Source organism: Equus caballus, unplaced genomic scaffold (assembly GCF_041296265.1).
Source record: "Equus caballus isolate H_3958 breed thoroughbred unplaced genomic scaffold, TB-T2T haplotype2-0000519, whole genome shotgun sequence".
In the NCBI taxonomy this organism is placed as follows: Eukaryota; Metazoa; Chordata; class Mammalia; order Perissodactyla; family Equidae; genus Equus; species Equus caballus.
This window is the reverse complement of record NW_027221910.1, coordinates 1,007-73,095: the sequence shown is the minus strand read 5'-3', so window position 1 is coordinate 73,095 and position 72,089 is coordinate 1,007. Positions and strand designations below refer to the sequence as shown.

The 72,089-nt window shown below is 43.1% G+C and overlaps 1 long non-coding RNA gene across 2 annotated transcripts; it reads left to right on the top strand.

Moving 5' to 3' along the window:
- The first annotated feature begins 48,428 nt into the window (after positions 1-48,428).
- On the top strand, positions 48,429-71,622 carry LOC138922153 (uncharacterized). Of its 2 annotated transcripts, none has more exons than XR_011435231.1 (5): positions 48,429-48,452; positions 49,536-49,707; positions 49,860-50,064; positions 50,612-50,667; positions 71,589-71,622. It is a non-coding gene; the product is annotated as an uncharacterized lncRNA (long non-coding RNA). The 2 variants fall into 2 exon arrangements; XR_011435230.1 differs by having other exon boundaries at positions 48,440-48,578.
- Positions 71,623-72,089: the final 467 nt, after the last annotated feature.

Below are 72,089 nucleotides of genomic sequence, written 5' to 3'. Positions count from 1 at the left end.
TAGACTTGGTGACTTAGGCAGTGATGTTGAAGCTGAGAGCAGATGCCTAAAAGAAAAGGAGGACCTGGGCGGGAGAGTGTTGGGACAGGGCAAGGGAGGAGTAGGGCCTGTCAGAGGAGCTGAAAGCATGCCCTGGAGACTGGGGCCGCCGCGTAGGGACTGTAGGGTGGGGAAAAGAAAACCTTTCGATTGAGGCTGGCGCTTTCTCTAGGTTTTTGGGGACTAAGCGTGGTGATTCAGAACGTGGACTCTGGAGCCAGACTCTGTCACATGGGTCCTGGCTCTGCCACCTACGGGCTGTGTGAACTCGGGCAAGTTACTGTACCATTCTGTGTGTCAGTTTCCTGATCTGTAAAACGGGGATGATTATCATACACACTCCATAGGTGAGTGTAAAGGTGAGAGGATATTTCATATCCGTAAAGTACTAGAGCAGTGTCTGGCCTTTAGCAGGCGTTAGTAGTGGTTGATTAAAGAAATGGCTAAATGCATACCTAACTATTCAAGGCTTGGAGGCTGTCCCTGGTGAAACGTGTGAACTTGAATGGATTACACCCAACTTTGTTTTGTTTTGTTTCCTTTCCGGCTTGCAGTTGCTACTGACCGCATCTGCAGCACTGTGGAATTAGAAATAATCTGCCTCGACTTGGCTGCTCTTGGTAAAACAATCTAATGCTGTCCAAATTATCCCAGGGAAATAAAAGCCTTTTCAGTAGCATAGTAGGGTTAGGCTTATTTAATATGTATTGTTTATATTGGTTTGTTTAGTGTTTGTTGGTAACTTTGTGTTTTTTCTTTTTTTTTTTTTTTGGCAAAGCTGCTCGGTTAAAAAAAGCAGATTGGCTTAGGAAATGGTTCAGACCCAGAGAAAAGTAGAGAGTCGTGTAAACAGAGCACGCCTTTTCCTTGACTCTCTGTCGAGAGCTTTTGTGATTCCAGCTGCTCTCTGCCTCAGACACGGTGCCCTCTGCGTGTGCAGTCATCTAAACAGTTCAGGTCTGGGACCGTGGAGAATCCAAGGCGGTATAGCCATGCTTTGCTTAACAGTGGGGATGAGTTCTGAGGAGTGTGTCATGGTCAGGCAATCTCGAGACTGTGCAAACACCACGGAGTTCCTAAACCTGGATGGCAGAGCCTACACACCTAGGCCATATGGGACTAATCTGATGGGACCCCCGTTGTTGACTGAAACGTCCCGATGTAGGGCATGACTGTACTTCCCAACTCCAAGGGCACGGAAGTGTAAGCCTGTGGGGCTTTGGAAAAAGACAGACGCTCAAGGCCTACTCTGGACCCACTGACTCAGAATCTACTGGGATAGGTCCCGGCTTTAAAGACCAGACGTAGTCCTCCTCTGCAGACATCTCATCAACGGTTTTTCACGCTGGGTTTTCCCTCATCTGAGAAAACAGGCCAAGAGATTGTGAGGATCCATAATTAGTGTTTTAAGACATTTGGCAGGACTCAGTGTTTTTCACGTTCTGTGATACTGGGATCTGCATCTGCACTGTAATGTGTTAAACCTTGAAATCTTGTCCAAAAGTCATGTCATTACCTAGAGAATCCTTCTGTGAATTCCAGGCAGATTGCCATCTTTCTGCTTCCGCCTCCTCACCTTGACAATGGGAGAATAACGGTAACCTGCCTTTTGGATGTGAGGATTAAATGAGACAGTTGGTGCAAAGCAGTCGGCACAGGATCTGGCACAAAGTGAAGCCTTCAAGAAATTATGATTGCAGTAGTTTTGATTTCCCTCCAGTCGGAATACAGTTTAGTTGAAGTTAGTAGCTGTGCCACAGCTGTGTCTCAGGCTGGTGTCTGCCGCCCTGAGCTAAGCCATAAAAATCCCTGGAATAACTTTTCAAAAGCCTGTTAGCCTCTTGAGGCTCCTACACTTTTTTATTTTATTTTATTTTATTTTATTTTATTTTATTTTATTTTATTTTATTGCAGTAACAGTGGATCCTAAGATGATATAGCTTTCAGATGTACGTTGTAATATATTTGAATTCTGTGTAGATTACATCGTGTTCACCACCCGAAAACTAATGATAGTCCGTCACCTCACATGTGAGCCTCATCACCCCTTTGGCTCTCTCCCCTCCCCTCCCTATGGTAACCACCAGTGCAATCTCCTTTGCTCTGTGTGCGTTGTCGTTGTTTTTATCTTCTCCTTATGAGTGAGATCACACGGTGTTTGACTTTGTCCCTCTGCTTTATTTCACTTCACATAATACCCTCAAGGTCCATCGACGTTGTCACAAATGGGCGGATCTCATCATTTCTTAGGGCCGAGTGGCATTCCATTGTGTATACATACCACATCTTCTTTATCCATTCTTCCTTGATGGGCACCTAGGTTGCTTCCAAGTTTTGGCTGTTGTGAATAATGCTGCAGTGAGCCTAGGGGTGCATGTGTCCCTCTGCATTGGTGTTTTCAAGTTCTTTGGATGAATAGCCAGCAGTGGGCTAGCTGGATCATACATATGGTAGATGTATTCTTAGTTTTCTGAGGATACTCCATCCTGCTTTCCGTAGTGGCTGCACCAGTCTGCCCTCCCACCAGCAGTGCAGGAGAGTCCCTTCTCTGCACATCCTCTCCGACACTTGTCTCTTGTCTTGTTAATTAGAGCCATTCTGACCAGAGTAAGGGGACATCTCCTTGTGATTGTGATTTGCATTTCTCTGATCGCTAAGGATGTTGAGTCCCTTTCCATATGCCTGTTGGCCATCCGTATACCTTCTTTGGAGAAATCACTGCTCAGATCTTTTGCCCGCCTTTTCAATTGGGTTGTTGATGTTTTTGCTGTTGAGATGTATGAGTTCTTTCTGTGTTTTGCATATTAACCCCTTATCCGATATACGGTTTGCAAGAATCTTCTCCCAGTTGTTAGGTTGTGTTTTGGTTTTGTGGATGGTTTCCTTTGCGGTGCAGAGGATGTTTTTTGACTTTGATGTAGTCCCGTTTGTTCATTTTGTATTTTGTTTCCTTCACCCAGTCAGACGTGGTACTTGAAAATAGGCTGCTAAGACTGATGTCAAAGAGCACACTGCCTATGTTGCTTGTAGACGTTGCATGGTTTCGGGTGTGACATTCAAGTGAAAGCCGAGGGAGGAGGCTGCAGTTCCCCGAGAGCGAGCGTAGCGGGGACCCTGCGTCCCTGTCAGCGCACCTTCCCGCTCCGCGAAGGTCCCAAGCATGTGGGCGGGGCCGCAGGAGTTCTCCCAGGAGGGTGTCCCCGTCGCTGTCCGCAGTCCACCGCCGGAGGGGGGGGGGGGGGGGCGGGGCAGCGGCCGGGCAGCGTCTGGCGGCGGCGCGCGCGCGCGCGAGGGGAGGGAGAGGAGCGCGCGGCTGCTGGGCCGCCGTCCTGGGAGGCGTGGGAGGCGTCGGCGAGCCGCGCCTGCCTGCCCAGAGCCGAGCCCGGCGGAGTCCGGCCGCGCTGTGCTGCTCTCTCCCGGGCCGGGCTCGTCCGTTCCCCGGCGTCCGTGGACGGCGCTCCGCGTCCCCGCTGGGCACAGCAGCCCGGGCCGTGCACAGCCACGGCCGCTAGCCTGAGGAGGCCGTCCTTCAGCTCCCGCTCTTCCTGCTCGCCGGACACGCACGACCAGGGCGCCTGCGAAGAGGATTCCATCTGAGAGAGGTACCTGGGGGCGTGGGCCTGGGGGCTGGTGGGAGGCGAGCGTGTCCCTGAGGAATAGGCTTGTGCGCCGAGAGGTGCCCGTCAGGTCGCGGGACAGCTGTGCGGCGCGGGGGCGAGCGGGGGTCTCTTCGTGCGCTTGAGGCGTTCGTGGAACGGGCGGTGTGTGCCGGGCACCTGCCCAGGGGCCAGCCTGGGCATGCGGTGCCCGGGAGTCGGCGCTGAAGCGCCAGCCGTGGTCTTGGCTTCTTGGAAGGACAGACGCGAAGTCGATAAGGACACTGGTCTCGAGGCGTTCTGAGAGTGCGGGTCTCCCTCTTTTTCGAGGCTACGTTCCGTTGGGGTTTTCACGAAGCCTGTTGTGGGCCTGAAGCTCAGGCCGGTTCAGGGGCAGTGGCCTGTCGAGGGCCACGTAAGATTTGTGTGCAGAGCCAGTGCTTTCCAAAGCCCTTGACTGTGCAGAAGTCTACCTGTTAGGGGTGCAGTGGGGGCTGTCCGGGGAGCGTTGTGAGCAGAGGTATGTGCCCCACACTTGAAAGCATGGAAGAGAAAGCGTGAGGCTGGAGGAGGGTGCTCCGTTCGTTCCCTCCTTGCACAGAAAGTCTGGAGAGTTGACTTTGGGACAAGTCCTTCCTTTCCTCTGGTCGGTGCGTGTTCAGTGGTCTGGACACTTGGTGAGCAAGACTGACAGGCTGTTTGACGTACTGGCCCTCACAGCCTGGTTGGAAAGGACAGACAGGCAGCCACCAATTACCTAGGAGATACGTAAAAGCAATTTTGTGTTGAGTGTTGAGAAAGACGGCATTTCCTGTTAGACTTGGTGACTTAGGCAGTGATGTTGAAGCTGAGAGCAGATGCCTAAAAGAAAAGGAGGACCTGGGCGGGAGAGTGTTGGGACAGGGCAAGGAGGAGTAGGGCCTGTCAGAGGAGCTGAAAGCATGCCCTGGAGACTGGGGCCGCCGCGTAGGGACTGTAGGGTGGGGAAAAGAAAACCTTTCGATTGAGGCTGGCGCTTTCTCTAGGTTTTTGGGGACTAAGCGTGGTGATTCAGAACGTGGACTCTGGAGCCAGACTCTGTCACATGGGTCCTGGCTCTGCCACCTACGGGCTGTGTGAACTCGGGCAAGTTACTACTACCATTCTGTGTGTCAGTTTCCTGATCTGTAAAACGGGGATGATTATCATACACACTCCATAGGTGAGTGTAAAGGTGAGAGGATATTTCATATCCGTAAAGTACTTAGAGCAGTGTCTGGCCTTTAGCAGGCGTTAGTAGTGGTTGATTAAAGAAATGGCTAAATGCATACCTAACTATTCAAGGCTTGGAGGCTGTCCCTGGTGAAACGTGTGAACTTGAATGGATTACACCCAACTTTGTTTTGTTTTGTTTCCTTTCCGGCTTGCAGTTGCTACTGACCGCATCTGCAGCACTGTGGAATTAGAAATAATCTGCCTCGACTTGGCTGCTCTTGGTAAAACAATCTAATGCTGTCCAAATTATCCAGGGAAATAAAAGCCTTTTCAGTAGCATAGTAGGGTTAGGCTTATTTAATATGTATTGTTTATATTGGTTTGTTTAGTGTTTGTTGGTAACTTTGTGTTTTTTCTTTTTTTTTTTTTTTTGGCAAAGCTGCTCGGTTAAAAAAAGCAGATTATAGGAAATGGTTCAGACCCAGAGAAAAGTAGAGAGTCGTGTAAGCAGAGCACGCCTTTCCTTGACTCTCTGTCGAGAGCTTTTGTGATTCCAGCTGCTCTCTGCCTCAGACACGGTGCCCTCTGCGTGTGCAGTCATCTAAACAGTTCAGGTCTGGGACCGTGGAGAATCCAAGGCGGTATAGCCATGCTTTGCTTAACAGTGGGGATGAGTTCTGAGGAGTGTGTCATGGTCAGGCAATCTCGAGACTGTGCAAACACCACGGAGTTCCTAAACCTGGATGGCAGAGCCTCCTACACACCTGGCCATATGGGACTAATCTGATGGGACCCCCCGTTGTTGACTGAAACGTCCCGATGTAGGGCATGACTGTACTTCCCAACTCCAAGGGCACGGAAGTGTAGCCTGTGGGGCTTTGAAAAGAACAGAGACGCTCAAGGCCTCTCTGGACCCACTGACTCAGAATCTACTGGGATAGGTCCCGGCTTTAAAGACCAGACGTAGTCCTCTCTGCAGACATCTCATCAACGGTTTTTCACGCTGGGTTTCCCTCATCTGAGAAAACAGGCCAAGAGATTGTGAGGATCCATAATTAGTGTTTTAAGACATTTGGCAGGACTCAGTGTTTTCACGTTCTGTGATACTGGGATCTGCATCTGCACTGTAATGTGTTAAACCTTGAAATCTTGTCCAAAAGTCATGTCATTACCTAGAGAATCCTTCTGTGAATTCCAGGCAGATTGCCATCTTTCTGCTTCCGCCTCCTCACCTTGACAATGGGGAGAATAACGGTAACCTGCCCTTTTGGATGTGAGGATTAAATGAGACAGTTGGTGCAAAGCAGTCGGCACAGGATCTGGCACAAAGTGAAGCCTTCAAGAAATTATGATTGCAGTAGTTTTGATTTCCCTCCAGTCGGAATACAGTTTAGTTGAAGTTAGTAGCTGTGCCACAGCTGTGTCTCAGGCTGGTGTCTGCCGCCCTGAGCTAAGCCATAAAAATCCCTGGAATAACTTTTCAAAAGCCTGTTAGCCTCTTGAGGCTCCTACACTTTTTTATTTTATTTTATTTTATTTTATTTTATTTTATTTTATTGCAGTAACAGTGGATCCTAAGATGATATAGCTTTCAGATGTACGTTGTAATATATTTTGAATTCTGTGTAGATTACATCGTGTTCACCACCCGAAAACTAATGATAGTCCGTCACCTCACATGTGAGCCTCATCACCCCTTTGGCTCTCTCCCCTCCCCCTCCCCCTATGGTAACCACCAGTGCAATCTCCTTTGCTCTGTGTGCGTTTGTCGTTGTTTTTTATCTTCTCCTTATGAGTGAGATCACACGGTGTTTGACTTTGTCCCTCTGCTTTATTTCACTTCACATAATACCCTCAAGGTCCATCGACGTTGTCACAAATGGGCGGATCTCATCATTTCTTAGGGCCGAGTGGCATTCCATTGTGTATACATACCACATCTTCTTTATCCATTCTTCCCTTGATGGGCACCTAGGTTGCTTCCAAGTTTTGGCTGTTGTGAATAATGCTGCAGTGAGCCTAGGGGTGCATGTGTCCCTCTGCATTGGTGTTTTCAAGTTCTTTGGATGAATAGCCAGCAGTGGGCTAGCTGGATCATACATATGGTAGATGTATTCTTAGTTTTCTGAGGATACTCCATCCTGCTTTCCGTAGTGGCTGCACCAGTCTGCCGTCCACCAGCAGTGCAGGAGAGTTCCCTTCTCTGCACATCCTCTCCGACACTTGTCTCTTGTCTTGTTAATTAGAGCCATTCTGACCAAGTAAGGGGACATCTCCTTGTAGTTGTGATTTGCATTTCTCTGATCGCTAAGGATGTTGAGTCCCTTTCCATATGCCTGTTGGCCATCCGTATACCTTCTTTGGAGAAATCACTGCTCAGATCTTTTGCCCGCCTTTTCAATTGGGTTGTTGATGTTTTTTGCTGTTGAGATGTATGAGTTCTTTCTGTGTTTTGGATATTAACCCCTTATCCGATATACGTTTGCAAGAATCTTCTCTCCCAGTTGTTAGGTTGTGTTTTGGTTTTGTGGATGGTTTCCTTTGCGGTGCAGAGGATGTTTTTTGACTTTGATGTAGTCCCGTTTGTTCATTTTGTATTTTGTTTCCCTTGCCCAGTCAGACGTGGTACTTGAAAATAGGCTGCTAAGACTGATGTCAAAGAGCACACTGCCTATGTTTGCTTGTAGACGTTGCATGGTTTCGGGTGTGACATTCAAGTGAAAGCCGAGGGAGGAGGCTGCAGTTCCCCGAGAGCGAGCGTAGCGGGGACCCTGCGTCCCTGTCAGCGCGCACCTTCCCGCTCCGCGAAGGTCCAAGCATGTGGGCGGGGCCGCAGGAGTTCTCCCAGGAGGGTGTCCCCGTCACTGTCCGCAGTCCACCGCCGGAGGGGGGGGGGGGGCGGGGCAACGGCCGGGCAGCGTCTGGGCGGGCGCGCGCGCGCGCGAGGAGAGGAGAGGAGCGCGCGGCTGCTGGGCCGCCGTCCTGGGAGGCGTGGGAGGCGTCGGCCAGCCGCGCCTGCCTGCCCAGAGCCGAGCCCGGCGGAGTCCGGCCGCGCTGTGCTGCTCTCTCCCGGGCCGGGCTCGTCCGTTCCCCCGGCGTCCGTGGACGGCGCTCCGCGTCCCCGCTGGGCACAGCAGCCCGGGCCGTGCACAGCCACGGCCGCTAGCCTGAGGAGGCCGTCCTTCAGCTCCCGCTCTTCCTGCTCGCCGGACACGCACGACCAGGGCGCCTGCGAAGAGGATTCCATCTGAGAGAGGTACCTGGGGGCGTGGGCCTGGGGGCTGGTGGGAGGCGAGCGTGTCCCTGAGGAATAGGCTTGTGCGCCGAGAGGTGCCCGTCAGGTCGCGGGACAGCTGTGCGGCGCGGGGAGCGGGGGTCTCTTCGTGCGCTTGAGGCGTTCGTGGAACGGGCGGTGTGTGCCGGGCACCTGCCCAGGGGCCAGCCTGGGCATGCGGTGCCCGGGAGTCGGGCGCTGAAGCGCCAGCCGTGGTCTTGGCTTCTTGGAAGGACAGACGCGAAGTCGATAAGGACACTGGTCTCGAGGCGTTCTGAGGAGTGCGGGTCTCCCTTCTTTCGAGGCTACGTTCCGTTGGGGTTTTCACGAAGCCTGTTGTGGGCCTGAAGCTCAGGCCGGTTCAGGGGAAGTGGCCTTAAAGATGCTCTGTTAAGGACAGCATTTGGTAGAGAGATGTACAATGGTTAAGATCATGTGTCTAGTCTTATTAATCATAAATAAAGGTAAAAGAGCCCTTAAATGAGATCTGTGGGGAAATTCAACACAAGAAGCAGATGCTTACCTTCTGTGGGCACTTCTGGAAGCATCCATTTCATGGCCAATGTCTCTGCGTTACATATGCAACAGTGTTTCTAGGTGCCAACACCTTGGGCCAGCATGTGGGATATGAAGGTGAATAAAACAGACCATCCACGGGGGCTTTGTTTCCCTTCAGAAGGACTAAAATATTTTGGTAAAATGTGATGGCTGCCAAAATAGTAAAATGCCCACTGTGGGATATGACATATAGCATGTTATACAGAATAAATTAAACTACCTGGTCAAAGTGATTTCCTGATTACGTTTTTTCAGACTCTTGAGTCAGTGGTTTCCACCTGAACTGGGAAGGTGTTTCTGTTTTTTGTCCATAAGCATCAGCTCAGTGCCTATGGTTAATGTTCAGAGTTAACCCATTTTTGTTATAATGCCTGTGGTTTTTGTATTTGTTGTTGTTACTTAATATCCGAGCTCATCTTCCCATTTAATGTCTTTTCTTTCAAGCATAAAATTTCCCCGCCTATGCTGAAATAGCATTTTCAAGAAGAAGGGTTCCCATATGAGTGTGTAGTTTTAGGGCTAAAAGCAAAGATCTTCTTAAGGTGAATACAAAAACTCCACTCTCTAAGTTAGCCTTGGTGCTGGTTAAGACCCAGAAGGTGGCAGGTAGAAGGAAGTGCTCAGGCCAGTTTGGGAAATCAATGGGAAAGTGTAAAAGTGGAATTTCTTAATAATACCCCATCCTGAAAACTAAGGTGACTTTGTTTTTACTCAATAATATAATGAGTTTTATTTTGAGTGATGCTGGATTTAATGGCTAAATCAATATGTGTATTTAGCCTAGGGCTTTATTTCTACAGTAAGTGACAGGAGATAAGCAGCCTTAGAGTGTGTTAATTGGTTTGTGTTTAGCATTTAGGCTAATCAGCAGTAGCAGAGGTGCCCTGGGCCACTTCAGGCCTGGTAATGGGCTTTATCTAAACCAGGCTTTGTTTACGTTATTGACTGGAGTTGAATTGCTCCTGTTTCTTATACACTTGAATGTTAAGCTGGATTTGCAAGTGTAACTCAAGAATTAGCCCAGGTCTGGAACAAGGCAAACCAAATGAAAAGCAAGTATCATGCCATCCCTGGCATAGGACAGCTGTGAGGGGTAATAAGAGCTGGAGAAGACTTATCTGGGTGAAGAAAACTTTAAATCAGTCATCAGAGCTCGAGGGACCACATGCGAAACCAGGATTTCTCAAATTCAGCACTATTGCCGCTTGGGGCTGGATAATTCTTTGGTGGGGGTTATCCTGTGCATGGGGGGGATGTTTAGAAGCATCCCTGGCCTCCTTCCAGCAGAGGAGAGTAGCACTCCTGCCCCAAGTTTTGAGAAACAAGTGTCTCCAGACATTGCCGACTATCTCCTGGGAGCCAACATCACACTGGATTGAGGACCACTGGCTTAAATGAGGCTCAGATATAGCTTTGGTCCTTGCAGAGGTAGGCATGTATGTATGTGTGTATGTATTTCTATTAGATGCTAGAATTTTAATAGTTTGGAGATTTCACGTAATTATCTGCATTTTGGGGTTCTCCTTAAATATGAGGAGATCTTTCCTCAGTGCCACATGGTAATTACCAACAGGAGGTGGTTAGTAGCTGTCTCTTTTCAAAGACACATGCTGTCCAGGCCCCCCTCTGCTGTGTCTCTCCCAGGCTGCTTCTCTCATTTGCCTGCACTGGCTCCTGGAGGCATTTGCTTTTCTAACTCCTGCTTTACCTTTTGCACTGTCAGAGGCTTATCCCTTCACGCCAGGAGGATTTGGGATCAGATGGAACTGAACTTAGGTCTTGGCTTGACCATTACCGCTTTTGAGACTTCTCTCTGTCTCAGTTTCCTTATCTGTTGTATGGTTTAGCCTCAGGAGCATCTGCAAAATGGGAATGTTAACATATTCAATTTAGAGAAGTTAGAGACTTAAAAGGGACCATCTGAAAGCCCTAGAACTTAATAAATGTTGCTCCCCTGTTTCATTTTTTCAAATGCCCCTGGGCTTCTGTTCCAAAGGTGCGCAGACTCATAAGATTAGGCCATTTCCTCCCTTTCTCATTTGCATCTTTTCAGGCCCTGGCGACTGGAGCCTCTATCCATCAGCTGACAATGGCCGTCAGGGCCGCCACACTTTGTTTTTATGAACTATGAGGGGAAATGGGGGTTTATGAGGCAATATCAAGGGAAGCCGCTTCAATACTACTTTTCTCTCTTTCCCTTCAAGGACAAACGTCTGGGGACCAAGGCAGTTAGATACGGTGCCCCCGTTACACACACACACACACACACACACACACACACACAAATCAAGCAGGAAGTCAGGCATTCAGGACATGCAGCACGGATTCGGACTCAGCTGGCGTCTGTGATTGGCTCCCTAGGACCTTGAGGTCCTGAGTAATTTCTCCTGTACTGTCTCACTTGGCAGCTTCCATCCTGCTGGTGGTCAGAGAAAGTGGGACGTTCTGAGTTAGTTTCGCTGGTGCTTCACTGGCCTACGCAGCTCCTTAAACTGTGGGGTCTTGTCCTGGAGTCTTTGCACATGCTGCTCCCTCTGTCTCACGTGTGCCTCTCCTCTCTCCCCAAACCCTTTATCTAGTTACTTGTTCCCTTCCTTCAGCTCTCTGCTCAATTGTGAATTCCTCAGGGAAATGTCTTCTGATCACCTGATTCTGTTAGTTTGTTTCATGGCCTCATGCTCCTCCTCTCAAAGCATCTGTCATTGTTATGCTGTAGTCTCTTTAATAAGTATTTGTCTTCCCCAATAGACTTGCACTTCTCTCAGGTCAAAGGCCATATCTGATTTGGCACACTTTTATATCCTTAGCTCCCAGCATAGTGCCTAGAACATATGAGGTGCTCAATAAATATTTGTCAAGTGAATGAGAGAACAGGTTTTCCTGGAGTAGCAATCTCCAGATTCCAGTGGCTTAACACAGCAAAGGGGTCTTTCCCCTTCAGGCATGCTTCTTGTCCAGAGCAGTGTAGGCTCCAGCCTCTGCCACGTGTCATCCTTGTTCAGATCTGTAGGCAGAGGCAGCCTCTGCCATCTGGACTGTTGCATGGTCAGTGTGGCCAAATGTGCACCAGCTCTTAAATAGCCTTCCACCCAGAAGTGACATATTTCACTTCTACTCACATTGTATGGGCTAAAGCAGGTCACATGTTCTTGCCTAACCTCAGTGGGGTGGGAAGTGCAATGCTCCTGTGTAAAAACCAGTTTAACCATCTTGGCTATAAGACCTGTGTGAACTACAGCCACTGACCTTGGGGAATCAACTCTGCCAAGTCAGCCTTTCATTTTAGCTTAATTTATCCTGGCAGCGTGGGCCACATCTCCCTTGTTCTTAGGAAGCCCACATTGGCATCCATTCTTCCATTCCTTCAACTAACATTTTCAGAAACTGCATTCTGGGCCAGGCCCAAGGTGAGCAATGAGGCCAAAGATGAGTAAGGCGTGGTCCCTGCCTTCAAGAGGTCTATAGACTAGTATGGGTGGGAGTTTTTAATGTGTTTATAGTCTAAGTGGCTTTACAGTGTGGAAAGTGTAATTTTTAAATATAGTTTTGTTTGTTAAGGTAGGGCTTTAAATTGAGGTTCAAGGAAACCCGGCAATCTCTGGATATATTCTTGGATGTCTGTCACTGTCAAGTCTGAGAAGTGTTCGTCTAGGGGGATATTTACATGGAATCAAATAAATGCAACAAAGTCTGATGACTTCACAAAGACACATTATGTACAGTGCTGAGGGAATACTCAAGAGGGAATGACTGATTCTGCCTGTGGGAAGTGAAAGAAGCCTTCACAGAGGAGAGATTGTCTGAACTGGGTATTGAAGAAGAAGGCAGAATGACTAGATAACTTGTTAGAAGAGAGAGTATGTTTTGGAGCTGATAGCTGATTCCTAGTCTGGGATTTGCCATTGATCAGCTACATGATATTAAACAATTCTCTTAATCTCTCTAAACCTGGGTTTCTCTTCTGTAAGAATGGACGTGACAACACTCCCTGTTGTGAGAACGGTTAGCACACATACCACATTCACAGCTATCATTACCAGCTTGAGAAGGAAAAAAGAGTCCAAGTATGGAGGTACGTGTGCAGTGGCAGAAAGCTAAGACACAGCTTGGCATGGTTAGGAAAGTGGAAGTAGTTCAATGTGACTAGAGCTATGGATTGCTAACTCAAATTCCTCCAGGGGCCAGGCAGGTAAGATCAACAAGTGAAACCAGAGAATAAAGATGGGTGGAGACTATGGCAAACTGGAGAGCCCACCTGTTGCCTGAAAACATTGAAATTTAACTGTTTAAAACACACGAGCAGGTACAATAAATCATGACTTCAGGCTGGGTTTGGCTGGTGGACTGCCAATAACAGCCTGATAACAGGTATGTGTGTGGTCATGAGTGTGTGTGCTTGTGTGCGTGTGCATGAAGAAAACGGGTTTGGAATGGAGACAATGTGAGGGATTATAATAGAAAGGGAGGCAAAATTACAAGGACTATATGAGGTTGAGATCTGAGTTACAGAAGTGAGGATATGAAATCTATAGATTCCAGGCTTCCCTTCCCATGTGTTATTCAAACCAAAATTAATGAAAGCCGGGCCAGGGTCAAAGAGCCTTTGGAGTTTCTGGAAGAGATTGAGAGGGCTGTAAAGTTGGAGAACAGAGTAGATTCTAGACCTGAATAATCAGTTAATGCCTTTTTGATGATTGTGAAGGAGATATGTACAAGTTCCAAGTCAATCTCAAGGATTAATTAACCAAGGCAACAGGGCCTGTGTCTCAGCAGATAAGCCAGCAGAGAGTGGCTTGCAGACAAGCCCATTTTACAGTCAAACAGGAAGACACAGATTCACATCTTACCTCCTCTCACGTGGCATCTGCGGAAAGGACTCAGCATTTTCCTGTCAAAGTGTATGAGTTTGAGGAGCAGGGAGAGGAGAAATGATATGCAAGAACACTAAAAAGAATGGAAGGTTTTTCCCTCATCCAATGAGCCAAATCTAATAAAGAAAGCTCCAGGGAGAAAGAAAATCAAGATTCAGGCAGCTGAGAAAACCTGGTTAGAGGAATCTTTTCTAAGCGCTATTGAAGATTTCCTGAAATTTGTAATTACACTACCATAGCTTTTTGTTTCTCAGAAGCCACTAATATTTTTTCCATTGTTTATGAAAATGTCCAGGTACCCTAGCAATAAATTTTGTACATCACAGCCTCGGCTGACATGTCCCAGTTGGGAAGACAAGCTGAAAAGCATGAGACAGTTAAATGGCATTTCGAGGCTTGAAATAGTACATTATAATTTTGCCCTTGTCTCTACCCCTGCACTCCAGGAGGTATAGAGGCTGGGCCACATTCTTTATATTCCCTGTGCCTGTTCGAGGGCCGGGAACCTGGCAGGTGTTTGATCAATGCTTGTTGAATAAATAAATTTATTAAATAAGAAATTCACAGTAAAAGCCCAAGTGTGTTTGGAGAGGTCGCAACAAAGAGACCAGATCTTAGATTGGAGCTATTGTTAAAACGTGCAGTTCAGCAGAGTGGTCGGGGGCACGGTCATCGAGAGCCAACTACCCAGTTCCTATTCCTAGTTTTACCACTTAAAAGCTGTGTGAATTTGGGCAATTCACTTAAGACACTTGCCTCAGTTTCCTCTTCTATCAAAATGGTGAAGAGAACGTTATCTCCCTCAGGAGGTTGTTGTGAGCATCACATACATTAGTTGATATTAAATCTATGGGAAGCACACAATAGAATTCAATCAGTATTATTCCTGGGGTGTTTTCTGGTAACATTCAACACACATTTATGCAGATACCTAAAAGATCCTTGAATTTTCATTTAAGTGCCAGGTACTGAGTTCATTAATTTTGTAGGCTTAATTTTCTTTAATCCTTGATGACTGTGTTTTTCTGTACTTCAAATATGCCAAACTTGTTCCTACCTCAGGACCTTTGCACAAATGATTCTCCTCAGGTGTTCTCGAAGGGCTCTGTTGAAAAGAACACCCACTCCTACTGTCCCTTTCTCTTCCTTACCTGCTTCATTTCCTTGGTGGCGCTTTTCATCATCTGAAGTTGTTCATTTGTGGTCCATCTCTCCTACTGGAATGTGAACTCCCTGAGGGCAGGGACCTCGTGTTGTTCGCTGCTGTACCCTGGGGGCCAGTTCAGTGCCTGGCACATGGTGGGCACTCCCTGAATACTTAGTGAATGGACGAATGAAAATTCTGTCATCACCATTTTACACATGAGGACAGCATGTCTCAAAAAGTTGAAGTCGCTTGCCCACTATATATAAGCAAAGGACAGAATTAGGATTTATAGTCATGATTCCGAGGTCCGGGCTTTCCACCACACCTATGTGACTTAATGTGTTGGAAACTCTCCCTGGCTGTTACAGTGAGCTAAAGCTCTTGAACACAGCCCTTCCCCCAAAGGAGCTATGCTGAGCCACCAGAGAAAAGAATTTTAAGACAAAATTAATAAAATTGATGGTTAAAAATAGATGACCCTATTACACCTGTACTTGGAGTTAGCTTAACGGGAGGTTAAGGATATAGTCTTCTAGATGCCCAGTCTGCCCAAGATTTCTGACTCCAGCCACAAGTTCAGGGATCCTCAGGGCCACTCACTTCAGACCAGCTGATTACAAATTTTGGGGTTCCCACAACTACCCTCGGGTGCAATATTTCACTAGAATGACTCTCAGAGCTCAGGAAAGTGCTATACTTATGATTGTGCTTTATTAAAGCAAAAGATACACATCAGAACCAGCCAAAGGAAGAGGCGTCTAGGGCAGAATCAGGCAGGCAGTTCCAAATGCAGAGCTTCTGTCCTCCTCAGAGATGCCTCATCCTCCGGACATCAAGTGTGGCCTTTCCATGTGGTATTGCCAAGGCAGGACGTTCCTCCAAGCTTTGTTGTCCAGAGTTTTCATTGAGGCTCCATGACTTCGGCATGACTGATTGAATGATTGCCCATGTGGTTGAGCTCCATCTCCAGCCCTCCTCCCCTCCACCCACGTCAGGCTGCTGCTGTGAAGCTCAAAGCCTCTGAGCACAGCGTTGGTCTTTGTGGTCCGGGCAGGGCCAGCCCCTCTCAGGCAGTTGGGTAACAGTTTATAAACTATCTCTGGGCCCCCTTTGAGGAACTTCATTAGCATAAACTATTCGGGTGTGGCCCCTCATGAATAAGAGACATTCCAGTCACTCAGGAAATTCTCCCAAGAGCGAGGAGAAAGGTCAGACCTCTCTCTAGAGGCCAAATTCCTTACTCTAAAGCTGCCTCTCCAATTTTTTGGATTTAAGTTAAACCAACATTTCTCAGCTAAGAGTTCTTAGAATCCCACCCAGGGACATTGTCAGGTAGGAGAGATGTTTTTGGTTGTCACAACTGTGGTGGGAGGTGGTGCGACTGTTACCAAAATATGAACAGACTGATTTTGCCCTCTCACACGCTGTCTTGCTCCTGCGAACACAGCAACTCTGATGAGGCCGTCCTTATAGGTAGGATATAGGAATCTGCCTACAAATGTGGGGTCAGACCAGGCCCCAAATATCTGATTCTGTTCACCTAGACATGCTCTAGGTCAGAGTAGCTCACAGGTGTGAGTACGGCTGGTATATACTACATCATTCTAGAAGCTACGTGGACAGGGCATTAAATAACACCGAGTCACATAATTAGGATAATTAGGATGTTACTCACATTTTACTTCTCTTTCTGTCTGATTTTGCCAAGGAGAGTGTCTGAGTTTGGGGCTAGTGTACCTTTAACACCTCTCTATTGTTAGCTTACCTCCTTGTTTTTTATAAAGAAAGAGTGGTTTTCCACTTGGACCCTTTATCGACAATATCTACGTAAAATTTTAAAGTGTACTTCGTTTCTGTTTCTGATATATTTGTGCTTACCATCTATTTTTGGCAAATGATACCAGTTATGTTAAGTTTCCTTTTACATATAATTTCTCTCAAGAAGTACAAGTTCTAATTTAAATGAGAGCTTTTTATGTAAAAGTCATTCAATTGAAAGACGATATTAAGTAAATGTGGTAGAAACTTGTGGTACTCACTCATATCTGGTCCTCCCTTTGGGCATCCAAGGGGACTCTGTCGTTTCCTGCAGGTAAACAGGGCCGGGACATTAGTCCTGGCTCAGAGGCAGGCTGAGGCAGGGAGTAGCCCGCGTGATCTCCCCACTGTCACTCAGCCACCATCCACCCAGAAGCCATGTGCTGAGAGGACCGTAAGCACTTTCTGGTGGAGCCTCCCTGAGGTGGGGGCAGAGCACAGCTCCTGCCAGCCAACACAGGGCACGTGGCATGAGCAAGAAGTAGGCATTGTCTGCATTAGACAATTGACACCTGAGGATTCGTTTGTTATTACAACATAGCCTAGCTCTCTTTGCAACACAGAAATTAGTACCAGGAGTGGGGTGATTTTATAACAACAACTGAAAATATGCAGCATTAGCTTAGCAGTTGGAAGATGAGGCGCCTGGAAACTGCTGTCAGAGGCCACTGGCATGGTTCTCCCTGGTGGGCAGCAGCAAACATTTGGTCACACTGTCCCTTGTGATAACTTGGGAGGCAGACCATGTACCTGATTGACTGATGGCTCTAAGAAAGAATTGGAAAATAAGATACTAGGAGTGTGTGTTGGCTGCATGTGACAATATATTTTGTGAAAGCAATGAGCTAGGAAAAAATTTCTCAGTTTGTAGTCAGAAATAAAAAATAAATGCATAAAGAGATTCCAGCAATTGTTTGCATAATCATAGTCATAGAACAGGAGGTATGTAGTTCTGGCAAAAATGGACACCCTTTATGGCAGTGCTGTCCGGAGCTGACTCTTTCTGTTGAGGAGTTACTGTTTAAATGAAGTCCCCTGTGTCAGGAGGGCACGTCTCCAGGATCAGTCATCAGCAGAATCATGGAGTTCATGTGAAATCAGAACTAGGGTTCTTCAAGTTGGAAAGAGTCTTCAAGGAACTCCCTTGATGAATAAGGCTAAGATATAGGTTTAGGATATTTAATGCTGAAGGGCTGAGGGAGGCAAGAGCCTTGAGAAGATAACACAATTTGGAACGAAAGGCAGACTCCATGGATGGTACCCAAGGGGAGATTGGGACAGCCAGGATTATGCTGAGAAGGACTGTCAGGAGGGAGCAGAGAGGGACTTCTGACATGAATTTTCAGAAGTCAGGGAGCAGCACCAGGATTCTAGAATGTGTTTTCTAAGGTAGGATTATGGGTGAGTTAGACAGCTGAGTCAAAAAGATACACCAAAATGGCTCCTTGCACACATCTCCACTAGAGAGTTGATCACATGGCATTCTTCTTCGAGGCTCACTTGTTATTCAACCTCTCTAGTTTGGGTGCTGCTTGAGAGCAGAGCTAAGGTCGTTGTCTCTATGCCCAGTGCCCAGCACGGGACCTAACCTAGAGATGGGACTACGTTAAGATTTCATAGATGAATGACTAAATGAGTGAAAGTGGATAAAGGGAAATATAAATTGAGCAAGCAGCAGAGTTGGGGACCAGGGTTTATGTCTTGGTCAACAGGACGAGTTGCAGAGAGAAGACTGGTCAGAACTGACAGTAAGGAACCAGAAGACTGGATGTTAGGACCCTCACTCATTCTTTCATTTATTCAGTCATTCAACAAACATTTCCTGTGCACTAGCTATGCTCCCAGCATGTTGCTGTGCTCTGGAGGGATCCTGGTGAGCAAAAGAGACATAATAATTGCCCTCAAAGTGTTCACAGCCTAAAAGACTCTATTTTACAAATGAGGAAACTGAGTCCTAGAGAGGGAAGGGTAATACAGCCAGCTGTTGACAAGGTCAGGAAAGGACACAATATCCTGACCTCTGCTTTAAGTATTAGAAACTACACCAAAGACCGTAACTAGTGCCCCAGGAGCCATACCTGGTCCTCAAAAACATTGTATTTGGCTCACATAGTGTTTGGAAAATTGGGAAATTTAGACATACATCAAGTTTTCGACTTTCTCTTGAAAATCAGAAGATCTGGCAACGCTGGGCCCATGCTTCCTCGTGGCAAAAAACTGACAGGAGCTGAATAGCAAGCAGGTGTTTACTTTCAACACAGTCACCCCATCTCCATTCCCTTTGTGGTGCCACCTGTCTCCCGTAGTCATGTGACTTTGCAACCCCTGCTCCACACTATCTTTAATTTCCACATCTTGGTGCTAACGATTCTTCCAGCCGTCTAACAAAGGGTGGCAAACATCACATTCTTATCCTGCAAGCGGAAGCTGCCAGCTACTCAACTTTTCTTTCTCATCCGATCTCCCCTCCATCTTGCCTCTCAAGCCTGACTTCTGCTCGGGCATAGGAGCAAAATGGCGGGGTGAGCTGACCTGGGATTCTCTCCCCTCCAATATACAACAAAAGATTGAAAGAACTGAATTTCAGAGAATAAACATAATGCCAGCTCGTTAGAGACCTACAGTACCAAGAAGGTGGAGATCATAAATCTTGCTTACACCTTCGGAGGCGCTGGAACGGTAGAGAGAACATCGCTCCCTCCCCTAGAGTCTGCGGTCGCTGCAGCGCAGGTCGGGAAGGAGCGGGGGAGGGGCCACACGACCGGGGGATCATCCAGGACTCCTGCCAGTGATTCAGTGGAGACCCGCTGACGGGGGGAAAGCTTCCGTCCACGGGGACCCCACAAATCAAGGGCCTTGGGAGACCAGAGAACAGAACTGATCTGAACCCAGACCAGTGCGTGTGAGTAACAGCCCCTCCCCCAGCGAAGCCAGTGGGCGCAGCCATCTTGCCCCAAGGCGGAGAGCTAACATGCCGCTCTCGACCCCCATCTAGTGGTGACAGGCTGTAACTGCAACTGAATTCTACCACCATAAAAAACCGCTCCTCTACCATCCAGCAATTTATAAAAGCCCCAGACCAGAAGGAAAACAATAAAAACACAGAATTAAGTCCTGAGGACTTGGTATTAGGTAAACTAAATGATAATGAATTCAGAGCAGCTATAATCAAAAAACTCAATGAGGTAGAGAGAAAGATAGAGAAACAAGCCGAGTTCTGGAGTTACTTTACAAAAGAGATTGAAATCACAAAGAAGAATCAAACAGAATTACTTGAGATGAAAAACACAATGGACCAGATAAAACAGAATACGGATTCCCTGAATGCCCGTGTAGACAATATAGAGGAGAAAATTAGCATAATCGAAGATAGTCTGAATGGCGCCAGACAGAGGAAGAAAGAGAACTAAGAATTAAAATGAGGAAAATCTCCGAGAGATAATGGATTCAATGAGGAGTAAGAACATAAGGATCATGGAATTCCCGAGAGTATGGAAAAGGAAAATGGAGCAGAAAGTGTGCTTAACGAAATTATTGAAGAGAACTTCCCAAGTCTAGGGATCAATGGAGAAATGTGTGTAGAGGAGGGTTTTAGCTCTCCTAGATTTGTCAATGTAAAAAGACCTACTGCAAGGCACATAGTAGTAAAGTTGGCAAATAGGAAAGATAAGTAGAGAATACTCAGGGAAGTAAAGGAAAAAAAGAGAATAACCTATAAAGGAACCCCTATCAGACTGTCAGTGGATTTCTCTACAGAAAACCTACAAGCTAGGAGAGAATGGAGTGACATATTCGAAGCTTTAAAGGATAAAAATCTTCAGCCAAGAATACTCTATCCAGCAAGAATTTCCTTCAGATATGAGGGAGAAATTAAATCTTTTCCAGACAAACAAAAGTTAAGGGAATTTGTAAGTAAAAGCCCTCCATTACAGAAATCCTCAAGAAGGCTCTCCATACCTGAAAAAAGAAAAAAGGGAGAGAGGGGACACAATCCACAGACTAGGGAGACCGATGGATAGAACCAGAACAAGATAGCAAATATTCAATTATAGCATTAGGGTAAAGGTAAGGAAACTACAAAGCAAAGATGATCTTAGCACTCGAACTACAAATTAGTAAGACGAGTTGGAATAAAAAATGAAAATAATTATTTAGGAGGGGAAGAGCAAAGGGTCTAAATCAGTATTGGTCAAGTAGGTAAGAGACCACCAGAGAATAGACTATATTATACACGAGATTCTAAATACAAACTTCAAGGTAGACACTAAAATAAAGTACAGAACAGAGTCACAAATCATACATAAGGAAAAATGTAAGAAACCCAGCATAAGAAATTGCAGTATTAAATGGGTAGTCTAAAGCAAACAGGAAAAGAAACACAGGAAAACAAGATAATGAGTGACAGATTAACAGCATTAAGTCCACATGCATCAGTAATCACTCTCAATGTGAACGGATTGAACTCTCCAATAAAAAGACACAGAGTGGCAAAATGGATTAAAGAACATGATCCAACAATTTGTTGCCTCCAGGAAACACACCTCAGCCCCAAGCACAAACACAGACTCAGGGTGAAGGGGTGGAGGACAATACTTCAAGCAAATAGCAAGGAAAAAAAGGCAGGTGTTGCAATTCTGTATCAGACCAAGTGGATTTCAAAATAAGACAGGTAAAGAGAGACATAGAGAGGGATAATATATAATGATCGAAGGGACACTTCATCAAGAAGAAATAACGCTTATAAATATCTTTGCGCCCAACACAGGAGCACCAAGATTCATAAAGCAACTATTAACAGACCTAAAGGAAGATGTTAAAAACAACACAATAATAGTAGGAGACCTCAACACCCCACTCACATCAATGGACAGATCATCCAGACAGAAAATCAACAGGGAAATAGTGGAGCTGAATGAAAAACTAAAACAATTCGACTTAATAGACATATATAGATCACTCCACCCTGAAAGAGCTGAATACACATTCTTCTCAAGTGCACATGGAACGTTCTCTAGGATAGACCATATGTTGGGAAACAAGGCAAGCCTCTACAAATTTAAAAAAATTGAAATAATAACAAGCATCTTCTCAGATCATAGTGCTATAAGGCTAGAAATTAATTACAAGAAAAAAGCTTAGAAAGGCACAAAGATGTGGAGACTAAACAACACACTGCTGAACAATCAATGGATCATTGAAGAAATTAAAGAAGAAATAAAAAATACCTGGAAACAAATGAAAATGATAGCATGCCATACCAACTCATATGGGATACAGCAAAAGCTGTGTTAAGAGGAAAATTCATCGCAGTACAGGCACATCTTAACAAACAAGAAAAATCCCAAATAAGCAACCTTAAAGCACACCTAACTGAACTAGAGAAAAAAGAACAAATGAAGCCGAAAGTCAGCAAAAGGAGAGAAATAATAAAAATCAGAGCAGAAATAAATACTACTGAAACGAAAAAGGCAGTAGAAAGGATCAATGAGACAAAGAGCTGGTCTTTTGAGAAGATAAATAAAATTGACAAACCACTAGCCAGACTTACAAAGAAAAAAAGGGAGAAAGCTCAAATAAACAAAATCAGAAATGAGCAAGGAGAAATAACAACAGACTCTGCAGAAATACGACAGATTATAAGAGAATGCTACAAAAAAACTATATGCCAACAGAATGGATAACCTAGAGGAAATGGATAAATTCTTGGACTCCTACAATCTCCCAAAGCTCACTCAAGAAGAGGCAGACAATTTGAACAGATCAATCACAAGGAAAAAGATTGAAACAGCAATCAAAAACATCCCAAAGAATAAAACCCCAGGACCAGATGGCTTTCCTGGGGAATTCTACCAAACTTTCAGAGAGGATTTAATACCTATCCTTTTCAAGCTATTCCAAAAAATTAGGGAAGATGGAACACTTCCTAACACATTCGATGAGGCCAACATCACGCTGATACCAAAACCTGACAAGGTCACCACGAAAAAAGAGAACTACAGGCCAAATATCACTGATGAACATAGATGCAAAAATTCTAAACAAAATTTTGGCAACCGGCATTCAGCAGTTCATCAAAAGAATCATACGTCATGATCAGGTGGGATTCATACCAGGGACACAGGGATGGTTCAACATCCGCAAATCAATCAATGTGATACACCACGTCAACAAACTGAGGAATAAAAACCACATGATCATCTCAATAGATGTAGAGAAGGCATTTGACAAGATCCAACAGCCATTTATGATAAAAACTGAACAAAATGGGCATAGAAGGAAACTACCTCAACATAATAAAGGCCATATATGACAAACCCACAGCCAACATCATACTCAATGGGCAAAAACTGAACCCCATCCCCCTGAAAACAGGAACGAGACAAGGATGCCCTCTATCACCACTCTTATTCAATATAGTACTAGAGGTCCTGGCCAGAGCAATCAGGCAAGAAAAAGGAACAAAAGGAATCCAAATAGGGAGGAAGAAGTGAAACTCTCACTATTTGCAGACGACATGATTTTATATATAGAAAACCCCAAAGAATCCACTGGAAAACTGTTAGAAGTAATCAACAACTACAGCAAAGTTGCAGGGTATAAAATCAATTTGCATAAATCAAGCCTGACTTCTAAACAGTGATAGGAATGTCCAGGGGTCCTGTGGTCTTCACACATCCCTCCATCCCCAGATCCCGAGGCACGGTGTTGGTGTGAGAGGAAGGACGCCATCATCTATCCTATCATAGGGCACCATCATTTTTATATCCTAATCCTTCTGGTCTCTAAGTTCATTCATTATGTATGCAAAAATGGTAATATGCTGGTACTTTAATGCTCTTAAGCATAAATATTATTAAAGCAAGTGCCGTTTTTCATCCGTAATTGAATGGTTTGCTTTATTATTGCTTTATAGTAATGACTTTCCATTTCCATTTTCTATAGAGTGCCTGATTTTACCAGGAGGGCATCCAGAATCAGGAGGGCTGGCTGTACTAATTGCCTTCATTATAAGAGCAGCTAGCATTCAGGCACCAGAGCGATAATGTTCCTGGGACCAGAGTGAAAACACACAAGGAGGGAGGTGGATCCCTCTGGTTCCTGGGAATCCAGTATGCCATTTCTTATCAAAACAGATCCTGGATCTGCAAAATCTTTTCCTCAGTGGTGACAGTTTGAACATTAACATGGATCGAGGGTTATTTATATCAGTTTGTACATTTAATCAGATTTTTTTTGCAGTTTTCAGTGAGATGTGAACTCTATCTCTGTCCAAGGCGTTTGGTTTAAATCAGCTGAGACAAGAATAATCAAGATTTATGAATCTCATTCTGACTCCCATCACACAGTCACTGCAATTGCTACTTGCCAGCTGCACCCTCCCCCGCCATTCCCAGTCTGACTGACACCCACTTCACTTTCTCTCCAGCAAGTGATTTAATGTCCATCTTGAAAACTGTCAAAACACTTCTGGTGCTCCAGATAACAGCTGTGTGGTTTCTGTGGTCCCCCGACACCCCGCCTCCAATTACACCCAGCTCCCACCAATCTTCCCTTCCAAAGGCTATGGACATCTGAAGCCAGGGCATGGGGGCTTCTGAGAGGGGGTGTCAAGCCCAGAGCACATGGTGGCAGTCACCTTTGACAGGTGGTAGTGGAAACAAACAGGTGACTTGAGTCAAACCAGGATAACTTCATTGCTTATCTGGCCTGAGTGGAGGGTAAATGTGCAAACAGAGACATTCTAAGGCCACAGCCCCTGCTTCTATTTAAAGAAGTGCTGCTCTTCATGAGGCGTCAGGAATTATAGATACTAAGAGCCATTGGCACTCTCTGCTGTGTCTGCGCTACCCAGGCGAGAGTCAAGGTCCTAAGAGAGGGAGATCTGACACGGGTTACTTCCACAGGCAAGCTGGGCTCATCTGAAAGGGTGGGGCTGTGGGAGCCCTATGACTGAGGCTTTGCATTTCTAAGCACTCCAGCTTGCATCAGAACCATCTGGAGGGCGTGGCAAACAGATTGCTGGGCCCCACCCCAAAACTTCAGGTCTGGGGTGGGACCTGATGAATTGCATTTCTAAGGGGCTCCCAGGGAGCAGAATCTGCCCTTAACTAGATCTTCAAATGATCCATGTCCACATTAAAGGGGAGAGTTTCCGCTAAGAACACAAAGTCTGGACCCACGTTGCCTGGATTCACACCCTATCTCTACACTTATGGGTTTTGTTATCTTTGGTGAATTACTTAACCTGTCTATGCATCAGTTTCCATGTCTGTACAATGGTGTTGGTGAAGATGGCCCTTGCCTCGTAAAGGAATAGATGTGTTCACATATGTAAAGCTCTTACAACAGTGCCCAGCATGTGACAAGCACTCATTAAACGTAGTTGTTAATATTTATCTGAGTGTCTGGAGCTTTAATACTTTGAAGTAGACCTTGTGTAAGGACGTGAATATCCATCAGGTATTCAAATCTATGTCTGTCAGGTATACGTCTGAGACCGTTGAACTCACATTTGTGAATTTAATTTTAGCAGACTTGGACAACTTTTCAGCCTACGGACCAAACTGGTCTGGCAAATTTCTATTGTTCCATGTGGTGATTTAAAAAAATAGTTGCCAACTTTTGAATATGGGGAGATTTTATGTCACCTAATATCTGGATTTTCAGCTTCCTTAGCAACATTAAAATAGCTGGCCACTCTGGCTCTTCATTCCCACCGAGCAGTGACCAGCCGGGGGCGGGCAGCAGCCTCCGTCATTAGACGGATGGGGTGGGCATTTTTCCCATTCGCCTCTGTGTCTATCACTGCCTGTTGTCTTACAAGCAGCCCACTTTCCTCATTTGCATGATGTGTCTAGCTCCTATAGACTTTTGAGTTAGCAGTGCCTGCACTTTATTATATGAGTTTCACTGACAGTGATATAAAGTGGCCGTTCCTGAGTCTGCAGCAGAAACCCACAGAGCTGCAAGGCAGTGCTCGAGGCCTCTGAACACAACCCATGGAGGTTCTCATCTCAGTAAAACTGGGAATACACACCTGACGGGTGAATCTCGGCTGGATTCAAGAAAGCCAAATCTAAATGTGTTAGTGGGAGGTGATTTCTAACGGTACTGATTTCTACTCTTTATCTACTGTTCCCACAGGACTAATACTGAGCAGTGGGCAAGGGCACATGTTTATAATTGCAGCCCTCTAAGTCTGGGGTCAGCACACGTTTTCTGGAAAGCACAGATAGTAAAGATTTTAGGCTTTAGGGGCTAAGAGGCCTCCCTGCTCTAAACTTTGTAGCATGAAGGCAGTGACAGAGTATACGTAAAGGAAGGCGTGTGGCTGCATTCACACGCTCTACGAAACAGGCAGCACGTCAGACCTGGCCTGTGGATCTCAGTTTGTTCATCCACTCTAAGTGGATAAGAAGGCCCTGTTTGCAGAGTCCTTTCTAGTCTATGAAAATGCTTTCTAAATCACTGTGGTCATTTCAGTGCACATACCTCTTGGTATTTTTTCTTTTTCGTTATCTCACTTTATTTCTCAAGCATTTTCCTATGTTTTTAAAACATCTTAATGATTTTCATGGTTTATGGCTACAGATTATATCATATTGATGTAAGATTTGTGCCACGTGCTTCCCTATAAAGACAATGTATATCCATGGGTCATATGTATGCGGACCAGATATATATATGTGGGTTTTTCTCCTGCCTCAAACATTGGCACAGCTGTTTTGATAAGAGGAAAGGTATTTAAATGAACAGAAGGACAGAATTTTAAAAAACAATTTTTTTTAAGATTTTATTTTTTTTCCTTTTTCTCCCCAAAGCCCTACAGTACATAGTTGTATATTCTTCGTTGTGGGTCCTTCTAGTTGTGGCATGTGGGACGCTGCCTCAGCATGGTTTGATGAGCAGTGCCATGTCCGTGCCCAGGATTCGAGCCAACGAAACACTGGGCTGCCTGCAGCGGAGTGCGTGAACTTAACCACTCGGCCACGGTTCCAGCCCCTAAAAAACAATTGTGATTGCATTGAAAGTCTAATATGCGTAATGAAGGAGCCATCGGATTCCTAGTTGATATGGCTCAGTAGAGCAGAATGAACATGAGGTTTGCAGCCGGACATGTAAAAGTCTGCACCCTGGCTTTGTCACTTACAAGTCGTGTGATCTCAGCCAGTTGTTCTACCTGAGTCTCCATGTCTTCATCTGAAAATGCTTTTCCTGCAAGGTCATTCTTGGTATTAGAGGCAGTGTATCGAAAACACTTGGCTCAGTGCATGGTATCCAGAAGGTGTCTATAAATGAGATCTCTGAGTATTATCATAGGTCACTCAGTGTTATATCATGACCCAATTTAATGGTCTATCTTCCCTTTAGAACTATGACACAGTCACATGTAAGAAGAGCGCCCTAGAACTATTTTGTCTGTTTTTGTTTTTTAAAACAAGTCTTGTTTCACATAGCGCTTCATGGTTTATAAAACACTCTCAATACCTCTTTAATTGATCTTCGTATAATCCCAGCCTTAGCCAATTGACAGAATATAATCTAGCACAAGCCGCAAGTCAAGTGCAGCATTCCCATTTTTGTGGGTAAACCAAAGGCCAGATTATCTTAGTGACCTGCTTAGAGTTGTGTGGCCAGCTAGGAGCTTATCTGTAGGATATGGCTTATCTTGATTTTATGGACCCCTCCTTTCCCCTTCCATTAGTAGTAAAGTTGCTAATGGGTAAGATTCTAATTTTATTTTTTTACTTAATTCCATCCTATCCATTCCAGACCGTGGGGTTCATGTTGCTCTTTTATAGATTTCCGGAGAATAAAAGTGACACTCCTAAGCCACCTCTGATGTAAGAAGCTACGTATAGTGTTGCTTTTTAACAAAAAGGTCAAATTTTTCCAACAGGAAAGTACTACCCTATCACCTGGTGTTCAGATCGACCCCACTTGTGGGTGTGGTTGGTCACCAGGTTTCCCTGATTGTCTCACTACCTGTTACTATTTCATTCTTACCCCGAGTTCCACATCTAATATCCAAAATGCTCCGCAGGACTCAAAGTGGTCTTTGGTCACCTGGCGATGTGCCATTGGGTCTTCAACTGTTAGCTAGCAAAGAGAGGGTGGTGAAGTCAACTCTTTAGCAAGAGTTTAAGGCTAAGGATTGACTACTACTGCCTCTGTAGTATGGATGGATGTCACATGCAGGATGGGCAATCACAGGGAATCAAGTTTCCTAAGTAATGAAAGGCTTAGAAACAACAGTTTTTGTTGATAAACTTCCTTATCTCTCCTTACGTTTACAGCCAGGACCAATTCTTTGATTTCAAAAGCCGCTATATTAGAGCTTCATCAGAAAGCGTGCTTTTAGCCACCTGTAACAAGAGCTTTGATTCTTTCAGGTTACACAATAAGAACAGTTCATTACTGCACATAAGGAGAAGTTGGAAGGTAGGGTGGCACCAAGGTTGGATAATTCAGCAGCTCAATGATGTCACGGGTGATCTGGTTATTCTTGGCTTTCTCCTCTCCTGTTGTGATAGGTCAGTTTTCTGTACAAGCTAGCTTTTCTTCATGGTCGTGAAGTAGATTCAGCAATATTAGGCATCACACCCAGAATCAACACCATCCAAAAGAACAAGAACGTGAAAAACAAGATATGACACCACATTTCTGGTGCCATTTTTTTTTTTTTTTTTTTTTTGTCAGAGAGGAAACCTTTCTTGGAAGCCACCCAGCTGATTTCTGCTGAGTCTGTCTCCAGAATTGGGTCACATAGCTCCCCTGCATGAATCACTGGCAAGAGAAATGGGATCATCATAATTGTTTTGGATTAATCAGATGTGTCCTCTAAGGCAGATGGGGAAATGGACTCTGGTGCTCAAGCCATCAAAGAAGGAGCCACGAGAACCTGCTGCCACAGGGCAAAGGGGAGAGTAGATGTCTTTATGGGTCACTTAAATGATAAATGACAAACCTTTTTATGTGCATACATCTGTGGGCTAAGCATTTGCAAAATATCCTGCGACACATGATAGAATCCTTACTCCTAAGTCATTGTCTTCCCTCCTCGTTCAAAGGGCCCCTGTTTATAAATTCCTACTGCCTGAGTCCCAACTATAGACCTTTGGAATATGAAAAAATACCCTTTTTAATTTCAGAAGTAAAATCTGTTTTACGTTTTCAAAACTGAAAGTCAAACTCTGAGCTGGAGAATATTTGCATGCAGCCATGCCGTGGGGAACTAGAGAGGTCCATTCTTAAGAAGTAGTGTGGCTTTCATTGGCCGGTAATTGAAACACTACCTACTGAGTGCTTACTGTTCAGTCTAACAGCCCAGCTTAATATTTCCTCTTCCAAGAAGACTTCCTTCACCCAGTCTGAGGTCCTGTTTCCAGTTCTCTGTGAACATTGTCTTCTCTGTAGTCTAGTTATTTAGGTCCACATTTACCTCTTCCTTACTGACTATCTGTGAGCTCCTCTGGATCTGGGCCTCAATCTCATTCTGTTTCTGCAAACTGTGGTGCAGAGCTGGACATAGGAAGTATGCAGCAATATTTCTATATGTTGATAAATGAATGAATACATGACTGAACCAGCAGAGGAGTTAGCTGAGAACAACTTAATAACATTACTGCCAATCACGCCACTACTAATGGTTAACACCCATGAAGCACGTTACCAATGTGCTGGGCGCTTAAGAGTCGCAACCTTGTGAACTGGGCATTACTTTATTACATGATGAAGAAACTGAGGCTTAGGAGAGGTTTGATACTTGCTCGAGTTGACACATCTGGTAACACGAGGGGCTGGGCCTAAACTCAGTTATGCCTGACTCCACGGTCTTAAGCACTTTGCACATCTAAGGATGTGGTTGGATTATGCTCCATCACATGGGAAAGAAATGACCTGGATAACAGAGTCTTCTTAATTTTGGTCTAAATGGACTAAATAGGGTAAAAGAGTGAGTGGGTGTGAACTTGGGGTTCTGTTTTTAAACCCCCTTAAAAATTGTGATAATTGAATAGAAAACTCTGATGCCTTGAATGGATGTGTTTGGTTATCAAGGAGACAAGCTTCTCGATCTGCTTGTTGAGTGCAGCGTGGAGGCCTGGTCCCTGGGATAGCCCAGGGATGAGGTGGCCTCGGCAGCAACAACAGTTTGTTAAGAAGTTCAGGCTACCCGGCGTCTCCACTTGGGTTTCCTCTCTAGGCTTTGGGAAGATGTTCATGGCACTGGATGGTTGTTGACATGTGTTGATTCCATCTCTCGGCAAAGCCTAACTGGTCCAGGCCCTTTTTACAATCCAGGCACAAAACCGTCTGAAGTCGGGATTAGACACAGAAGCCCTGAGCTGTGGGCAGGAGCACAGTAGCAGACTGTGTAAGAACATGGGCTTTGGCGTCAGAGGATCTCAGCTTTGAGCCCCGGGACTCCACAAATGTTATGCATTAGTTGTCATTTCATTATTATTCTGATCTTGATATGGTTACTAATTCCGAGAACTTGATCAAGTCATTCTTGGCCTTACAGATTTAGTTTCCTCAGCTGGAACTTGGGCGTGACAATACTCAGTTCCCAGAATTGTCATGAAGAAAAAATGAGATAAGGGAGGTGACGTTGTAGCTCAGGGAGACCAGGGGCAGGCCTGGCTTTGTGGGCATGTGGCCTGTGCAGTTTCACAGGGCCCTGTGCTTAGGAGAGCTCCACGCTTGGTTTAATGATCTACTGTCGCCATCTTGAAATTCTTAATAATTTCTGAGTAGGGGGTCCTCACGTTTTCATTTTGCACTGGGCCCCACGAAGTCTGTAGCTGCTCTGCCTGGAGATCCCCTGGACATGTTACAGCACCAGTCCCAGGAGGAAAAAGATGCTCCCCAGAAGGAGCTGGCCAGGGAGGGGCTCTTCCTGGTTGGGAGAGCACCGTTTACATCTGGTGTCAAAAGGATTGAGTGATCATCTGGCCCATGTTTTGGGGAACCAGGATGTGCTCTTCCTTACCCCTGGACCTTTGCACACCCTTTCCTCTTGCCAGTAACACTTTTCCCCTGCATGCCTGTCAAGACTGAACTCTTAGTCCTCCACATCTTTTGCTCTTTATGAGAAAAGACCTTTCAAACTTGCGAGCAAGTGGCATGATAGTATAACCCTGGGGACGTTTGGGAATCTAGGCTTCCTTTAATGCAAGATCAATTTGTATCTCATCTTGAGAGTGAGTAGACATAGTGGGGAGGAATTGGACCCGGCATCAGCCAGCCTGGGTTCACATCCCAGCTCTGCCCCTTCCTAGCTCCATGACTTTGGGGGAGTTTCATAAACACTCAATCCTTCAGTCTCCTCATCTATAAGAAGGAAATAATACTAAAATTACCTACATTCATAGGTAGGCTAGGAGGAGCAGATGAACCCATGCAGACACAGCAGCTGGAGCCATGCCTTTGCAGAGTGGGTACGCTTGTCCATAAGCTAGAATTATGAGGTTTTTCCACGCTCTGTGACCTGATTAACTGAAAGACCTTTAGAATTAGTAAGAACCAGTTTTCAGCTGCCCTGGGAACTTTAGCTGTGCGAACCCAGGCACAAGCTGTTATATCTTGATCTTACCCCTCCAATCATAGGAATTCTGGGAGTAAGACCTGCGATCAGCTGCAAGAGGTAGGATGTAAGGGAAGGAGCATAGGTTCGGGTCTTAGAAGCCAGCGCTTACATTTCATCTCTTCTCTTTTATCAGCTGTGTGAAATTCCAAGTTATGAAAACTCCCAGAACCTTATTTTTCTCTTTAAAAATGGGGGTAGCAGTATCATTTAGAGAGGTGCTCCTCCACAAAAGAACACGAGTTCCACAAGGAGAGGGGTTTGCTTGCTTTGTTCTTTGCTGCATCCCTCGGACAGTGCCTAGCACTCAGGAAATGCAAAATAAATATTTGAAGGAAGAGATTGTTGAGAGAATTAAATAGCATGATTTATGTAAAGTACCTAGCATGGAGACAGGCCCCTACATAGCAGACGCTCAGGAAAGCAATGGCTGTGGATCTTTTCAAGTCATGTGGGTGGGAACACTGTGGGTCTAGCCAAGGGCTCCATTTGGAGCAGGACTGCCTGTCCCTGCTCCTGCCCAGGCGTGCTACTGGGATTGAGAAGAGGGATCTGCCACAGCAAGGATGAGCAGAGTTGCTGAAGTGAAAACCAGGTGCATGGACCTCTCCAGCAGAACGAGGGGAAGGAGATGGCTGTAGGTCACGTGGCAGTTTCCACTTACGCAGCAGCAGGAAGAATGCCCCCCGACTCCCTCAGGCAGAGATGAGGCTCTCATCTCACTCTTTCTATCAAGAGTAAGCTTTAAATCATGGTAGAGCTTAGCTTACCTGAGGAAGGTGTTTGTATTCCAGCCAGGGAGGGGCTGGGGAAGGCTGGCACCCACTGCAACACGCTGCACAAAAGCAAGCTCTGATTATCACTCCATTTGTTTTGATTAGGCAAGTGTTAGATCCTAATCAAGCAGAGAGGAGCAAATTGGTTCCAAATTTAAAAAATGAAAGAGAAGAATGATCATTTAGAAAGCGTGTCAACAAGGGGCGCTGGCCTGATTCACCGGCAGCATGGCCCAGCGGAGAGTAAGGTGTGGTTTGAGTTCTGATTTCGACTCTAAGCCAGAGTATCCTCATAATACGTTAGGAAAGTGGCTCTAGCTCAGGTGTTCTCTTTACACTCACTGGAGAGTGTGTATGAGGTGAGACCCCCTCATCAAGACCTTGAAGAGAGGCTGTGAAGTTGAGTGGAATGAACACAGGCTGTGGAATTGGGCTGGTCTCGATTTGATGCATGCTCCACTGCTTGCAGGCTGGACAATCTCAGCCTCTCTGAGCCTCAGTTCCCTAAGCAAAAGTAATAAGAACGCCAGTGTGCAGTGAGAATTAAGTGGACATTACATATAGTCTTGCTTAATAAATGTTCCCTGGGTCCATACCCCCGCAATCCAGAATCCCCGGTTCCACAATCAGATTTCAGCTCTGGCTGATTCTAGGAAAGCCAATGAGAGCTGCAATAAATGATTAGAGAGTCTCACCCCTGATCGCCTCTTCTCTAGGACCTTCCTGGAGTCTCTGGTGTCTGAATTCCACAGGTTCTTGGGAGGATGGTAGGGTGAGGGAGGGACGGCGGGAGGCAGGCCCATGGATATCTTGATATCAGGGGCAAGACTCTGCTGGGTTGTAAGTGCAGATGCCCATCCACTGAGGCAGCACTTAAGGGTAATATATGCCAGGATGTCTGAATGACATCTTCAGCATCCTCAGCCAGGCCTCATCACTGCTCCGTATATTCATCATCTGCAGAGTTATTAACACACATTTATGGAAGCCCGCTTTGTAACAGGCCTGTCCTGGCCCAAGAACACAAGAGGTGTAAGTCATGGATCCTGCCCCTTATTCTTGGGACCACATGGAATAAGTCAGATAATATCCCCAAGTTACCTTGCTCCCCATCCTGCATGGCTTCCAGCCTGCTCTCTGTGCCGGACCCTGTCCACAGGACATAAACTAGTTCATCCATTCCTGTCCTACTGTGTAATCTCCCAAACTGGAGATGCTTCATGAAGTATGGAATAGGAGGTCTGGACGCATAGAGTACAGGGTTTCAGATTCCAGATGCCTGGTGTCTCCATTTCAAGAACCAATAAAAGACAAAATAGAATTAGCCTCATCGTCTGCCCAGATCTCTTTTGCCATCTCTATGCAAGGCATTGCTATGATTCTGCCATGAAAAATATTTAACAAAGTCAAAATACCATCTGCAGAAATTAGCAGGGGGGAATATTGGGTTTAAGTAGGAACAAGTCATGGGTGCGTGCATTTGAGAGGTAGAAAAACCAAGAGCATAGATGTAAGATGGAAAGAGAGAGTTGTCAGAGGGAACACAGAGGGGACAGTTATGAGGTTGGTCTCTGGCTCGCTCTCCTCCCCTCACTGATATAATGCACGTCTTTGGCTTTCTACGTGGACTGGCAAGTTAATATCTCCAACTCAGATACATCCTCAGTGTTCCATATTTGTATATCCAATTGCCTCTTAACACTTTCTCTTAGGTGTTGCAAAATACTCCAAACTGAAGCCATGCTCTTCATGACTCCCTTCCTCGAGTCTGCTTCTCTTTCTGATTTCCTCTATCGGTGAAGTCACCGTGATCCATTCACTCTGCACAAAGCGGAAACTTAGGAATCATTTGTGACATCTCTTTCTCCCTCCATCCCCCATATCCAATTCATCACCAGCCTGTTGACTTTAATTCCTAAAAGTCACTTGAGTCGATCTACTTCTCTTCCACCTCCTGCCAATATGCTAGTCCAAACTGCCATTTCTTTCCTCAAAACTCCCCACAGTCTTCCATCTGGTCTTCTTGCATGCAGTTTCTTCCTCACCCTGCACCCAGAGGGATTCTACCCAGATGCATCTCTGATCACATCATCCTGCCATTGACTCTGTCCTCATAGGGACATACTAAAACTCTTCAGTGGCGGCTCCTTGCTCATATGATAAAGATAGGCTCTGGAAGCTGGAGACAAAGTGAGCTCCCCCGAGCTGAGCACGGAAGTGGGAGTGGAGGAAGGGTCCTTTTATCAAGGCCAGATACGAAGCTGTTACACAAGGGGAAGTGGATGCTGGTCATGGAGAGACAGCAGACATCCACCCCAAGGGCAGTCTCTCAAGGGAGAGTTTTCTCAAGGAAGAACTTTGCAAGGGATTAACAGGATTTCAAGACCCTGTACAGGTGGGCTGAGATAATGGTTTCAGCAAGAGACTAAGAGACCTTATAGGCTTAGGAAAAGCTGACTGAGTGGAATCAGGGCACGTATATCAAGTTTAGGGCAGCGTTAGTAAGACCACACTAGTGGTGAGGCCAAGGCACCTAATATGCATCTGACTGCTGAAGACTTCCAGTTCATGGAGCTATACAGGAGCAGGCTGGGGCTGACAGGACTCTGGCATGACTTGGTCATACTGAACCTCCGTTGGCTTCTCCCTGCTCAGAAACCATCTGTTCTATAATGTCTTCTAGAATTGAACTGGGATTTGATGTTGTACTGCCCGATCTCTAATTCCTGGGAGTCGGCCTTGAATCTTTGTTCTTGCCTGAAAATGAGCTCAATTTCTCATCGCCAGTCTCCCGGTGTCTCTCTCACCTACCTACCCTGAAGATTTCTTCTTTCCTTCTTGAAGTTGAACTTATATTTCATAATAGGTGCCTCTGTTTAATCCACCGTTTGAAGTGCTGGAGGAGCAAGGAAGGCCAGACAGAGTTTCTTCCCTTTCAGCCCATCTTTTGTGTCTCTCTAGAGACATTAAAAAAAAAAAAGCCAGCTCTCTGTTTAAAAGCCTCCAATTTTCTGCAGACTAAAGTTCAACCACTCTAATGTGGCACATGGAATTCTTTGTAACACAGCCTGCATCTTGTGGGGTTTCTTGGTTACAGGCACAGTAACTATCTCTGAATGGTGCAAGCCTTAGAAAGCTCATGGAATGGAAGGCATAGCTGATCAAAGAAGCCTAAGAAAGGACTGGAACCAGGAGACCTCCAATAATCCAGAGAATAGGACTTGACAGTCTCTTCAAGACCCTGTGGCTGGTACAAACCAGCTCCAAGACATTTCCCTCAGCCCCTCCGTTCATGATTTAAATTCCTAAGAACCGCCTCCCACCACCATTGTGTGGCTTCTTAGAGGAAATACCAACCAAGGTGTCCCACGTCCCTTGGGTAAGCAGCAGTGACCTAAGCTCAGCCAGCTTGACTGAGGAGGGCAGCGCCATTCTTAAGCCCATGCAGAAAACATCCCTGCACTGAGTCATCCACCCTAGAAGTCTCCACTCTAGTCCTTCTCCCATCACATCTTCCCAGGGGATAAGGAGGCCACAGGCCAAGGGCACTTGCCCACCTCAACCTGCACCCTCCCTTCTGGACCATTCTCTTGGTCACAGAGACCCTGGACTTCCCTGCCCAAGTTGGCTCTTTCCCTGGATCTGTCCTCCCGAGGGCACATGGCACATGAAAGCCAGAGGGGATGTAAAGACTGCTGTCCACCCATTTTCACTGTGCAGGTTATGATATACTCACACACGTACAAAAAGCCACTACAGTGATGGGCAGAGCTGGGAGTAGGAAGAAGAAGTGGGGAACAGGCTGAGGGTAGGGATCCGGGAGCCATAAGCAGGAGCCAGCTCTCCCCATGCTGCTATATTCTGGCAAGAAAACCTGAGAAGTCAGAGGATTCCAAATTTGAACTTGGCCTTCCGAGTCATTATGAAGATAGGAGGATAGTACATATTTTAAATGACACTTTAATAGATTGCTTTATAACTTTCAAATCCCTGGGCATGTGGTATATGGCCCTTCATTTGTACTCTTCCTGTGGGTCCTGCAAGGGTATAGGCAGGTCGGTCAAAGAGCATCAGGATGCTGCTACCCGAGGAAGATGCCAGTGCTGTCCACGTGCTGTTGAGATTCCGTGTTCCCACCCCTGTATGTAGTGACCCAGCGCCCCCGTGACTCAGCTGCCCAGGCCCTGAGCAGACCCTGCAAATGCCGGAGGCTCCCAACTGTCTCCCTGCCTCCACGTTAGCCCCCTGGAGTCTTCTCAGTCAAGCATCCAGAGGTATCTTTGAAACATATAATGAATCAAGCCACTTCCCAGTTTAAAAGCCTACGGTGACCGCTCCCCACCCCCACCTACCCCGCCCAGAGAGGAAAAGTCAAAATCCTTTCCACATTTCACAAAGCTTTGCACGACACCTCCCAGCCTCCATCCACCGTCTCTCTGTCCTCTTGCTGACCCACTCCAGCCATGCTGTCCTTCTGGTGGTCGCTGGGACACGTCAAGCTCAGCCCTGCATGGGGTCCTCTGCACCTGCTGTCCTTGTGGCTGGAACATTCTTCCCTTGGTTGTCCCCATGGCTAGCTCTTTCAGCTCCTTCAGCTCTCTGTTTATGCTACTTCCTAGCACAATCTTCTCTGGTGACCCCAACTAAAGTAGGGGACCCCGTTCCCACCGCAGCATCTCCCACCTCCTTCCCTGCATTATTCTCCGCACAGCACTCCCCGTCACACTATGCGTCTTGATTGTTTCTTGCATATTATCTATCTAGACAGACTAGAAGAGAAGCAACGTGCGGGCAGGGACCTTTGTCTGTCTGTTCTCTGCTGTCTCTCCAGCACCTGAAACACTCCTGAGCTCAGAGGTGACACTCCACAAATGTTTGTTGGGTGAATAATGGATGAATGAATGAAAGCATACATGCCATGCCCCTGAGCCCCTGCATATGGTCCCCTCTCTTTCTGGGATGCCACCATCATCTCTCCTTCAAGACCTTGCTCAGCATTACCCTATCTCTGCGGCACCTCCTCCTCTCCATCCCACCCCAGCAGCATTGTTTTTGGTTCCCCCATCATACTTTACATACTTCTCTAATAATACTCACTACATTCAATTATTGTCTGGTGTTTTTTTCTTTTAAAAGATGTACATAAGCAGTACATCAATACATTCACTTTATTAAATATTCAAACAATATAGTAAGTGAAAGATCTCCTCTAGGCTACTCTCAAAATCTACCTTTCCTTTCCAGAAGTAATCTTGTCTGGGAATTTACATACACATACATGGGTAAAAAAGTAAAGTTTTGTTTTGAGTGTGCATGTGTGTGCTTTATTATACCTATGTTCTGGCATTTTCTATGATTTGCATCTTTGACACAGAGTACTTTGTGTGATTGTCCGTTTTGTACCTGTATGCATTTAAATCACTTTAAAAAATACTTTAGCATTGAATTAGATAGAATGGAGGCAAGAAGAATTTAGTTGGCCATTCCCCATCTTATGGGTATTTAGATGGTTCACATTGCTGCAGCCATGCCACAGTGAAAGTTCCTATACAGGTCTATCTAGAGCATATGTGTTTCTCCAGACTACATACCTAGAAGGGAAATAGAGGATTTGAAAAGTGTGCAGATTTTAACCTGCCAATTCACCCTTTAAAAAGCCTGTAAAAATTATGCTTCTGTGAAGGTGGGATATTTTTAATATTTGCCTATTTGCTGGGAGAAAATGTGTCATTCGAGTTTTGTTTTTCATTTCCCTGATTATTGCTGAAGTTTACATGTTTGTCTATATTTATTAGAATTTAGTTTCTCTTTTGTGACTCGTTTTTCCATCTTCTTGGCCCGTTTTTCTTTTCTCTTGCTGTCACTATCTTACGTGTCTGTTTGTTTTACTTGACTGTGAGCTCCTTCAGGTGGTCATCACATCTTATTTATCAAGGTTTCCCCTTCCAGAGCACACAGACAGTGCTTAATGAATGTATATCCAATTGCATTATTGAAGCCATAGGCATTACCCTCTATCATGGTTATCATCATTATCATCCTCCTCATCACTGCCAGTACCATTTATTTAGTCTCACAGGATGCTAAGCCCTGTTCGGGAGGTGTGCGTATATTGTCTCTCATCTTCCTAATACCTCACCCAACAAAGTGACTATTGGTAGCTCTGTTTTACAGATAAAGCAGTTGAGACTCATGCAAGTTACACGGGCTGCCCAAGGACACTCAGCTGGATTATGAAGGGAGGGATTATGGAGCAGAGTCTTTTCAGCCTGGTTCCAAAGTATGTGCAGTCTCCCTTAGAGCAATTGGCCTCTTCCTGACCACGCATTAGAATCACCTGAACAGGCTTTTAAATGATAGCTATATCCAGTCCTACCCCAGGCCAATTGATTCAGAAAGTCTGGGACTAGGTCTGGGGAAGTGGTGTTATAAAAATCCCTACATGATTTTGATGTGCAGAAATGGTTGAAAACCTTTGGTCTACATTGGGAGTGAACCAGCTTGTTTTGTAAAGTGCCAGATAGTAAATATTTTAGACTTTGCCTGCCATACAGTCTCTGTGGCAACTATCCACCTTTGCTGTTGTAGGGTCAAAACAGCCAAAGACAAAAATGAACGAACATGACTGTGTTCCAATTAAAACCCATTTACAAAAACAAATGGCAGCCAAATTCGGTCCATGGGCTGCAGTTTGTGGACCCCTAGTCTATATCGTAATACTTCGAAGATCTTGGAATTTCGGATTGTCCCAGTCAAACCACGACATCTGGTCACATTAATTACCTTGCTAAGTCTCAAGGACAGTGGCATGAGAATCCTTGCCCCACCTCAAGAGATTCTGCTTCAGTAGGTTGGGGACTGGGCGACTGCATTTCAACAAGGGATGCAGCTGATTCTGATGTAAGCAGACTTCGTGGGTCCTTACTGCAAGAATTGCTGGGCTACCGAAGCATAATGTTCTTGGCAAGTAGTGAAAGCTTGGCTGGAGAAGCAGAACTGTTTCTTATCCAAAAATTCTTTAAGCTCACGGATAGACATTTTGTGCATCCCTGCCTGCCTTATGTTCCAGCATCCTGCCTCCAAGGTTCTGGAACCTTTGGTGCCCCAGCATCAAATCTTCCCAGTCTGCACGTTGGCAGAGAAGGAAGCCGTCCTGCCTCTTCAACTCTGAAATTAGTAGAAGACCAAAGTCCTTGTATATTTCAAAATATTGAAGAAGAAAGTGACTGTTTAACCACCTACGTGATAAAACTGATACTGGCATTTATCAGTCTGTGTGTGTGTGTGTGTGTGTGTTTTAATAGTTCAGTAGTTAGAAACTGGAGCCTCCATTTTCCCCTCATCCGCTTTGAAGCTATGTAGTGGGTGAATGCCATCATTTCTGTTTCCGACCTCTTTAGCATCCATTATTTCTTTGTTGTCCATATCTAATAGTCTGGATCCTTTTAGTTGTTGATGGCGCAGCGATTACTGGGGCTGCTGCTTTAGGATGACATCCAAATGCCTCTGAACAGTTGAATTTACTTACTGCTTCCCTCCTGAAAGCTTTTTAGCATGATCCAGCTGGGGTGGTTTCATCGGGAAAACCATTGTTTGTGGCTCTGTTTTTTTGAGGGGTAGAAATAAATTTCCCAAAAGATGAAAGTGGACGCTGTTCATTGTGGATCTGCAATCTTACTTTTTCTTCTCTCTCCTTCTTACATTTCATTTGCACAGTTTTTCTCAGGAATGACTTCTTTCTGGGGAAATGGAATGTTCTAACTTGCACGATTGAGTCAAATCAATGTTTAGAGTGGTTTGGACTTTTAAGCCTTTTGCTGGATTTTGGCAGTATCATTTTATACTGTAAAACCCCTTTTCCCAGGTAACCTATAATATTCATATTGAACATTATTCACAGCTTTCTAACACCCCCTCATTTCACTTACCTATCAGCTAAGCAAATAGTGCTCAAGAGTTAAAAATATGCTATTCTTCCTCTACAGCACATGCACTTTTATGTGAAAGGAGAACCGCTCTGTGTTCCTAATCTCTATATACATATCTATCTGTGCATGTAGTAGCTTTCAACACTGTAATTAGACACAGAAACCACACCGTGCCAACACAGTGCACACATGCAGGTTTATAGAGCAGCTGTGACAAATATATAATATGGTAAAACACCTTTTCACTAGCTGGGACAAATTCTAGAGTATACAAGGAGAGTTTCAAATGAAAATTAGGTAGAAGAATCTGAACTATTTCATGCAGGAGGACTGCACAGATGAAAATATCTAGGACGCCTCTCTGGAAGAGTGTATTTGAGAGGCACTGTGCAATACTGGAAGGCTGATAGCTCAAGGAGTCCAATCCTCTTGGATTTAAATCCCAGCCAAGGTGCTGTGTGATCTTGGCCAAGTTGCTTTACCTCTCTGAGACTCAAGTACCCTGTTACGTCACAGAGATAATAGCAGCACGTTTACCTCATGGGGCTCATGTGAGGATTAAGTGAGGTAACAAATGTCAGGCTGCAGACACACTTTCATCATCTGAGGATCGGAACCACAGTGTGGTGATGAAAATGAAAGGAGACATGTCATCATTACAACAGAACTCTGGAATATGCCCCTCCCTGCCACACACACAGCAAATATGAGTCTCTTTTGTGAACTGTCAATGTTAATAGCTTCCACATTTACTCAGCTACCCTCATAAAAAAATTAGGATCTACACTTAAATGGTTTCTCTCTCCTCCTACCTGTCCCCTTCTTCTCGTGCCTGATCCCCCATGGTCACTTGGTACCAAATTGTGCCATTCAGCCTCCGAAATAACTTTCTAATTCGGTGTCCTCAGCTTCATCCTCCCTGTCACTGCCTCAGTTCAGACCCTTATTGTCTTTTGTCTGGATTAATGCAAGAACCTCTTAACCACTTTCAGTATCTTCGGCTTGGATCCTCCATGATCCATTAGTAGCCCCATTTTACAGATTAGAAAATTGAGACAGAGAGAGGTTCAATCAAGAGCCCCAAATCACATAACTAGTAAGTGGTGTTATAGGGATTCCAACCTCAGCAGCCTGGCTCTAGGATCTCTGCCCTTTCCTACCTTGGAGCTTGGTGCTGTGCATTATTTGGTTGTGGAAATCGGCAGTACCTCCTACGTCTGGTAATTGCCTCGAGTGAGTCCTATTTCCCCCTCACCAGATGTTTCCTTAGAGCTGCTCTAACTGATACATCGATCCTGCAGGAGCTCCAAGGAGCAGCCAAGCCATTCTGCAGGAAGAGAGCGGGTGAAGGAGGAACTGGCAGAATGTACAAATGAGTTCTGGTGGGAGACCATCAGTGCATCGTGGATGCTGTCCAGAGGCTGACGTGGGCCACGTATAAAAAGAGGAGGCTGAACTAGGGATGGAGAAAGTAGGGATTCAGGTCCATTTCAGCATTTCAGAGTCTGGTCCAGTGGGTGGGGCCTGGCATGAAGAACTGCCAGGGGGATGATGCTCGGATTCTGGCGGTAACAGAGGCTGCTGGTTTAGAGCAGGATCGCAGGCAGACGTGATGCTGTGGTACCACAGGGACAGATCATCCATGTTCCCGTGAAGCCACAGCCACTCTGAAGCCGGGGCCAGGGCTTTCCCACGCGCTGTGGTCATAGGCACTAGAGTGGCAGGAAAAGTAAACTGAGAAACTACAAGTTTCTCCTTGTAGAAACCTTACTCATTCTTTAAAGCTCACTTAACAATTAATATTTATCTAAGGAATCCATACTTGTGCTTTTAAAATCAAATAGTACTGAAGGCTTTATAAAGAACCGTGACAGGCCCTCCCCAACCTCACAACCCCAGTCCTTTCTATCCCCCAGTTCCATTCCTCATGGAAACCACTTTAGCCATTTCTATCATAGCTGTTCTTGTGTTTACCTCCATTTATATAACTAGTACGAATACTTGTATTTAAAAGTAATTTTAAAATATTAGATACTAACTTCTTGTCGTGGTAGATAAAATTTGAGTAGGTAAAATTGCAGGTGGATGAAATTTGGTCGACACCCCATTCCTCTCTTCACTCTTCTCAGTCTGTCCTCACTTAAATCTTTATTCATGCAAAGTTCATCTTGGCATGGAAGGTGACCCCTTTCCTGGAACGTGTTCAGAGACTGCTCCTCCCCTGCTCCCACAGAGCTGTGTATCTCTCTTAGTGCACTGTTCCCCTTGCCCTTCCATGTTGGGGTTATCCATAGAACAGGTCACACAACTGTGGTCTTTACTGCTGTGTGCCCGATATTGGTAAACCCTGCTCTCTTCCCTGTCCCTAGCCATCTCTATATCTCTCTGCTTTGCCAGACTCTGGGTGGGGGGAAACCAAAGTGGGTACTTCATGTGTGCCCTGAAAGGCTGGGACGCTGGTCGTTCACTCTGCTCTCTCTTCCCCTGAGAGGAGAGCGCTTTCTAGCTGGAGTTCCCTCTTAGCACTGAGTAATGCCAGCTTAAAGGACGGGATGCAGGCAAAATGAAGCTGCTGTTCTTTTCTCTTTATGTGTGGTTATCCTCACATTTTTGTTCTGCTATGTTGCTAAAGTTTCTTAAGAGGGCTTTAGAGCTCTCCCAGAACTCTTTTTGATCATTGGTAGGTAGCAGTCTAATTGTTGATCTTTCTGGGAGGACAGAGGCTAACATCTCCTACTCCCCCATCTTGGTGACATCACTCACTAACACATCGTTAAGGATTTTTCATTTATATTCATGAGGGATAGTGGTCTTGTCTTTGCATGTGATGTCTTCACTTGCCGTTGAAATCAAGGTAACTCTGGCCTAATAGAATGATGTGAGACCAGCTCTCTCCTTCGATATTTTCTGAAATAGATGGTGGGAGATTGGGATTATTTGCTCATTAATAGTCAATGGAATTCACCAGTTGAGTCATCCGAATCTGGGCTTTTCTTCCCTGAAAGGGTTTTAATTACTAATTTAATTTTCTTGTTTGTTACAGATCTATGGAGATTTTCTATTTCTCTTTGAGTCAGTTTTGGAAATTTGGATCTAAGAATTTGCCAATATCTTATAAATTGTCTAATTTGTGGCATAAAGTTGTTCATAATATTCTCTTATAATCCTTTAATTTCTCTGTGGGTGGCCCTTTATAATTTCTGATTTTGGTAAATTCTTTCTTCTCTCTTCCTTGGGGATGCTAGCTAAGGGATTGTCAACTTTATCTGGTAAACAGCCAATTTCTGGTTTTATTGATTTTTGTGTTTTGTATTTCACAGACATGTGTTCTAATCTTTTGTATTTCCTTTCTTTTGCTTGTTTTCAGTTGGGTTTATTTTCCTTTCTTTCCTTTCTTAGGGTAGGAACTTAAATTATTGATTTGAGACTTTCCTCTCTTCCACTATAGGTGTTTAATACTATAAATTTCTCTCTAAGTACTGCTTTAGGCACATCCATAGACTTTGATATTCTATTTTTTAAATTTTCATTCACTTCAAAGTACTTTCAAATTTTGTTCCAATTTATTCTTTGACTCATGTATTATTCGGATGGATGTCATTTAAGTTCCAAATGTTTGTGGATATCCCAGATATATTCCATTCTTGATAGCTCACATTCCATTGTGGTTGGAGAACATATTTTATATTATTTCATTCTTGCTAAATCTGTTGAATCTATTTTATGGCTGAGTACACGGTCTATCCTGGAGCATGTTCCATGTACTATTGAAAAGAATGTGTATTTTGTAGTCATTGAGTGCAGTGATCTATACACGTCACTTAATTTAATTTGGTTGATAGTGCTGTTCAAGTCTTTTATAACCTTGCTGATTGTCTTTCTTCTTTAATCCATTATGGACAGGAGGCAGTTGAAATTTCCAAGTATTGTTGTTGAATTGTCTCTTTCTCCTTTCATTTCTGTCAAATTTTACTTCACGTATCTTGAAGCTCTGTTGTTACATTTGTAAGCATTGATAATTTTTATATCTTTCTGATGTATTGACATTTTGTCATTTGGATATGTCCCTCTTTGCTTCTAATAATATTTCTTGTTTTAAAATCTACATTGTCCAGTATTAATACAACCCTCTAGCAATCTTTTGGTAACTATTTGTATGATATGTCTTTTCCATCCTTCTAGTTTCAACTTCTGTTTGTCTTTGAATCTAAGATGTGTCTTTTGTAGATCACATATAGTTGGATCTTGCTTTATTATTCATTTTCCCAATCTCTGTCTTCTAATTGTTTTTTTAGACCATTCACATTTAGTGCAGTTATTGATAGGATCAGAGTTACATTTACCATTTTGCTATTTGTTTTCTATGTCTTCAGGCTTTTTTGTTCTCTGTCCTTCCTTTATTAACTTCTTTTGTGCTAAATAAATCTTTCAGTATATCATTTTAATTTCTCTATTGAATATTTTTTACTATTTTTGAGCTATTTTCCTAGTGTCTGTGCTAGGGATTCCAGTATGCATTTTAACTGACTATGGTCTGTTTCAAACGAATATTAACTTAATTCCTATGAAATATAGAATGTTTCCTCCAATGTAACTCTATTACTTTCCCCTCTTGTGCTATTATTTTTATATATATTATATCTATATATGTTACCAAACCAATACTACAGTGTTACAATTATTTCTTTGTACAATCTCATGTCTTTTAAAGAATTTAACAGAAGAAATGAGAAAATATATTTATAGGTTCTTTTTTTAAAACCCAGAAATTTATTACTTCTGGCTCTCTTAATTTCTTCCAGCTGATTCGAGGTACTGTCTGATGTCATTTTCTTCCAGCGCAAAGAATTTCCTTTAGTATTTCTCACAATTCAGTTCTGATATCAAGAAATTCTTCCAGTCTTTTAAATTTAAGAATGTCCTTATTTCACCTTTATAATTAGTGGATAGTCTTGCTGGATAAAAATTCTTCGTTACCATTTTTTCTTTCAGTATTTTGAATATGCCATTTCTCTGCCTTCTAGGGTCTATCTTCTCTGATGAGCAGTTAGATATTATTTATGTTGATGCTCTCCTGTACATGTTCAGTTGTTTTTCTCTTTCTTCTTTTAAGATTTTCTCTTTGTGTGTGGCTTCCAACAGTTTGACTATGATGTGTCTAGGTAAAACTATATCTTTGTATTTATCCTTCTTGGAGTTCAGTAAGCTTCTTGGATGTGTAAATTAACATTTTTTCATCAACTTTGGGAAGTTTTGGACATTATTTCTTCAAAAAATTACAATAGCTATTAGATCCACAATTTGTGGGAGGTGTATTAGATGAGATTTGGGACATTTACCGGGAAAGTCTAGGAACCTGGAAATTGGAATGATTACATGTATTTGGATTCAGATATAGCTGAACTCATTGGGCACAATGAGTCTCCCTTGATTTCATAAGCAGTTGTCTCTCCCTGTGTGAGGCTGTTCCTTCATTACCGGTATTCAACTATAGGATGAATCTCAAAATCATTATCCTGAGTGAAAAAAAAGCCACACAAAAATACACTGTATGATTCCTTTTGCATGAAACCCTAAAAAGATAAAACTAATCTAATATTGACAGGCATAGAGAGAAACAGTTCCCAGATGGAGGTGTCTGAACACTTCGAAAAGTGATCCAATATACTGGGGCTCTTAATAGATTGCCTCAATTACTCACTCAGATAAGGCTTGAATACAAGAATATCTTCAAGAGGGAGATTAAGTTCCTCAATATTTTATAAAATGATCACTACCCATATGAGGGTGAATGCCAGGTAAGTACACCTCCCCCAATTACTGCTAGAATGGACTCAGTGTGAGGTCAAGATTAAGGTGAATAAATTGTATTCCTTCACTTACATGGATTTACCGAGCATCTAGGAAGCCCAAAGTTATTATCAGAGGAGAAGGATATGGTCAAACATATACTACTACTTGATCAGAACAGATCTATACTCTGTGCACTTTGCCTGGCAGGTGTACACTTGCCTCTGCACAGCTTTGAGGCTTATTAGACAGTTCAAGTTTGTTGTACCTGCCACACTCTCTGCAATTTTAAGGCCTTTAAGGTATACTAAAAGTCACTGCTTTGAGGAGCTTAGAAAAAGAAGTGAAGAGTAACTGAATTCTGACAGTGTCTCTCTCACTCTCTCTCTCTCCAAATCCTAAGGGGTGATCCTAGTATAAGTTACCCCTGAAGGAGATACACACTATCCTCAGGCCCTGTCCAAACTTCCTTACTGGCTCCAGGCCCATAATGGGAATAAAAAACCAGCTATGTTCAGAGTAAAATTGCAAGAAATCCAGAAATTAAAACCAAAAACACAAAAGGATCTCAAGATCTTGCCCAATAAAGCAGAAACTAGGTAGCACATAGGGGGTGGACCCTTACCATATTAGATTAGAAAGGATGAATTATGTTTGGATAGGCTCAAATTAATCAATATGAGTATACTCCCTGTGGACTCAGGAGCAGCCCATGTTGCATTTCATACCAATGAAATATGTATTTTCTCTAATGGGATACTGACAAATGTTTTTTAAAACTCTTAGAGTGTTTCATGTGCAGCCATCTTTTGTGGTGACATGAAGGGAGTGGTGGTGGTGGCTCTTTGATCATGAAGTTCATTGAAATGAAATAGATGGGTATTCTACTAAGATGCTTCTTGAGATATATCTATATACATGTGAAATTCTGGATCTTGTGGGCAAAAACAAACACAAATCACCACAACAGGGATTCAGATTCTCTTTCTAAATCCTTGATATATCCTACTTTATAGACAGGAGGCTTTGACTAAAGGGAAGGCTGGGTCCCTTTGACAAAATTCCTCATAACTTGGTCACAAGAATATACAATTAAACGTTCCCCAAAAGTCCCCAAGGGAGACCTGTGGCCACATACCCATCAACTCTCCTTCAAACTGGGTTTACAGTGTATGGTGGCATCATTGGAAATTATGGCTGCTACAATTACAGTCTCACTTAGGGGTGGTTCTGAAACGTGTGGTGAAAAAAATCTTCTCAGTGGGTAGAGTTTAAGAGGTATATTTAGTTCACTTTGTGAAGAACTGACATGTACTTGAGTTTCGATTTATACTGATTTATGTCCAGTAGCTCAGTGAGTTGACAGGTAGTAGGGGGCTAAACAAGAATAAGACTGGAAAATTGGTGACAAAAAGGTCTAGAAGAGACATATGTGGATGGAATTCTAATACTAGGTATTGAATGGGGTTTATAAATGCTTAACAGAGGATAGGATATCAGAGGGAAGAGAACAAGTGAGGTGTTGGGTATTTATTCCTTTGGCTCTCCGTGCTGAGCCATGTAATGGGCATTCACAATGTTTCTCTTCCTAAGACCACAGCTCTCATAAGGGTGGCCTTTTGTGCTAAGTTCTGATAATGTTACCTACTCTCACTACAGCCCTGGGGGTGATAATAACTCTCTACCAACACTAGTTACAGGATGCTTCACTAACCCTACCCACATTTTTAGAGCCCTATTTATTAGACTCTCCTCAAGTGTCCCATGGTTTCTTGACAACTGACACCTGTTTCTTGAGGGGACCCTGACTAATAGGCCCCACAACAACCCTGATCATAAACTCCATGGGGGTAGGGAATTTACTCTCTTTTATTTGATGTTGCTATCCCAGCACCTAGAATGATGTCGATTGTACAGTCAGTTTTCAATAAATGTTTGTTAAATGACATATGTTGTGACCACTTTCTCTCCTTCGTGATCTTTATGTTAAAGTCTATTATGATTGATTTAATATAGTTTAACCAGCATTCTTGTGCTTTTTATCTGGAATTTGCTAAAGAATGACAAAGAATTATAACGTCAGCAAAAAGCAAGCAAACTTGTCATTATGTGCATGGAAATCCAAGATATTTAACACAAAAATTTATGAAACAATAAGAGAATTCAGCAAGAAGCAATGTTAATGTATAAAACCCAACAGATTTCCTATAAACATCCACCCCTGGAGCACCTGTGCAGACCCTCAGTAGAATCTGCACACTGGGCCCCAGGCGTGCCAGGATGGGGCTCAGGGGTTGGTGGGTCCCGCGGCTGTAAAGGAACAGGGTGGAGGTCCCAGGTTGAAAAATTGTAAAATTATAATTTTACAGCTATATAATTTAACTACTTCAGTCATCATGTCTTTTTCTTTTTACAAAGTCAATTTTCCTACATAACTCCAAATTTTTTTCACACCATCTAAGCAATATTTTAATATTTTCCATATCCAATCCGTATTCAAATTTCCCCAATTACCTCCAAATGACTTATGAAAAAAAAGGCTATTTTAATCGGGGAGCCAATAGCGGATTACCCTTTGCATTTGACAGCAGAGTTCAGGCTTAACCCTTAACCTCTTCGGGCTCGGAAGACCCTGGGCAGGAGAGATTTAAGAACACCGTCCTCCCGCTTTCGCGGAAAGGCCAAGAGTGACTTGAAATGTAGACGCGGAGGCCTATGGGAAATGTAGTTTTAAATAGGTGAGGTTCACCGCCTGGACTCTGGGAAGGGGACGCCACGCTCCTTCTGCGCATGTGCAGCCGTAGCCTCCTCGTTTGTCTTCTCAGGACTCCAGAGAACCGTTGGGGAACTTGGGGTGTGCTCGGAAAATGCAGGGTGCGCACCTAGGGCGAGGGACTAGCTGGGAAGGGTGTGCGTGTGCTTGGGGATGGGAGCAGGAAGTGTCTGGGACCCCGTCGCCCCCCGCGGCGGTGTATAAACCCGGGCGGGCCGTCAGAGTGGGTAAGGCCAATGGGGAGACCCCGGCCCTCGGGCTCCTGGGGCGCAGGTGTTCGGGGCGGTCCAGGGTGCCCGAGGATCGTGTGACCAGCCCGCCTGCAGGCCGACCGGAGAGAAGCCCGTGTCGGCGGCGGTGGGTGCGGGAGGGAGGAGTGCGTTTATCAGGCGGACGGTGACCGTGGGTCTGCGGTGGAGCCCGAGCTGGAGCACTACAGGCCCGGTCAGTGCCAGCTCTGTCACCTGTAAGCAGGGGCGACAGAAGGAACCGGGGCGAGAGTCAGGGTTCTCATCTATAAATATTAATAATGATTGTTTCACGGCGGCGTTTGGAAACATAGATCACTATTTTAGACAAGTGCCAGGTAGGAAGCCTTAAGTAAGTGACATCTGCTGTTATAGTTAGAGGACGCTTTGTTTTTTTACTGGATAGTTTAATGTACCCTGACAACCACTTCACCAGAAACCGAAGCTCGGGTCGGTGGCCCGATGTGCTCGAGTCAGGAGCTCCCAGCCAGGGAATTTGGATTCTAGGGCAGGTGTGCTTCGCTTCAGTCTCAGGCTTTGTCTGGTGTCACACCTGCCCAAGACTGGCATTACAGCCTTCACAGCACTTAGGAACATGGCCTGTCCCTGCGTCCCCAGGGATGTAAAGGAAAGGATGTGGATGGAATCCCACCGTGTGTCACATGTATCCTGGGATTTCTAGTGTCTCTTCAGGTCCCTTGGGTCAGACAGCGGTGCCTGGCCCCCTCTGCATTGTCAGGCTTTCTGTCCTTGAAGTCTAACGTTATAATGAATTCCAAGAGTCAGGCTTTTTGCCCCTAAAATGAATTTATTTCTCAGATCCATGTCCCAGTTGCCTTGAAACAAACCAGCCCTTGTGGGGCATGAAGCAGGGGGCCTCTGTGAGGGAGTCTTACCTGGAAGAGAGTGCCCCTCTGACCTTAGACCTCTCTCCAGAGCTTCAGAGCAGAGACAAGAGCCCAGAAAGGAGCAGATGCTAGATTTGCAAGATCAGAAGCAGGTCTTGATCCCCCTGCCCAGAATGAACCAGACTTGATGATGATGCCACCTTCAGGAGCCACCACATTGTGTGACAGTGGGGCATTTGGGCCGTCCCTGGGAAGTACAGGTGAGCTGGGGTGGCCCAGGGGCAGGCTGCTCAGGAAAGGCTGCTTTGTTGGAGAGCCGTGGAGGGGGGGCAAGGTCTGGGGGTAAGGGACAACCAGGCAGAGGAAGGAAGTTCTGTCTCCAGTCCCCTTAAATGGCCCCCGCTATTTACAGATGTGCTGCTGTCACACATGTCCACCACCACATGTGACATTAGTGACGTTATCCTGATGGCACAGGATCCAAGAATGATGATCTGTGAAGAGTTTTCCGAGGTCACCTACTTCTAACTCTTTTGAAAGATTTAAAGACTTTGGGCCTGAAAATTTCAGTGACTTGTCCAGGGAAACGCAGTTTGTGACAGTTCACTCTCTCACAGGTAAGTTACCAAAAGCATCTATCAAAAGGGCCTTTTGAGAAATACTTCCCAGCTGAAATGAACAATTAAAAATTCCTGCCTTAAATCCTCCATCTCTTTTACTAGGCTTTCCGTGGATTGTGTATACCAGGGGTTAAATAATATTACTGAGAAAAATAGGTAAATGATGCATACTGAGTATTTTTCTGCTAAGTTAACTTTAATGAAGGAATAGTGTCTTGTCATTTGGCGTACTTTAATTCAACTAATCGGTTGTTTTTATTTCTTTCTGTTATTCAGAAGGACGCATGCGTTATTGTTAAATCAATCAAGTAAAGCTTATGTTCACTCAGTAAAAAACTGCAGATTTCAGCTCCGTGGTCATTTCAGAATCACTCAAAGACAGGTGTTGCTGCCTGCATGATTTCTGTGCCTTTTCAAGGCCCAGAGGGCCCTGTGCCTATGGGGAGGATGATTCCCAACTGGGGTGCTGAGATTTGAGGAGGTGAATCTAAGAGCTGTAAGACAGCTAAATCTCAGGACCCCTGTCTTCTTTCTGTCCCCTCAGCTGAACCACAGTCCTCTGTACTCGCCCAGGAGCCACAGAAAGTGCACATCCCTCAGGTGAGCTCTTTATTCATTCCCCACTTTATATTGTAATGGATTTATAAGGTTAGCAGGATCCATGCATTAAAGGAAAAGGAGAAGTAGAAATAGTAGAAATCAAGTCAGTCTTGAGGAAAAATATACCGTGTTTTACTATTAATTGTGATGTTGGCTGTTAGCTTTGAGTGGGTAACCTTGTCAGGGTAAGTAGTTTCCCACTAAGCTACCTGTTTCAATCTCTTTACTTGTGATTGGCCTATTCAGATTCTCTTTCTTCTTGATTCAGTTTGGGAAATTGTATGAGTCTTAGAATTTATCTGTTTCTTCTAGATTGTCCAGTTTGTTGCTATATAGTTTTTGATAGTATTCTCTTATAATCCTTTATATTTCTGTGGTATCTGTTGTAATTTCTCCTCTTTCATTTCTAATTTCATTTATTTGAGCCTTCTCTCTCTTTTCTTAGAGAGTCAGGCTAAGGGTTTGTCAATTTTGCATATCTTCTCAAAGAACCAGTTCTTTGTTTCACTGATCTTTTCTACTATTCTTTTTTTCTTTTTGGTTTCAATTTCATTTATTTCTGCTCTGATTTTTATTATTTCCCTCCTTCGGCTGACTTTGGGCTTTGTTGGTTCTTCATTTTCTAACTGTATTTTAAGATTGCTTATGTGAGATCTTTCTTGTTTTTAAGCTGGGCCTGTATTGCTATGAATTTCCCTCATAGGACCACTTTTTCTGCATCCCATATGAGTTGGTGTGGTGTTTTTCATTTTCATTTGTCTCCAGATATTTTTGATTTCTCTTTTAATTTCTTCAGTGATCCATTGGTTGTTCAGTAGCATGTTGTGTAGTCTCCACATATTTGTCACTTTCCCAGCTTTTTTCCTGTAGCTGATTTCTAGTCTCATAGCATTTTGGTCAGAAAAGATGCTTGATGTGATTTCAATCTTCTTAAATTTATTGAGGCCTGTCTTGTTTCAAAACATATGGTCTGTCCTTAGAATGCTCCATGTGCACTTGAGAAGAATGTGTATTCTGCTATTTTTGGATAGAATGTTCCATATATATCTATTAAGTCCATCTCGTCTAGTTTTTCATTTAATTCCACTATTTCCTTGTTAACTTTCTGTTTGGATGATCTATCCATCGATGTAAGTAGAGTGTTGGGGCCCCCTACTATTACTATGTCGTTGTTAATATCTCTTTTTAGGTCTGTTAATAGTTGCTTTATGTACTTTGGTGCTCCTTTGTTGGGTACACGTATATTTATAAGTGTTATGTCTTCTTGTTGGAGTGTCCCCTTTATCATTATACACTGCCCCTCTTTGTCTCTCATTGCCTTTTTTATCTTGAGGTCTACTGTGTCTGACGTAAGTATTGCAATAACTGCTTTCTTTTGTTTGCCATTGGCTTAGAGTATCATCTTCTGTCCCTTCACTCTGAGCCTGTGTTTGTCTTTAGAGCTAAGAGTGTTTCCTGGAGGCAGCATATTGATGAGTCTTGTTTTTCAATCCATCCCACCACTCTGTCTTTTGATTGGAGAATTCAATCCGTTTACATTTAGAGTGATTATTTATATATAAGGGCTTAATGCTGCCATTTTATCACTTGTTTTCCAGTTCTGTATTTCCCTTGTTTCTCGTCTTGTGTATTTTGGACTGCCAGTTCAGTTTGGTAGTTCTCTATGATGGTTTTCTCAGTTTTCTCTTTTTTGTGTGTGAGGAAGACTGGCCCTGAGCTAACATCTGTAAGCAATCTTCCTCTCTTTTAGCTTGAGGAAGATTGTTGCTGAGCTAACATCTGTGGCAATCTTCCTCTGTTTTTTGTATGTGGGATGCCAGCACAGCAGGGCTTGATGAGAGATGCATAGGTCTGTGCCTGGGACCTGAAGCTGCAAACCCTGGGTGGCTGAAGCAGAGCATGCGAACTTAACCATTATGCCACTGGGACAGCCCCTCAGTTTTCTTTTTTTTGTATCATTTGTGTCTCTGTTCTGATTATTTGTTTAGTGGTTACCATCAGGTTTGTATAAAAAATCTCATAGATGAGATATACCATTTTCTGATAGCTCTTATTTCCTTGGTCTAAGCCAGTTCCATCCCTTTCCTCTTCCTCTGATTTGTTGGTCATAACATATTCTGTTTTGTGTTGTGATTTTGTGGTTAAAATCACAAGATTATAGTTATTTTTGATGTTTTCCTTCCCTTTATCTTTAATGTCATAATTAAGTTTTTGCTAACCTGTTCTGGTAGAGAGCTGCAATTTTCTGACTTTGGCTGCCTATTTATCTCCTTGCTCAAGGCTTTGTGAACTCTTTTTGTTCTTTTTCAGGTATGAAGGTCTTCTTGAGCATTTCCTGTTTGGGGTGTCTTGTGGCGATGAACTACCTCAGCTTTTGTTTATGTGGGAAAGTTTTTATTTCTCCACCATATAGGTAGGATCTTTTCCCCTGGATAGAGTATTTCTCGGCTGAAGGTTTTTGTCTTTCAGAATTTTGAATATCTCATTCTACTTCTCATATCCTGTAAAGATTCTGCTGAGAAATCTCCTGAAAGTCTGATATGGTCTTTGTAAGTTATTTTCTTCTGCCTTGCTGCCTTTAAAAATATTTCTTCTTTGTCACTGACTTTTGCCAGTTTTACTACTCTATGCCTTGGAGTAGGTCTTTTACATTGATGTAATCAGAAGTTCTGTTAGCGTCTTTTACTTGTAATTCCAGCTCCTTTCCCAGGTTTGAACAGACTTTCTGCTCCTTTCTCCCTCCCTTCTCCCTCTATAATACCCATAGTTTTTATGTTGCATTTCCTAATTGAATCAGATATTTCTCAGAGAATTTCTTCGTTTCTTTTTAGTCTTAATTCTCTCTCCTCCTCCATCTGAAGCCTTTCTATATTTCGGTCCTCCAGATTGCTAATTCCGTCTTCCATAATGTCAGCTCTGTAATTCAGGGTATCCAGATTTTTCTTTATCTCATTGTGTTTTTCATCTCCAACATTCCTGATTGGTTTCTCTTTATAGGGTCAATCTCTTTTGTGAAGTATCCCTCTGTTTATTAATTTTATTCCTGATTTAATTGAACTATCTGAATTTTCTTGTAAGTCGTTGAGTTTTTTAATGTTAGCTATTTTGAATTCTCTGTCGTTTACATTGTAAATTTGTGTGCCTTCAGGATTGATTTCTAGGTGCTTTTCATTTTTCCTTCTGGTCTGGACTATTAATATATTTCTTCATACTATTTGATGGGGTTGGTTTGTGCCTTCACATAGATGGTATCTGGTTGCAGATTCCACTTGCCACCACTGGAGGAGGTTCAGGAGCTGTGTATTCTGAGCCTGCTGTGATCCCTGGTGTCTGTGCTTGTCCTTTGGAATCTATGCTGACAGGACCCATCTGCAATTGCCTGCTTGTAGCTGCTGCTTTGCTAATGTACGCACGGGCACTCTAGACGGGGTCCCTTGCTCTGGCTGACTGGCTGAGCTTGTGAGCCCAGCAGGGGGAGGGGCACTTCTTTTGCATCTGCCATCCTGTGAGTGTTCTCTCTTTGCCCTCACTGTCTGTCCTCCTGGCGTGCTGGCTTCATGAAGACAACCCCACAATAGCTTAGCCTCCTTTGTGGAGCTTTCCTATGGGATGTGAGGGAACTTGGAGAGTGAAGGCATTCCCACAGAGTCTCCCCCCAGGCCCCTGTTTTCTCAGAGCTGTGCATGGTTCTGTGCCCTAGGTCATTGCTGGGGAGGAGAGGAAATCCCCTTACTTCCTCCTTCTTCCTCCTGGGGGGTCCAGCACCTCCACCCTCAGACATAAGGCTGCATGGGTCTCTCAGATGTCTTTTGTGTTGTGTGCCTGTCCTCTGTTGGTTTATGAATGTCCTTTTCATTGTTTCTTAGGGAGGAGAGTCTAAGGGAAGGGTCACTCCGCCGTGATGCTGATGTCATGCCTGGTCATTCTATTTTTAAGTTTTTGAGGAATGTCTGTACTGTTTTCCACAGTGGCTGCACCAATTTACATTCCCACCAGCAGTGTATGAGGGCTCCTTTTCTGCACATCCTCTCCAACACTTCTGTTTTCTTTGTAAAGACTGGCACCTGAGCTAACATCTGTTGTCTCTCTTTTTCCTTCTTGTTCTCCCAAAACCCTCCCAGTACATAGTTGTATATTCTAGTTGTATGTCCTTCTGTCTGTGCTGTGTGGGATGCCACCTCAGCATGGCTTGATGAGTGGTGCCGTGTCCAGGCCCAGGATCCAAACTGGCAAAACCCTGGGCTGCTGAAGTACGCACACGAACTTAACCACTCGGCCATGGCACTGGCCCCTCTCCAACACTTCTTATTTCTTGTCTTTTTAATAATAGCCATTCTGATGGTCATGAGGTGATATCTCATTGTGGTTTTGATTTGTATTTCTCTAATAATTAGTGATGTTGAACATCTTTTCATGTGCCTATTGGCCATCTGTATATCTTTGGGAAAATGTCTGTTGAAATCCTCTGCCCATTTCTTGACTAAGTTTGTTCTTTTGTTGTTTAGTTCTTCATATATTTTGGATAGCAACCGCTTGTTGGATAAATGATTTGCAGATATCTTCTTCCTATTGCTAGGTTGTCTTTTCATTTTATTGATGTTTCCTTTGCCATACAGATGCTTTTTAGTTTGATGTAGTCCCATTAGCTTATTTTTTTCTTTTGTTTGCCTTTCCTGAGGAGACATATTCAAAAAGATACTGCTAAGAATGATAGCAAAGAGCCTACTGCCTACGTTTTCTTCTTTGGAGTTTTATGGTTTCAGGTCTTACATTCAAGTCTTTAATCCATTTTGAGTTAATTTTTGTGCATGGTGTAAGATAATGGTCTACTTTCATTCTTTTGTGTGCGGCTGTCCTTTTTCCCAAAAGTGTTTATTGAAGAGACTTTCCCTTCTCCATTGTATGTTCTTAGCTCCTTTGTTGAAAATTGGCTGTTCCTAAATGTATGGGTTTATTTCTTGGCTATCAATTCTGTTCCATTGATCTGTGTCTGCTTTTCTGCCAGTATCGTGCTGTTTTGATTAATACAGCTTTGTAGTATACTTTGAAATTAGGGAATGTGATGCCTCCAGCTTTGCTCTTTCTCTGGAGTGCTGTGGCTCTTTGGGGACTTTTGTTGTTTCCAATAAATTTTAGAATTCTTCTTTCTATTTCTGTGAAAAATGTCATTGGGGTTTTGATAGGGATTGCATTGAATCTGTCGATGGCTTTAGGTAATATGGACTTTTTCACTATGTTAATTCTTCTAATCCATGAGCACAGAATATCCTTCTATTTCTTTATGTCTTCTTTAATTTCTTTCAACAATGTCTTATAGTCTTCAGTGTATAGGTCTTTCACCTCATTGGTTAAATTTATTCCTACCCACTTAATTCTTTTTGTTGTGATTGTAAATAGGATTATATTCTTGATTTTTTATTTCTGCTAGTTTGTTTTTAGTGTTTTGATGGGTTCTTTAGCGTTTTCTATATGTAAAATCTCATCATCCACAAGTAGTGACAGTTTTACTTCTTCCTTTCCAGTTTGAATATGTTTTATTTATTTTTCTTACTTGATTGCTCTGGCTAGGACTAAGAAGGGTGAGCGTGGGCATCCTTGTCTTGTTCCTGCTCTTAGAGGGATAGCTATCAGTTTACACCATTGAGTATAATGTTAGCTGTTGGTTTGTCATATATGGCCTTTATTATGTTGAGGTACTTTCCTTCTATAATTATTTTATTGAGAGTTATTATCATAAATATGTGGTGAATCTTGTCAAATGCTTTCTCTGCATCTGTTGAGATGATCATGTGATTTTTATTCTTCATTTTGTTAATGTGGTTCTAACATTGATAAAGAATACTGTTGTAATCCTTTGTATTTCTGTTATATTGTTTGTGATTTCTTCTCTTTCTGATTTTATTTATTTGAGGCTTCTCTCTTTTTGTCTTATTCTACCTAAAGGTTTGTCAATTTTGTTTATATTTTCAAAGAACTAGCTCTTAGTTTCACTGCTCTTTTCTATTTTCTTTTTACTCTCCATGTCATTTATTTCTGCTCTGATTTCTAGTAGTTCCTTTGTTCTCCTGACTTTGGGCACTTCGTTTTTTCTTTTCTGATTCTTTTGGATGTATTGTTAGATTGCTTATTTGAGATTTTTCCTGTTTCTCAAGGTAGGCCTGTGTTGCTAGGAACTTCCCTCTTGTACTGCTTTTGCTGTATCCAATAGATTTTGGTACACTGTATTTTCCTTTCATTTGTCTCCAGATATTTTTCCATTTCTCCTTTAATTTTGTTGTTCCAATAGTTAATGAATAGCACGTTGTTTAGGCTCCACATGTTTGTGACTTTTCCAGCTTTCTCCTTGTGGTTGATTTCTAGTTTCATACCATTGTGGTTGGAAAAGATGTTGATATCTTTCCAGTCTCAAGTTTATTGGGAGTTGTTTTGTTTCCCAACAAACAGTGTATCTTTGAGAATGTTTCATGTGTACTTGAGAGAGAAAATGTATATCCTGCTGCTTTTGGATTGAATATTATATATGTATCTATTCAATTCATCCGGTCTAGTGTTTCATTTAAGGTCAACGTTTCTCTGTTGATTTTCTCTCTAGAAGACCTATCCATTGATGTAAGTGGGGTAGTAAGTTCCCTACTCTTATGGTGTTGCTGTCAGTTTCTCCCTTTAGATCTGTTAATAGTTTTATAGACTTTGGTGCTTCTACGTTAGGTGCATATATATTAATAAATGTTATGTCTTCTTGATGGATCATCCCCTTTATCATTATATAATGCCCATCTCTGTCTCTTGTCTTTTTTGGCTTGAAGTCTATTTTGTCTGATAGAATTATGGCTACATTCACTTTCTTTTGGTTGTCGTTTGGTTGGAGTATCATCTTCCACCCCTTCACTCTGAGCCTATGTTTTTCTTTAGAGCTGAGATGGGTCTCCTGGAGGCAGCACATTTTTGGGTCTTTTTCTTTTTTTGTTTTTGTTTTTGTTTTTTTGTGTGTTTGTCTTCATCTTTATTTTTTATTTTATTTTTTTAAGGTGCCTTCCCCGTTTTTTTTTTTTTATTGAGTTATTGATTTGTTACTATCTGGTGAAATTTCAATTGTACATTAATGTTTGTCAGTCATGTTGTAGGTGCACCACTTCACCCTTTCTGCCCACCCCCACCCCACCTTTCCCCTGGCATCCACTAAACTGTTCTTGGTCCATAGTTTTAAATTCCTCATATGAGTGGAGTCATACACAGATTATCTTTCTCTCGCTGGCTTATTTCACTTAACATAATTCTCTCAAGGTCCATCCATGTTATTGCAAATGGAATGATTTTGTTCTGTTTGCAGCTGAGTAGTCTTCCATTGTAAATATGTACCACATCTTCTTTATCCATTCGTGCGTTGATGGGCACTTAGGTTGCTTCCACGTCTTGACTATTGTAAACAGTGCTGCAATAAACATTGGGGTGCACAGGACTTTTGGGATTGCTGACTTCAGGCTCTTTGGATAAATACCCAGTAGTGGGATGGCTGGATCGTATGGTAGTTCTATTTTTACTTTTTGGGGAATCTCCATACTGTTTTCCATAGTGGCTGCACCAGTTTGCATTCTCACCAGCAGTGTATGAGGGTTCCTTTTTCTCCACAACCTCTCCAACATTTGTTGCTATTAGTTTTAGATATTTTTGTCGTTCTAACGGGTGTAAGGTGATATCTTAGTGTAGTTCTGATTTGCATTTCCCTGATGATCAGCGATGATGAGCATCTTTTCATGTGCCTATTGGCCATCCGTATATCTTCTTTGGAGAAATGTCTGTTCATGTCTCCAGCCCATTTTTTGATTGGGTTGTTTGATGTTTTGTGGTTGAGTTGCGAGAGTTCTTTATATATTAGGGATATTAAGCCTTTGTCAGATATATCACTTGCAGATATTTTTCCCAGTTAGTGGGTTGTTTTTTTGTTTCAATCCTGTTTCATTTGCCTTGAAGAAGCTCTTTAATCTGATGAAGTCCCATTTGTTTATTCTTTCTATTGTTTCCCTTCTTTGAGAAGGCATGGTGTCCGAAACTATCCTTTTAATACTGATGTCAAAGAGTGTACTGCCTACGTTTTCTTCCAGAAGCCTTATGGTTTCAGGTCTACCTTTAGGTCTTTAATCCATTTTGAGTTTATTTTGGTGAATGGTGAAAAAGAGTGGTCAATTTTCATTCTTTTCCATGTGGCTTTCCAGTTTTCCCAGCACCATTTGTTGAAAAGACTTTCTTTTCTCCATTGTATGTCCTCAGCTCCTTTGTCAAAGATAAGCTGTCCATAGATGTGTGGTTATTTCTGGGCTTTCAATTCTGTTCCATTGATCTGTGAACCTGTTTTTGTACCAGTACCATGCTGTTTTGATTACTGTAGCTTTGTAGTATGTTTTGAAGTCAGGGATTGTGATGCCTCCCGTTTTGTTCTTTTTTCTCAGGATTGCTTTAGCAAATCGGGGTCTTTTGTTGCCCCCTATGAATTTTAGGATTCTTTGTTCTAATTCTGTAAAGAATGTCATTGGGATTCTGATTGGGATGGCATTGAATCTGTAGATTGCTTTAGGTAGAATGGACATTTTATCTATGTTTATTCTTCCAATCCGTGTACATGGAATGTCTTTCCATCTCCTTATGTCGTCATCCAATTCTCAGAAAGGCCTTGTAATTTTCATTATATAGGTCCTTCACTTCCTTAGTTAAATTTACCCCAAGGTATTTTATTCTTTTTGTTGCGATTGTGAATGGTATTGTATTCTTGAGTTCTTTTTCTGTTGGTTCATTACTGGAGTATAGAAATGCTACTGATTTATGCAAATTGATTTTATACCCTGCAACTTTGCTGTAGTTGTTGATTACTTCTAACAGTTTTCCAATGGATTCTTTGGGGTTTTCTATATCTAAGATCATGTCGTCTGCAAACAGTGAGAGTTTCACTTCTTCCTCCCTATTTGGATTCCTTTTATTCCTTTTTCTTGCCTGATTGCTCTGGCCAGGACCTCCAGTACTATGTTAAATAAGAGTGGTGATAGAGGGCATCCTTGTCTCATTCCTGTTTTCAGGGGGATGGGGTTCAGTTTTTGCCCATTGAGTATGATGTTGGCTATGGGTTTGTTGTATATGGCCTTTATTATGTTGAGGTAGTTCTTCTATGCCCATTTTGTTCAGAGTTTTTATCATAAATGGCTGTGGCTCTTGCCAAATGCCTTCTCTGCATCTATTGAGATGATCATGTGGTTTTTATTCCTCAGTTTGTTGATGTGGTGTATCACGTTGATTGATTTGCAGATGTTGAACCATCCCTGTGTCCCTGGTATGAATCCCACTGATCCTGATGTATGATTCTTTTGATGAATTGCTGAATTCTGGTTGCCAAAATTTTGTTTAGAATTTTTGCATCTATGTTCATCAGTGATATTGGCCTGTAGTTCTCTTTTTTCGTGGTGTCCTTGTCAGGTTTTGGTATCAGCGTGATGTTGGCCTCATAGAATGTGTTAGGAAGTGTTCTATCTTTCCTGATTTTTTGGAATAGCTTGAAAAGGATAGGTATTAAATCCTCTCTGAAAGTTTGGTAGAATTCCCAGGAAAGCCATCTGGTCCTGGGGTTTTATTCTTTGGGATGTTTTTGATTGCTGTTTCAATCTCTTTCCTTGTGATTGGTCTGTTCAAATTGTCTGCCTCTTCTTGAGTGAGCTTTGGGAGATTGTAGGAGTCCAAGAATTTATCCATTTCCTCTAGGTTATCCATTCTGTTGGCATATAGTTTTTTGTATTCTCTTATAATCTGTTGTATTTCTGCAGAGTCTGTTGTTATTTCTCCTCGCTCATTTCTGATTTTGTTTATTTGAGCTTTCTCCTTTTTTCTTTGTAAGTCTGGCTGGTTTTGGGTCTTTTTCTTAACCTGTCCAGGCCTCTGTCTTTTCATTGGTGCATTCAATCCATTTACATTTAGGATGATTATGGATATATAGGGACTTACTATTGCCATTTTATCTTTTGTTTTATGGTTGCTCTATATTTCCTTTGTTTCTGTTTCCTGGTGTTTCTCACTACAATTTCAGCTTGACGGTTTTTGGTGATGTGTTTTTCAGTTTCCTCTTTTTATGTTTCATGACTCTGCCTTAATTTTTGTTTTGTTGTTACCATGAGGTTTGTATAAAAGGTCTCACAGATGAGATAGTTCCTTTTCTGCTGATAGCATTTTTCCTTCATTTGACTAGGCAAGTTCTGTCTTTTTCTTCTTCCCTTGCTATTTTTGTTGTCAAAATTATTTCTTTCTTTATTGTGAATTTGTTACCAAATTGGAATGGTTAATGTTATTTTTAATGCTTTCTTTCCCTTTAACCTTTGCATCACAATTGTTTACTAACATGTTCTGATCAGAGTTGCAGTTTTCTGATTTTATCTATTTATCAACTTGTTTAAAGCTCTGTATCCTTTGCCTTTTCATTTCAGACAGGAGAGCTTTTTGACATTTCTTATAAGGCAGGTCTAGTGGCGATGGACTCCCTCAGATTTTGTTTCTCCTCACACTTTATTTCTCAGCTGCAGCAGTGGACCCCAGCTGTCGCAGCACCCAAGGGCACAGAACTGATTATTACAGTGTTGATCAATACAGTCCCTAAGTAGCTCTCAAATACCTGCTACTTTCTGCATCCTTTCTGAAACCACCCTAGTCGAAGTAAGCAACTAAGTAACTGGATGACTTTAATGACCTCATGTCTGTTCTCCTCAATTTCTTGGTTTGTGAAATGAGGCAGTTAGAAGGAACACCAAGTTTCTTCCTTCTCTATGTTCTGTGATTATCAGAATCTACAACTATGGAGAGACTCAGGGAAAAATCAATTCCAGTGCTTTGGGAAACTATCTCACTTTCTCCATTTAAATTAACTCTTGGGGTGACTGAGATTGTGCCTCATATCCTCTCATAGCACTGTCTTAAGGACAGTCTCAGAATCTTCAAGACAACTTAAAAGAAGGCCCTTTCTCTTAAATAGGAATCTGCCTTATGCCATGTTTTGAGCTGTAGAAAATATTTTAGAATGAGATTCTAGTGTTGGTAACAAATTTATCTACATTGTTAATTCATCTGAAAGCTCCTATTCTTGAAAATGTCCCATGTGGAGGTAGAAGTTCCATGCAAGGTTTAGTCCATTTTTGTTGACAATCTCTTGAGTGTATGTTAAAAACCTGGATAACAGGATAATGTTAATGGAGATTGGGGGAGGGACAGTGATGAATGAGTTTGGTTGATTTTCAGCAGTAATGAGGTCAAAATGAAAGCATTATAAAAGAAGAGTAGAGATTCAGGTCAGGGCTTTCTATGAAAAAAAGTAAAAACCATAAGCAGATGGAAAAGTTTAAGTGACACAGTATGGCAGATTCCACTGATGAGTTTAATAGGCAGCCATTTTAGTGGCAGAGAGAGTAGACTGAAAAGTGAGGAGAAGTTTGGAAAATTCAAGGGACAAGAACCAGAAAAGCAAGGGGTCCCATCCTGCCCTGAGGATTCTTTTGCTCTGAAGTGTGTTAGCCCAGCTGAGGGAAGACCTGGGGAGGATGTTGTAGATCCTCTAAAAGAGGCATCCATCAGCTGCAGGAAGATGTGCCATCTCTCCCCAAAGCTCATTAGCAGATTGGAAGTGGGATGCTGCATTACTCTGATTAGCATTAATTTTATAATTCTAGGCAGAGAACTTTCCTCCACCTGAGTCAGCCTTCACACAAAAACACAGACTCACATGGTGTGGATAAAACACAAGTAACCTTACTGCTGCTTCCCATCTTCCAAGGACCCAGTGGGAAGGAAAACGTGGTTCCCTAGCAAAGAGGGGAGTTAAAGGCTGGAGTTTTCCAGCTCTCCAAGCTGGGTGCAGGTCCCACAAATCGGGGAGAAGTGCAATGCCATCTTTCTGGCAGACCAAGACTGGGAAACTGGGTCCTTCTGATCTGGTTAGGGAAGACACAGTACTTCCAACAGCCACTGCAGCAGGGCAACAGCAGCATTACAAGTGAGATGAGGAACATTACCTCAGAGCCTCCCAGAGAAAGCATTTAGGCCTACCATTTATTGGGATAACTGGTTCCTGGCCCTTTGGAAAATACCCAGTCATCCCAGGGCTAGACTTCTCAGGAAAAGTAACTTGCCAGTCCCTTTTAAATTTGCAACTAAAACCTATCTACACTTTTATTTGTTACATATATTGTTGGGGCTTCATTTCAAAAACGCTATATTACAAAACTGTTTCAGATAACTTTAAATCCATGGCAGTGACTTTCAAATTCTTTTGATGGCAACTCACAAAATAAATCTATAAATTATTTTTTATCATAAATCAGTATATACGCACACACACCAAAAGAATATAAAAATTTTATGAAACTGTTCTTACCTTTTTACGAGTAATACATCTAATATCTATTCCATTTTGTTTCATTGTTTTTTAAGTGCTTGTCACACCCTCTAGAATTATTTCATAATCCACTAATGGGTCAGGACCTGCAGAAAAACACTATTTTAAAATTATTGTTTCCAGGTACTCTAGCCAGTAGTCTGGTATCCAGATTTTTAAAAGGCTTATTAAAATGCATCATCAAAAAGCAATATTTGCTAAAGGACCCTCAGTCTCTATAAAGAGCACTGTCTTGGGGATTCCAACCATAGTTACCAGATAAATAACCAGCTTTCCTTTGCAGAACTGAGATGTGAGCTCACCAAGTAAAAATGACATAAAAATCAGAACAAAGTTGGAAAAGGAGGACCACCTCCAAATGCAATATGTGGTCCTTCTGGGAAACATGCAGCAGCCTAGAGTGAGGTGAGGGGGACAAAACAGAAAAAAAACCATTAATGGAGAAAAATCAAGCTCGTAACTGCTGTCTCCAGGCTTCACAAGGTGCACTTGTACTTCCAAGCCTAAGAGACAGAGTGATGTTCAGCATGACTCCATAATCCTGTGGCCTTGAGAACTTCAGCAGACATCAGTTAAGTCATTTAAGGATAACTGCAAATTAAATTAGTTCATCCTAATTACGCAAAAGTGATAAATTCAAATAAGCAAGGTAATTCAATTCTGAATTAAAAATTTTTTCAATCACTTGACATCTCAAATCAAAGCAAATGGGTAATGTTACCAATTATATCAATTCGACTCTATATTTCAATACATAAACATATGATGAACAATTAAAATTCTTATGTGATATGCATTTAATTTGTTAACATTTATGCTACAGTAGGGAACCACACTCGAGAAACAGGGTCATGTCCTTGAAAACCAAAGAAGGTTATCACAAAGAGTCTTTGTAAGAATCCAGCAACAGAATGAGTCCCCAAAATCTATTAAGTAAACTATCCACAGGAAATGTGAGGCAGATCACACTAGTAAAGGCAACACTATGGAAGCTTATGAAATAGTTATCAAGGGAAATATTTGATACATAATAAAAATATTTAGTTTTAGGAAGCAGTATGATAGGCTCTGATCTGGTTGCACTTATGAGTACAGGACTTTCATAGGAAGGAAAGAAATGGAAATTCACTGAATGTCTGTGTTTTGTCATGCATTACTAAATACCTTCGATTACATTATAGCATTGGAAACTAGGAAGCAGAAATGTTAAATAACTTGTTGTAGGCCACACAGTAATAAATGACAGAACTAGGACTTAAACTCCATCTTCTAATTACACATCCATTATTCTTGTCACATCAACACCACTTTATCCTGAGCTAGTACTCAAAATATGATAGTGCTTAACTGTTTGCCTAAGCATTTCTTAGGATTTCTGATCAAGGTCAATTCAAATTCCAATTTCAAGGCTAATGAATAAGAAAGTGACCTTGAAAAGGAAAAAAATACGTAAAAAATATACAAGCATTCCGGGTGGCCTTATGAATCTTCAAACTTTCGATATTCTATGTCTCGTGTAAGGATGAAAAAGTTATCTATTGCTGTATAACAAACCACAGCAAAGTGGAGTAGCTTGAAACAGTAACTTGTCTCTTATTGTTGTGTGGATTGGCTGGGATTCGCTGGGCAGTTCTTGCTTGGGGTTTCCTAGGAAGTACAGTCAGATGTCATCTTGGGCTGAAATCCTCTTTGCCTCTATTGTGCTGGATGTCAAGATGGTTCATTTCTGTGTTTGCTGAGGATGCTGGCTGTTATCTTCTGGGCTGCCAACTGGAGGGCCTGCATGTGGCCTCTTCATGTGACTTGGGCATCTCTCAGAGTGGTGGCTGGGTTCCAAAAGAAAGCATCCCAAGAGGAAATATTCCAAAAGACCAGGCTTACAGCCTAGCCTCAGAAGTCCCAGAAAGTCACCTCCACAGCATCCTATTGGTTGAGCCAGTCACTGAGGCCTAGGCGGAGGGATGTAGACTCCATCTTTTGATATGAGAAGCAGCAGGCAATAAAGGAGGGAGGGAGACCCATGTCACCTTGGTCTTTAGCCTCCCATCTGGCATCTCTACTTTACCCAACTGAGTTAGAAGGGAAATAGATGATACAACTACAATAACACAAATTATTGTGTGGTGTTTCTCTATCTCTTTGGCACTCTCTCTTTCTCTGGAAACACAGCACTTCTTGAATGAATGGATAAATGAGTCTCTCCCTTTTCCTCTCTACTCTTTTTGCCTCCTCACCTTTCTTTTCTTCTTTTAACTGGGGATGAAAGGTTAAAAATGTTTTAAGCAGCAACATACTCTAATTAGTAAATCTTATAGTTAGTTTCTACTCAGATCTCTCCCATTTCATGTCTACCTGCCTGATTCAGTCATCGTCCTATCAGGGAAGGTGATAAGAATGCAAGCAAAGGAGAGAAGAGAGGGAAAAATGGGAAAGCAAAAGTAGATTATCAAAGGAAGAAGGAAAATATAAATGGGAATGGAAATAAATCAGGAGCACTGAACACCGTTAAGCCCAAATGGCTGAAAAGACAAAGGGAAAGAAGCAAATTTTTCCTTATGATGCTGCATCCATCCTTCCTTCCTTTCCAATCCATGGCCGCCATCACCAGCCTTGTCTAACCTTATTTCTTAATGCCTGAATTTTGCTATATCATCTTACCTAATCTCCTGCCTAGTTTTTACCCCTTAGAAATCACCAAAAATGGGACCAGCCCGGTGGTGTAGAGGTTAAGTTTGTGTGCTCCTCTTTGGCGGCCTGGGGTGTGTAGGTTCCCCATTCTGGCACAGACCTATACACTGCTTATAGGCCATGCTGTGGCAGGCGGGCCACGGATGAAATGGAGGAAGATGGGCACGGATGTTAGCTCAGGGCCAATCTTCCTCCAAGAAAAGAGAAAGAAATAAAATAAAATAGATCATCAAAAACACTCCTTTCCTCCTGGTGCTCTCAATTACAAAAAAAGAAAAGGCCTAAATGACTTCTGAAGGATTAAGTCCAATATAAACATTTTAAGAATTTTCATAATCTGACCTAACTTTCCTTGCCACTCTTGTTTCTCAAGTCTCCCATATGTGAAACTTTACTCAGCCAGAGCGCTCTACTCAATGTATCCAAATACACAGAAAAATGAGACTAGATCTCACTATTAATTGAAAAATACAAAACCTGAATCAAGGAAAATAACAGACAACAAAAATATTACATTACAGAAAGCAGTGTGGTGACATTATAAGCTTATAATTATAGCGGTTATGGTCCAGCTCACTTCTCACGAATACAGCCTTCTCCTTTTGTCTTCTGTCCTTTGCCCTAAGGATCCTATCACGGACATTCCCTGCCGCTCTCTGCCTTCCTAAATGCTGTCTCGTCAGGACCCACAATATTAACTGACTAATTTGGAAGAAGTGTGATTAACAGAATTATTCTGGACCTGAAGTCCCATTAACACTACAGCATCAGATTTGATTCTCGATGGACACCAAGTCACTCAAATTCCATCTCAGTGTTTACTCTGTAGATTTGTTCAGTATCGGTTGATTAAAGGACCATTCACCCCAGTTTGGTAGATAATTCAACCAGCCTCCAATCCAAAGTTTGTATAACTTTGATTTGTAGTAATTACAAACAGTAATTACAGAAACAGTTAAAACATTCATTGCTAATATTGTAACTCTTTGGGAACCTCATATAAATGCAGTTTTAAAAAAACAGGATATTTGAAGATAGTAACATACACCGTGATTAACAAGATTTTGTGGTGAGAGTAGTTTATTGTCAGGTATAATTAAAGCTGTAGATGCTATTCTGAAAGTACAGACTTTGGGGCAAGGGAAGAGAGTTTTTGAAGCAAAGTACAAATTAGGAATAATTACAATGATGGTTATGGAATGTCAACATCCATTTCATCATGATGAGCTCAATCTCCTTCAAAATTCACTTGAGTCAGGGAAAGCATTAGTGTAAGACAAAAGGCAGCTTTGGGAAAAATCCCTTTGAAGTATTAAGGAGTAGAGTGATTGGCAGTCAGCAAACATAAAAATGGACGAAAGAGTAAATGTCTTGATCACCTACAGAAAGTGTACACTTCAAGTATCTCATTAAAAAACCAGTTTTCTTTTTCATGTCCAATGTTGAATGGCCCTGCAATTGTTGTTTTTTAATATTGATCCCAAACTGGATATAACTAAATGTTTTATGGGAGTTTATAAAGGTGATGAAATTATAAAGAAAAGTAAGTGAAAGATTATCAGACAGGAGAGTGGAGGCTTCTATGGTGATATCAACATTGTATGATTTGACATGAGTGGTGGGTCTGTGGGTGCTCACTTCATTCTCCTTGTTTATGGTTTATGCTTGTTGCTGTTTACAAAGCAGTTATGTAGAAAATCCGCTGACACTAATACCTTCAACAGTTCATTAGCCCGAGGGTGTCTGTTATGCTTTAACCAGGGCTTTGCTCACGTTCCCTTTTGCCCACATGAAGCCAGTTGTGCATTAAGAGATGACACAAACATCTCTTGAAACAAGAGATTTTCTTCTTGTTTTCTAGAAGAAATAGCGAAGCTGGTCTAGCGCTTGGTGATATTTCCAAACAGTCCTTTTGTGAATGGCCATGAGATGTCCTTCTTCAGCCAAGGATGAAGTCTTATATTTGTATTATTTAAAGTACCTGATGCCATGCTACACAACTAGTGTGTGTGCATCCGTTCATCTGACAGATATTTACTGACTCACCTGCCAGCTGACTCCCTGGGAAGCCAGAGCAGTTTGCCAACTAATATGGTTAATTGGGATTTGATAAGTGCTATAAAGACACCAGAGATTCAGCAGTTTCTCCCAGCTATGGAACTTATTTTGGCTAATGGATATCACTCTCACTCCCATTTCAATCTTACAAAGGGATGCTAGAAGAGGATTGACCAGTCAGAAGGTGGAAACTTAATAAAAATTGGAAGTCAGAGACAGGAGGGAATGAAAGCAGCAGAGGAAGAAGGAGGCAGAGACTGGACAGCCAGCAAGGCCTCAGTGCCCTGCACAGTTTAAGCTGAGCCAGATATTCTTCCTGTTTCCTTGCTTGATCTTTGCTTGATCCTCCCTCTTGCCGACGCCCTCACCTGGAGGAGTCAAGCCCAGCACAGATGCCACTTAGGTCAAAGCCAGGAAAGGTCCTGGGATCAAAACTTGGCTAAGTATGATCCAAACTTCCAAGCAGTCAGAAGTAGAAAGAGCCAGAAGATAAACTAACCCATTTTTGAAGGGGTGCCAAAGGTGAAAAGCAGGAAAACCAAAATTACTCATCAAGTCTAAAGGGGGAGCACAGAGCCAGAAGCTGAGAGGAGAAGAGGAGTCAAGCAAGTCAGTGCCAGGTAAAAACAGAAATAGAGAGTTGAAAAAAAAAAAAAAAACAAAGCAAAGCAAAATGAAGGGTCAAGACAATAATTGGGAGCATTCCTTGGGGTTTGATAATAGGATTTTATGTGTAGCTTAAGTTAAAAGCAAAAATGTAGCGGGTACCTTCCTTCCTTCTGACATTATCTCCCACCTTATCAACAGTCCATTGTTACCAAGGCATTAACAACACTTGCAAACAAAGTCTAGAAGCCCTTTGGGCAGTCTTGCTAAAAACCATCTTAGTCTAGACTGATTGGCCCTGGAGTGAGCCACATCTCCTCAGGGTTCTCCCTGGTTCCTTCATTGGCTGTTTTGGGAAATGACGCACCTTGGACAAATGGTCTACCTAAATGAATGATTCAGGTCTGAGGAGCAGACATTAGACACTGGCAGATAGGAATGCCTCCCTTAGCAGCAGAAAATTCAGCACTTACCACGTCCCATGCGGCATGCTCTCCCAGAATACTTTTAATATGATATCCCAGTGTATTTAACATTTTAAAATTACTCCATTTGGTTAAAATCAATTAGATTTTTTTGAGGATCTTGGTCTTTCTCCAGCCCAGTTTAAACCATAATTTCCTGAAGACTGGGATTATCTCGCCATGTTCTTCACGTCCCCGTCGTTTCTAGTCAAGCCTCAAAACATGAAGTCTGCACTGTGGGTTCATAGCACCTCAGAGATCATCTCGATTCTCCCCATCCCACAGTGGGAAAGTGACCTCAGTCAACGTGGAGTAGAGTGTTTAGTCTCAGCCTTAAAATAAGTGTTTTCTTTTTTATTGTCTTTTCTTCCTGTCTGCTTTTCAGAGTAGAAGCAACAGTAATTTAAACTTTTCTGCTATGTGACCTACACTATTCCACAGGTACCTTATAATAGCTGAGCCAGGGCTTAACAAAGGAATTGGGTGTGTGTGGTATTTGTGTGAGCATGTGCTTGGGTGTGTGTGGTATTTGTGTGAGCATGTGCTTGTGTGTGTGTGTGTGTGTGTGTGTGTGTCACAATCTGATTGCCGATGTGGGATGGGAGATGGGGAAGAATGTTTAGGCACTTGTGTATTTATATCAAAGAGATGGTAGGACCCACAAAAAAGAATTCATTTTTTGTGATGTTAATGTTATATTTTGGGGGGAGGTTTTGGGGGAGGAAGATTTGCTTCTAAGGGGTGGACTCATATCTCTGTGTGGGGAGGCTCAGTTATAACGACAACTGAAGTCTCTCCTGGCGTTGGGATATTTCATCTCATAGGGAGAAATGGAATGCTCATCCCTCCTCCCTCACACCCCGCCACTTCCTTGGTGCCCTTCCAAGGTAGGGCCCTTGGTGCTGGCTGCTCAGTCCTCCCCCAGGGGTGGCTTTCCAAGGCCAAGAGGGCCAGAGAGGGCTGCTGCCAGAGATGCTTCTGTTCTGGCTCCTTCTCACTCCCCTTCCTGTCTGCTGGGGCTTTTGGTTGGCAGCACCTAGTCCTGATGGGGTTAGAGTACCACCCTGGAGTGGATGGTGTGTGCACCAGCAAGCATCCAGTCAATTAATGAGTTATCCTCTGCGTGAGCTGGGCTGTGATGTGCCGTTATCTTCCTGCTCCCATTGTACACTTCACACACCAGCTTTCTCTCCAGTTGTTTGATCACTAACTACTTCGAATATCATGACCATAGGCTCATTTATTTTTTTCTGTTTTAAAGGATGGTGCTGGTGTGCACAGGGAGCAGCCACGTCAATTCACACATTTGCCAAGGTATCCGATTGTGAGCTGCCTATCAAGGTGCTAGAGCTTTAATAAAAGCTTATTACCATGAGCATTATTTAGCATTTATGTGGCTCCTCACAATTGTTTACCCATTATTTCTCAGCGCTCCCCTGTCCAGGTGATCAGTGTTAGCAACTCACATTGTAGAGGCAATAAATCCGGGGTCCTGGAGAGGTTTTAGTAATATCCCAAAAGGACACAAAGTGAATAACCACAGAACAGTGACTTCCTGGAACCCCTTGAAACTCGCCTCAGGACCCCTCTCCCTCTAGCATACTTGGCGAGTTCACTCATTCCATCATCTGGTTTGCAGACCTGCACAGGGTGGGCTCTTCTCAGTAAACTCAGATACCCTGAGGCCTTCCCTGGTGACCTTATCTACAACAGCATCCCCTCCCCAAGGCTCTATCACATTCCTGTGTTTATGGACTCCACAGAGCTTAGTGCCACCTGAAGTTATCTGTTTATGTGAAGTTGTGTGTCTTTGTGTTTGTTGTCTGTCTGCACCATTCAGGAAGGTCATCACTATGAAAATAGCAGTCTTGCCTGGGTTGTTCATTGCTGTGTCCATCCTCTTTGTTGAAAGCACCTGTCATTACAGTAGGCGCTCAATAATGCTTGTTGAGAATGACAGAGACAGACCCTGTAAATACTGTTACTCACACGTCATTTTCTTTGCCTTTTCATCTCTTTCTGGATTTTCTGGCCATAGTCACACATACAGTCAGTTATTCTCAATTACGCTGGAGCTAATGATCCAGGCTGTGGGATGGCCCAGGTCCTTGGCTTCCTTCCCTCTCTGGCTTCCTCTCCTCTGGAGATTCCTCCAGATCTTTCGGTCTTTTCTGGCCTTAGTTGAGAGGGGTCGAGAGGAGAGTAGGGCAATGAAAGTCCTATTAGACAATTTTGCAAGTTCTAATAGCTTTTGACAGGTACAAAGTTGAAATTATTGATCTTAAGATTTATTTTTTACCTTATTTGTGGATTTAAAAAAATGCCTCTGTTTTATATATGCAGTACAGTGAAAAGTGCTTTGAAGAAGTTAAAAGCACTGTATAAATGTAAAGAGAGAATTATGTATGCATGTAGTCCCATTAACCTTGGTAATTGAGACTTGGTTGTAGATTTAAAATATAAATTAGTTTTGATGTATAGAACAGTAGCTCACACTTTTCTAATGGGTAGAGCCAGACAAGGCTTAGAAAACGTGCCTTTGGTAGATTTTATTTTTGAGCCATCAAATCAAGACAAAGCTACAATCCCTTCAGAGGCTAAAAGGGTGGCAGTAGTGGTGATTTCTCATCAACAAGTCAGAATAGGCAAATGGTCTTAAATGATTGAGTTTCTGCTTCAAATTTCAGGACAATGAGAATACAGTTTCCTCCGAAAAAATCTAGGCTGATCTAGAAAGACCCCCTGGATCATCTAAAAATAAAGTTTTCTATTTAAAGGTTGGTTTTAATGCTCGTTATAGCCCTATGTGCTACCAGAAAATGGTTTGCCTTTTTGTTTTAAACATAAGGAATCAATGTAATGCCTTATACCTGATAACCTGTGTGTGTATTTGGTCCTCCCTACAACTCTGTCCATAGATATTATTGTTGCCACTTTATAGATGAAAAGGAAAACAAACCATAAGTGCCTTCCCCAAGGTCTTAAAAGAAGTCACCACCAAGAAGGTGGTGTGGCTCAAGTCTCCTGACTCCAGTTTACTATTCCCCACAATAATGTTGGAAAACCACATTGGAACGGGAAGACTCATTCCAAGTACTGCTGTCACACCAGCAAGCTTCAAAGGTCAGGCAGATATTTTACTTTATGGTTAAATTGGCCACGTTTGCTCAGTGTGTACTATATCCCAG